The sequence below is a fragment of the Podarcis muralis genome, chromosome 3 (assembly GCF_964188315.1).
Source record: "Podarcis muralis chromosome 3, rPodMur119.hap1.1, whole genome shotgun sequence".
NCBI classification, from domain to species: Eukaryota; Metazoa; Chordata; class Lepidosauria; order Squamata; family Lacertidae; genus Podarcis; species Podarcis muralis.
This window is the reverse complement of record NC_135657.1, coordinates 26,708,794-26,769,778: the sequence shown is the minus strand read 5'-3', so window position 1 is coordinate 26,769,778 and position 60,985 is coordinate 26,708,794. Positions and strand designations below refer to the sequence as shown.

The 60,985-nt window shown below is 46.0% G+C and overlaps 1 protein-coding gene across 2 annotated transcripts; it reads right to left on the bottom strand.

Moving 5' to 3' along the window:
* Positions 1 to 1,189: 1,189 nt before the first annotated feature.
* SMYD2 (SET and MYND domain containing 2) lies at positions 1,190 to 36,513 on the bottom strand. 2 transcript variants are annotated; one of them, XM_028724655.2, is made up of 12 exons: positions 36,127 to 36,409; positions 28,345 to 28,408; positions 19,735 to 19,845; positions 17,233 to 17,293; positions 15,068 to 15,192; positions 13,670 to 13,737; positions 12,615 to 12,717; positions 10,450 to 10,560; positions 8,436 to 8,556; positions 6,365 to 6,539; positions 4,077 to 4,185; positions 1,190 to 1,629 (listed from the first exon to the last, which is right to left on the bottom strand). In XM_028724655.2, exons 1-12 carry the CDS (start codon positions 36,306 to 36,308, stop codon positions 1,549 to 1,551), a joined length of 1,311 nt encoding a protein of 436 aa, XP_028580488.2. In that variant the 5' UTR covers positions 36,309 to 36,409; the 3' UTR covers positions 1,190 to 1,548. The 2 variants fall into 2 exon arrangements, with proteins under 2 accessions (XP_028580488.2, XP_028580490.2); XM_028724657.2 differs by lacking the exon at positions 28,345 to 28,408 and having other exon boundaries at positions 36,127 to 36,513.
* Between the last annotated feature and the right edge of the window lie 24,472 nt (positions 36,514 to 60,985).

Here is a 60,985-nt window from a genome sequence, read left to right as displayed (position 1 = left end):
CCCCACTGAAAGGAGTGGGACTTACTTTGAGGTAGACGTGCACAGGATTTCACTGAGAATTTATGCTGCTGGCATTCATTCATTCGTTTATAGTTTATCCAGATTCCATAGACGCACATCCTTTCAGGTAAGTTCCACTTAAGATGACTGCTCTGAAAACATCGCCAAGTACAGAAGGTTTCAGGTTTTAAATGGAGGGAACTTTTATGAAACTAGAAGAGATTAATATGCAACACTGGAAAAAGAAAATTTCTACACACATGGAGAATCACAGAGGTGGAAGGGACCTTTGAATTTTATTTCATCCAAGCTCCTACTCAGTGCAGGATCAACAATGGAGGATGAAATGACAGCATCCATGACAGACTGCTTTGTCAGCCTCTGCCTAAATATCTCCAGCAAAATAAAATAAAATATAATAAAATAATCATCATCATCATCATCATCATCATCATCATCATCATCATCATCTGCTCTACTGCTGAGCTGCTCTCTTTTCTCTCTGCTTCTAACTACCAGTTGCTGGAAACTGCAGCTGGGGAGAATGCTGTTGAGGTCAGGTTTTACTTGCATACTTTGCAAAGGCATCTGGTTGACCACTGTGAGAAAAGTGTGCTAGACTAGATGGACCACTGACCTGATGGAACAGGACTCTTACGTTCTTAAGAAGTTTCTCCTAATGTTTAGCTCAAATTGGCTTCCCTGTATTTTCCACTCTTTGGTTCTAGTCCTGCTCTTTGGAATCTTCCTCCTATTGTTTTGGAGCTGCTAAGATTCTGTAAGATTGGGCTGCAAAGCTAATTGACTGGAACCAGTTTCTTGGGTGATACTGCATCCAGTTCTTACCAAAGAACAATAGTAAAGTCAACCCTACATCTCTCCTTATTCCTGAAGATACGTAAGACCCCAGGAACTTGTGCTAATACATCCATACACAATTTGCAGGGAACAGTATGTTTCCATTATCCATGTTGACATTGTTATCCTAAGCGTGGACACACAGTGTTAGAAATGAATAACTGGAGTCAATATATGCAAGAGCTGAGTTTGTAGCAAAATTTTGGAGTGCAAATGTTGCAGCTACGACAAATGCTGCAGCTACAATGAATGTGCCTGCAATGCATTTTTTGAAAGACAAAGCTCATGTCACAATAAGAAGGAAAGCAATCAAGCAAGGCTCAAGCAAGGCTCAAGCAAGGCTGTCCCATTTTAATTAATTGCTTTGCATGGCTAAGATACATAGTACATTAAAATCTGTAGAGAAAAGAATTGGTCATCTCTGCACATGATCCATCAAAGGCATTAGCTGTATGAAACCGTGGCATTTCCTTAGTGGGGGAAAAGCATTCAAAATTAATTCATCAAGGCTCAAGATATTTCACATCAACCTCAGAGAATGCAAGAGGTAAGGCCCGGGTGCACCACATGTTTGTCATTCCAATTATTTTACAGAAAAGCTTTCATCCCATGTCAATTTTCAAAGCACTCCTGAAGTTTCCATAGCAAGGCTTTTAAAGAAAGGTTGAAGGATTGCATAGATTCAAAGACTCAGTGGGCCTCTAATTCCTTTTTGATCTCTATAACGTATGGATGATCTTTCCCATGTGCTATCTCCATGATGGCAATTGCCTGCGAAAGAGGGAGAGAAAAAATACAATTGATTCAGACAGCCTTGGTTTATGAAATGTTCTCGTCAGGGATTCCAAAGAGTCAGAAACCTCTGACTGGTTTTTGTCCCCTTAAATGTACCCAACTGAAAACAGCCCATTTGATTGTAAAGAATCAAACCCCTTATTATATACACAGCACCTTTTGATCCTAAGAGATCTCCAAACTCTTTTGAAAGGCACAGACAAGCAAAAAGTTAAACGACATTGTATCTGCCTTTCTGTTCTAAAACTTAACCAGAAGATGACTCTCAGGCAGAGCTGCTTCGAGCAGAATTTGGGCCTGCTTGTACTTGAAAGCAAGATGGAGTCTGGATGGTCAATGGGAGAGGGTGATGCTTTAGCCATTAACCGGGATGACCACAACCCTCCATGTATCTGCTACTCTGACTAGAACAGCTCCAACGTCGCCCCTTGCTGGTCCTCCTGGAACCAATCCCCCCCCCCCCGAGTTTATGACGCAACAGCCACAGCATTCAGATGCTGCAGATAGAAGTTGAAGCTTAGTTGCCAAGTTTCCTGGAACCACTGGCACTGAGGCAACTTCTTGGGATCTGCATTTCAAGCCTGTGTTGCACTACTTTGGTCTTCATCTGCAAAATAAAGTTTGTAGCCAAGGCTGCAACCCTATACAGGCAACGACCAACTGACATGCAACTGCGACCGCATGCATCACGGCAACCCGGAAGTGGCTGGACAAGGGGGTGGAGTGAGGCATAACGGGATGGAGCAGGCTTATGCGTGCTCCGTCAATGTGCATGGGGATCAAGAACAGAACCCCCGTGCTAATCGGTCGTTGCCTGTACCCACTTACCTAGAGTAAGTTCTAATGAACTTAATGGGATTTACTTCTACATAGACATGAACAGGATTGCACTGTAAATTAATACTTTACATGCTATTTTAAAAAGGTCCACCTGAATCCTCCTTTTGATGGTGCACACCTGTGCAGCAGAAGCATGTTTTAGCCATCCCTACCAAACTGAATTAAGGTAACTAAAAAATTAAGGAAGCTGTAGACAGCAAGCCTAGGAGTCACTGGCGAAGCTCAACAACACCATTTCTAGGTCAAAAATCATTTCTATGTAGAACAACACCATTTCTATGTAGAACAACACCATTTCTTTGTAGAAAATCCAGCTGTTTTTCCCCATCTTTGCTTTAGGGCAGTGGTTTTCAACCAGTGTGCCGTGGCACCCTGGGCTGCCTTGAATGATGGTCAGGGGTGTTGTGGGCAACACTGGCCTCTGTCCCTCTTTCCTTCCCTCCCTCCTCTGATGCCCTCTTGTGTCTCTGCCTCCCAAAGGCTTGCACAGCTGTTTGTTGCGGCATCCCTGGCTACAAGCTCCCCAGGCGAATGGTGCCTCTGGGGTTGGCCAGGGGGTACTGGTTGCCAGAAGCCGAGGCAGCCTCAGAGAAAGCAAGCAGGCAAGGAAGCCCAGCCAACCAGCCCTTGCTGTTGGGAATGGACAGAGAAGTCGCAGGCCCCTGTGGGGCAGTGTGAGGAGGCACCTCTCTTTGGGGCAGGGAGGGGCAGGCAAGGGTGGTGGCAACAGCTGTCCAGAGGACTCCCAAGGAGAGGGGAGATGAGAGGAGGCTGAGGGAACACTCTACAAGGGTGTTCAAAAAAGGGTGAGAGGCTGCCAGCTCTGCAGGAAAGGGGTGACAGAACTGGGCTCCTGAGCCCCACAGGGGTGCCGCAGAAAGAATGTAGCTGGTCAAGGGAGCCGTGAACTCAAGAAGTTTGAAAACCACTGCCTTAGGGATGCCCTACCAACTAATGCTCACATGTCTGTCCGTATAGAGAGGGCTCCACAGCAAAGTCCTTGCAAGGTGAAGGGGAGGAAGGGGAGGCCAAACCAAAGCCCTCCACAACCGATCAATACACTGCCTGCACCCCCACCCCACCTAACAAGGTTTTCCAGCTACAGGGGAAAAAAAATATTTTGACTACCATATGCACTAACATTCAAGATAGCTACTGAAATGCAATCTGCCTTGTGCCATATGCCAGCCTCCATCAGAGCCAAGAACATTCAGTTTCTCAACAGCTCTTGATTGTACACAAAACCGCAGAAACTGAGAGTGACTTTTCAGTGACGGATCCTGTTGGGAAAACCGTGTGTACCAATTAAATGGAACTGCTGGTTGCTGCCACCTTAATTGAAGGAGATTCGGGGCATCAAAGGTAGGAGCAAAAGTACGATCCATAAATTTGAGTTCTAAAATAGTCATTGTGGAATGGGAGGAGGACTTTCATTTTGCCAATTCAGGAAGCTGTAGAAGGTGGCTGGAAAATTAAGTACTATAGCTATGCAAAGGCAGTTCAGAATTTCTACCCAAGCGAAACGTTTATATGCATGTCATAAGAGCATCTAAGGGGCTGGGTGTGTGGGTGTGTGAGGATACCTTCTTGAGAGCCTTAACGCCAGCAGGTCTGTTTTCCAGGCCCATGTAAAGTCTCCCCAGTTTCAGCCACATGGAGGCCACATTGAGGGAATATAAAGGATAATGTTTACTGCAAAAAAAGAAAAACAGGAACAACATCTGCTTTCACCAGAACTTGAAACCTCAGTTCTACAAAATTTGTTTGCAACAGCTCGGCAGGCCAAGACCCACATCTTGCCCTTCCTTTTATGCAATTATTGATAATGGTTGATTTACCATTTTCTTTTTAAACATGCGTAACAATTTCACCAAATGAACTGTACAGGACAAACATAAAACAAATTGCACAAAGAATAAAATACTTTGTAAAAATAACATTTATCCATTTACTTTTAATAAATTAAGGAATTGTGTCATAGCTGTATGTGCTCTATTCTGCCAGTATTCCATTCTATCAAAGTGTTCCCTTCGCCTTTCCACTCTGATCTCATGGGATTAGTTTATTCAGACATAACCCCACAGGCATATACTTTGCTCTCTTATTCTTCAATGGAAGGAATTATTGGTGCGCTCCACTTTTCTTTCTTTTTGCTAACGCATTCCGGCTGTTGCCAACATATACACACACGGTCAATTTGTGATCACCTTATGAAATGGACTTTGGTCAAATGAGGCTCATACTTTTTCAGGGCAAACTACACACTTAGACCAGAGATCAGGTGAGCAGAGGGGCAAACCGAGAACAATCTCGCAGCTGCAATGTCAGCATGCCGCTGGTTGCGCAGCCAGCCTAAACCAGCTTAGAAGATCAGTCTCCAAGTCCCCCCACCAAAAAACCCAAAAAACCTAGGCAAATCACCGGGGTGATAAATCTGATTCAGGCTCTGGGGCAAGAATGTGCCATTGTGTTTTCCCAGTCACCGCTCCCCACCAGCTGATCTATGACTTCATACTGGCATCTGATTCAAAGGGAGATGTTTGTTTACACTCCACAGCTGGAGAGAAAATTATGCCCCGAGATAATTCGTTGAGCAGCCTTGCGACTGGCTCACACACAACGGTAGGGTGTGCCACGCCACAGTCTCTGGGCTTAACATGCCGCTGGTAGTGCTCCTCTCTGCATGGGCTGCAGGGCAATGCTTCCAACAGAATATAAAAGAACACAACAGAACCTCAAACATTAACAGCTTCCCGATACAGGGCTGCCTTCAAATGTCTACAAAAAGTCATAATTATTGATCTCCTTGATATCTGATGGGTGGGCGGGTGCCACTACCGAGAAGGCCCTCTGGTTGTTTCCCTGTAACTTCACTTCTAGCAAGGAGGGAACTGCCAGAAGGCCATCTCAGTGTCCAGGCTAAATGATGGGGGTGGAGATGCTGCTTCAGGTATACAGGGACGAAGCCATTTAGGGTTGTTTTTTTTAAAGTATTTTTTATTAAAGTTTTATTGGTTTAGCCATTTAGGACTTTGAAGGTCAACACCAACAGTTGGATTTGTGCTCAGAAATGAACTGGGAGCCAATCTAGCAGCCCTATTCTGGATTAATTGTAGTTTCTAGGCCACTTACAATTCCTAGACGAATGTACAGTTTTTGCACTTCTCCAAATTTTCTCCTTTTCCAGCAGAAAACAAGTACCAACATGCATATATTTTGGATAAAATATGTTCAAAGATATGTATTTAAATAAAAATTGCCATGCAGATTTAACCCCTCCTCCACTGAGTGATTTCTCTTGGTAGATCAAATCTAACCTTGGGGGGGGGGGGGACATTTTATCAACTAGGATGATTCTCCTGAATCACCAGACAACCTACTTTTAAAAAGTGCTAACCATGTTTCATATAAAAATTGCACCTGGCAAGGACTGTTTTAGAAAAATTCTAAGGGGGTTTCCCACTTCCCATCACACAGGAAGGAATACCTCCAAGATTACGCCCATTGCAACACATACTTGTATGTTCCTTCTCCCATTCAGTTACAACAAAATGCTTCCCTTCCCCCCTCAAAGCTACCATTTCATTCATATGGAGATTTAAATAACATTAAACCTCACACAATCAACTAAGTATTCTTCAATCAGCTGACAGCCCCGCTTCCGAAATATGTAAATAATTCAGGAGTTGGTTTCTTGGGATAACAAGCACATAATTATCTTGTTTTGCTTCTAGCTGCTAGGCTTGGCTTACACAGAAACAGTCATTAATGAGATCAGTTCATTGAATTGGAAGGTGAAGGTGTGTTTGGGTGGGTGTGTTTCTTTAGAGACACTTCATACAAATTACACAGAAAAATTCAGGAACGCTACCTGTATGGTTTGATAATCTTCTGCCCGTAGCGCAAAGCACCCTCCCAGTCTTGCATGTACAGACAGACTCCCATAGCCTGGTACATCATGTGCAGCATGTAAACATTGCTCTCGACAAACACAGCGCCCATCTTGTCCAAGCTAAGCTCGCAAACCTCGAGCAGTTCACTTGGGGGTAAGCCAAAAGTTAAGGAGCACAGAAAGTAAGCGGGGAACGAATGCCCGGTTATGACTCCAGGGCTACACAGCTGAACACCTGTTCCTTAAAAGCCTTCTTAAGCAAAATCACAAGCGTTCCATACAGAAACGTATAGCCCTGCTCCGTTGCAGAAACACACAAGTTGGAAGGGACTTCAGAGCTCACGTGGTCCAAGTTCCTGCTCCACTCCAGAAGTGCAATGCAGGATGCAAGAAAGACATTCCTGGGCCTCTGATTAGACAAAGAAAACCCAGTGTATCTGGAGGCAGTTTGTTCCTCTGTTGCACAGACTTTTCTCCTGAGGTTTAGCTTAAAAAACCTGTTTCCTTGCCATTTCCACTGCTCTCTAGGTGCATCAGAAGATAAGCCTGCCCCATCTTTGCCATGACAGCCCTTCAAGTATTTGCTCCTAGCAGATGGCATTCAGAGGCAAACTGCATCTGGACATTATTGTTAGCTATCTTGGGAGGAGGTCCTGAGCTCAGATAGCTCAACGGTCAGGTGGTGGACTCTTATACCCAGGCATTTGAAGGTGCACATAATTCCATCTTCTCCCACATGATGTTGTAAAATGTACATGAAACTGCTGTCTAAGACTGTCAATGGAATTGGGGAAAAATATTATCAGTCTTAGTCTCTCTCTGGCATTTTCATCAGCTCCCAGGAAGGTTCCGAACCCCTGTCTGGGATCAGTGATAAGCCAATGCAGGCAAACAGGAGGAAATGTAAGCCCATCGAGACAGAGGCACTGTTGGGTGGCAGTATTCAGTGTGCTCTGCACTGGGTTGCATGCCCCTCTGAAGCATCAGATATGGAGCTTGGGAGTGAGAATGAAACATGGACCCATTTCCAGGCCCAGACCCACAGATTTCCAATGAGGGGGCTCCACTGCACTGGAGGCCTGACCTCCAGCACAAAGCTACTGCCAGGATAAAGGTAAAGGTAAAGGGACCCCTGACCATTAGGTCCAGTTGTGGCCGACTCTGGGGTTGCGGTGCTCATCTCGCTTTATTGGCCGAGGGAGCCGGCGTACAGCTTCTTAGCATGACTAAGCCGCTTCTGGCGAACCAGAGCAGCACACGGAAACACCGTTTACCTTCCCACTGGAGCGGTACCTATTTATCTACTTGCACTTTGACGTGCTTTCGAACTGCAAGGTTGGCAGGAGCAGGGACCAAGCAATAGGAGCTCACTCCATTGCGGGGATTCGAACCGCTGACCTTCTGATCGGCAAGTCCTAGGCTCTGTGGTTTAACCCACAGCGCCACCCGTGTCCCACTGCCAGGATAGGACCCTGAAATTTGTTGGATCCTGTACCAGTTCAGCTACTAGAGAGGAAACCCCTCTACACTGTCGACCCTGACTAGCAAGGAAGCAATGGGGCTCCATTTGTGGTGGTGACTCTGTTGCTTTGACCATCCTTGGGCTGGGCTAGGATTGCATTACCCACCTGGAATCACCCCAAAATTATGTAAAATAACACCAAAGAAATGTTAAATCAGTGGAGGGTCTCGCACACACTTACTGTGTTAGACTAAAGAGCTTTGCACACTCCCTTTCTTGCATTGTTGGTCAAAAAAATTACACTCTAGAGCAGTTGCAAATCACTTTTTACCTTGCTTCACTGCAGCCAAGCTCAGCTCTAAGGGAAACCAAACCTACTTGCTGGAAAAGAAACTCTGGGGTTGAGAAACAGAGCAAGGGGAGGGGTGGGGGGAGATGAGAGAGGAATACAGCAGCCTGACGCTGGGGAATTGCATTTTTGGACATGCCTCAACAAAATGAGGCTGCTCAATTGAATCTAAAGTTCAGCTTAAACAGAGAGCACAGATAAGAAAGAGAGCGAGTGAGAAAGAGAACACCAAAGGATATATTTGTAGTGTTTGGCCCTCCTGAATTCCTCAATCACATTTCTGGCATATTTGATCATATCTCGCATGGCTTCTGCTGATGGAGGCTCGTTCAGCTTGCGGATTTCCAGTTTATCTTTGTCCTGAGGGAAGAGTTGCGAGAGAGTTACAAGGCCTCCCCCAGCTCCGAGACAAAAAGCAGATCCACACAGAAACCAACAATAGCTGTGCAAAACACACGCAGCGAGAGAGAAAGAGAGAGAGATTATAGGGATCTGTTAAAAGAAGAGAACTTAAAACCATGATAAAATTTAACCAGGGTTTCTCACAGAGGACACGAGGGTAGCGCTGTAGCATCTGCACGGGTCCCTGACTGATTATCTCCTGGGGTAGCCAATGGATGGCTCTCTGGTGTTGGTGGGCTCTAACTCCCATCAGCCAGCATGGCCAAATTGGTCAAGGATGATGAGAGTTTCAGTCCACCCTGTTGCCTACCCATGTCTTCCACACGCTGTTAGTTGGATAGGAAGCTCCATTATACGGAGTCAGTATTCTCTACCCAACGACATTCTAGGGCTTTAAGCAGGAGCCTTTTTAAGCACTGCCTGAAGATGCCACATACTAAAGGGGCTGCTTTGGACCCTGGATGGCGCAAGGCTGAAATGCTGCCTGTCAGAAGTGGGCAGAGCCACTGTGCTGAATTCCTGGTGGGTGAGCTGCTGCTGCTTGTATGGGGAGGCCAAGGTGGGGGAGAGGTTGGTGCAGTGCGAATGCACCAGCAGGAACACCAGATTGGCTCCGTTGGTGCATTTGCGCAGCGGCAACATCCCTCCCGGTGACCCACCTTCTGGGGAGCTAGCATAGTGGCTATTCCCCCTCCCCCAGCAAGTTGCTTTCTGGGACATGTTCCCTTAATACACACACCCTCCCCCAAGTTTCTCAGGTTAATGTCTTGATCATCCCAAATTCTGCATCTGCTCTCTGGAGAGAGGGAGAGACTGTGGGAAAGCTATATGGGGGGAACAGGGGGTAAGGCTGCGCTCAGCCACAGCCCTACTGCAAGGGTGTCAGTGACTGGCTGGATGATGAGGAGTGGTGGGAGGCTTCAGTTGGAGAACTCCCTTGGGAAGCCTCAGAAGACGAAGGCTCAGAGCCGGGGGGGGGGGGGGGGGACACACTGAAAACAGGTCAGAGGATGAAGGGGGAAGGCCAGAAGGGTTGGATGCGGATGCTTATGCATTAAATTTGTATACTGCCCTATACCCATAGAATAAGTAACAGGCTTCAGTGAGAGAGAGGAAGAGAAGACAGAAAGCACTGCAGACATAGGACAGGCAGCTGAGGAGGAGGTAGGGGGGTGAGGCTGCAGCAGTCCTACTATATTCATCCCTCCTCCCCCTTGTCTCCAAGGGCACGGAGGGCATTGTGTGTAACAGAGCAAAGAGCACAGGGAGAGTTTAAGATGGAGTTTAAGACTGCTGGGAAAACAGCTAGACAGAGGGGAAATAGGAGGTCCAGATCTTCAATTCAGACAACTGCTTTACTGGGGGCCAGTTTTGCCCATAGGTTTCTCTGTCTGTATTGTGTTTCCCTGAATAAAGAATCAACTCTACTGCTCATCTTTGAGTCTCTGCACTGATGTGCAGCTGAACCAGCTCTGACAAAGAGTAACCAACATGATGGTTCTTAGGTTCCTCTTCCCACCAGCCCCAGGGAGCATGGTCAATAGTCAGAGATGGCTGGAGCTGGAGCCCAACGGGAGTAACTCATGTGGAGCCCACTACTCCTGCAGTCTAAATGGTTGACCTTGAATAAGCCAGACACAGCTGCACCAATGGGAATTGGAAGTAGGAGGTATGCCATGTCACAGATCTGCTTTATAGCCTCATATTACAGGCACAATATAGATATTAGATGGTAGTAAATGATGATGAGGTAAAGAACCCAAACAAAAAAAATGCTTTGCCTTTGCTATAAAGTCAAGCTATAAATCTAAATAATAAATAAAGCATGTGCACTCTATTAAATACCATCACCTTTTTTTTAGTAATGCACTCTCTGCAATCGCAAGTGAAGAAGTAAGAATCTCTTAACCGATCATTCCTATCTTCTGTAGGATATAGCAGGTCAATGTAACTGGTAAAAATCTGGAAAAAGACAGACGGGTAATATAACAACAGCAGATAAGTATTAAAATGCTACAGGTTATACATCAACATACACTGATCTACAAACTGGTTGCAGTGAGTGGCCAGAAACTCGTTGCATTTCCATAATGTGCCAGGCTTCAGTGCTAAGTCCCCGGAAAATACAGCTCAAGTTCAGTTTGTGTACTACTGATAGAATCTGCAGGTTTTAATGGCTGAACATGTGTCAGCTTAAAGTGGGGAGGAGCACACACAAACACCCCTATCCATGCCAGCTCCATTTCCAACTCTCTGTTGGATTTTGGATTTTGCTGCAAGTCTGAACACAAAAGGTCATATAGGCAGAGACACATTTATTCCAAGCCTCTTCGTGGATGCAAAAAAGTAAACAGCCACTCAGTTAGCTTTGGCTAGCAAAGTATCTTATCTGCCCAGAAGAAGCAGCAAAAGCAGAAGCAGAAAACAGAACTCCAAATACACAAATACACGCAAACTCAAAGAATTTTCTTCCGGTTATAAAATAAGATGGAAAGTTTCAAATGCTGATCTTAAAATTTCTCACCCAAAATATAATAAAATTAAAAGGCTACAAGGAAAACTAAACACATATCTGCTCCAGCGCCAACGCATGGTTTTCCATCGAGCCTGCTCTTGTTTCTGTGCATGTGTGTCCTTCACCTTCTCTCAACATGCCCAGGGCAAGTTGATTTTAGTTTGCAGTTGCTTGTTTTTATCCTACAGTGAGTGCATCTCAATTGCTTTTCTCCAGGCAGAAAATATGGGAGCCAATCTAAACACTCACACAGACACACAGAAATCTTGACAGGTTTCCCATGCAGTACCCACATTGAGCCAGAAGGTGGAGGCACAGGCCACGCCACAGAGGACAAATCTGTTGCGCTTCTGCGCTAATTGAATGGCAGAGAACTTTTTCCAGGAGTTCAATACTCCCTTGATTAGGAATATTCTACCAACTTGTTAACACACACTCTTTCTGTTGGCACTGCTGTTATTCCGTTTAATCGTCTTTATTTTACATAAATGAATAAGTATAAGGCATTCAAAGGGAACACGTAAATATTTTCCTGAATAATCCCACAACTGGGATTTCTGGAATGCAGCAAAAGTAAACGATGTCCTCGCCCCTCGTAGGAACATCAGGTGAGCATGGATCTGTGGGGAAGGGTGTGTGGTGGACTAACGGAGCGGGTTAGGTTATGAAACAGACCGGCCTGACATGTTGCAGGCAGTATCTGAAGCTATCCTTGGCCTATTTAAGTGACCTCTTCAAACCTGAGTTCAAGGGAGGGAAATACCCGTGATTCTGTTGCTGAAAAACAGCAGGCCTCTGTTAACCTTTTGCACCGTCCTATTTTACATCCAATCCCCATTCCTCAGAGAAAGGAGGACCACATGGTTAAACAACATGCTTAAGAAACATTGGTTAAGTCTGGCTAATACAGTGGTGCCCCGCAAGACGAATGCCTCGCAAGACGAAGAACCCGCTAGACGAAAGGGTTTTCCGTTTTTTGAGTCGTTCTGCAAGACGAATTTCCCTATGGGCTTGCTTTGCAAGACGAAACGTCTTGCGAGTTCTTGCGAGTTTGTTTCCTTTTTCTTAAAGCCGCTAAGCCGTTAATAGCCGCTAAGCCGCTAATAGCCGTGCTTTGCAAGACGAAAAAACCGCAAGACGAAGAGACTCGCGGAACGGATTAATTTCGTCTTGCAAGGCACCACTGTACTTGTGGGGAGAAGTGAGGGAGACCTCATTAGGGGGCTGCCATTTTGGACAGGAGACCTCTTTTAAACGCCAGGTGTAGTTTCTGTCAGAGAAATAAGTCACCGTTTCGAGAGGGGAGGTGCTGGCTACCCCAGTTTAAAGACCACATCGTCGTAACTGGATTTGGAAATGAAGGGGAGAATCCTCAAACGGCGTGTGGAGGATGAGTTTACCACACAGATGGAAAGACGCACCGCAGGTGCATGGCAGGCTGTGTGTTTTACAAACCAGTCCCTCCCCATCCCTTGAAAGCAGGCATTCACTGCACAGTTACCTCATCACCAGCTTCTATCTCCTGCACAGCTCTGACTTCAGCCACGGTCCCTTTGTAGGTGACAATCACGTTGGGGCAACAACTGTGGTTCATGAGCGCCACACTGACAAAAACAAAAGGGCACCCATTTGTTCCATGAGCAGCAATATTAAAGACCACAAGGAAGAGCACTGTATACAGCAGGACTTGTGACAATTACCTGTGTTGAATGGGCTGGTTTGCACATAACACCAAACCAAACCATGGCTCAGCACAGATGTGCAAGGGCTCCTGGGGCACCTGCAGTCCTCCCCATAGTCCTCCTGCTATTACACTCATGGAAAGCAAGCCATAGTTTGGCTTAACATTGTGGAGGCTCGTCTCCTCCAGACAAGCCTTGGTTAAAGCCCATGGTTTGCTTGGAGTGAAACAAACCATGAGCTTGGGTTTGGATGGCTCACTAAGGCAAACCATGACTTAGCTCACAGCAGTACAACAGCAGTAGGAACAGAGCAGTAGCTCAGCAGCCGCAAACACCTCTCTGGAAACCTGTGCGTTTGCAGCAAGCCTGTATTTGATTTAACGTTATGTGCAAAGCAGCTCAAAAGTCTCTTTATGAAGTTTATTATTACAACTGTATGATCAGGGCAAAGTTGCGAGTTCATGAAGCTCAAAGACAACAAAATGTCTTATCAGCTTATAGAATTTACCTCTAATAGTGAAGTCCTAGGAACAGCTGCTTGCAGCATAGCCACAGCGAAGCACCTTAAAATCTCAACAGTTTCAAGGGAACTACCGTATCGGCCCGAGTATTGGCCCTTTGAGATCCTGGACCACTCAGACCTGGTATACGGTGAGGACCTGGTTCATAAGACAGGCACAGATGTTGAACACAAAGAGGAAGGGAGCTGTGTGCAGGACTCCAAGAGCTGAGAAAGGAATGCCTTGCTCAGCTTTGCAAATAACTTACAGCACTGGGGGATTTTGTTGTTGTTGGAAACTAATTGATAGATCTTAGAAATTGTGTGTGTGTGTGTTTCCCCCCCTGGGGGAGATACTGCATCTAAAACACTTACTCAGGGAATATCGCTGATCCCAAGTGTGAAAGTTCTTCATCTTCAATTGTGAAGCCGTTACAGTTCACCTGAGAGAGAAAGCGAAAGACGGAGAGAAATTAAAAACCCGCTGGCTTGTTGAGCACCGCATGCCTAAGTGACCATATTTGTCTGCACCATCCTGATTAATCTGATTAGAATGCTGCTTATTCTTAATCAAGTCTTGCTGCTGAGCGACTAGCTTTACAAGAAGGGAGGTCAGAGTTTGCCTTCAATTTAGTTTTATAGTGGAAGATTAAGGATGCGGCAGCCGGGCTGAGCTGCAGCAAAGTGTGTCAGCATCCTGGAACCAGGTGGGGCGAAAAGGCAGCTGAGTGTGTTATTCTCAGTCTCAAAATGACATTCAGTTCCAAGCCGTACCTTCCATTACATCATTTAGACAGCAGCATCTTTTAAAATGTGTATACAACAGCATTCATGTCATGTACTAACATCAAACATTACTATCTCGATGTTTGTAAAAAAATCATTTCCTAATATATAGTGTTTATGTTTACAATATGTGCTCAGTATGTTTATGTATTGGTCTGCATTTTGTATATCTACTTTATGATACATATTATTGTTTCTTTTTTAAAGAAAGTCAACAACAAATAAAAAGGGTAAATGCTAAAGAAAATGGGACTGAGTACTAGGCTATATCAAAAGGGGGGGAAATGAGAACTGCATAGATCACTTCCACACTTTACATTTTTGGGACAAATACTGAAGAAATGTAATATGCAAACATGCATAAAATTATTTGCCAAGGCTTTGGTTTCCAGAACCACTAAAAGGTAAAGGTACCCCTGCCCGTACGGGCCAGTCTTGCCAGACTCTGGGGTTGTGCGCCCATCTCACTCAAGAGGCCGGGGGCCAGCGCTGTCCGCAGACACTTCCGGGTCACGTGGCCAGCGTGACAAAGCTGCATCTGGCGAGCCAGCGCAGCACACAGAACGCCGTTTACCTTCCCGCCGGTAAGCGGTCCCTATTTATCTACTTGCACCCGGGGGTGCTTTCGAACTGCTAGGTTGGCAGGCGCTGGGACCGAGCAACGGGAGCGCACCCCACTGCGGGGATTCAAACCGCCGACCTAGGAGGCTTCTAATAGAGGGTTTTGGGGGATGACTCAATTTAGTGCATGCAACACCCTTAAACCATTTTGAAGCAAAGTCCATACCTCCTGCCCCATACAACATAGTTTTGTGGGGCTGGCAAGGCCCAAAATGTGGGATTTATCACACAAAATTGCACACAACTCTAAGCTTCTTTTTCAACCTTGCTTCCTGTACTTCTGGCTCAGTGCAAGATCACATGCCCCCAAAGGTGCCATTTGGATCCAGCCCTAACCCCCTACCCCCTTTTTAAAATCCATCTTACTTGACCAAAAAGGACCACAAGAGCTGCATTGTCAGGGTATTCTATATGCTTTGAATAAAAGTGATGGAGAGCCGAGATGTCATTCTGAATCAACTCTCTCTTTTCATTGTCAAGCTTATCGAGATCTGCAAAGGAAAAGAAATCCCGCTTCAATACAAAGACCAATTTACTTGCAGTGAAGTGCAGCGAAGTCCGCTTCAAGACAGGACGCCCTCGAAGAAAAGAGAATCAGTCACAAGAACTCTTCTTTGAACTGCGGGGAGTATCATTTTCCTCCTTGTAGGCCTTGTGGAAGGGAACAATGCCAGGAAGCATCTAACAGCTGGCACATTTCTACCCATATATTAGCTGGGAATAACATTGGCTTATGAAACACACTGTGTAATCTTTTTGTGTATTTGTCAATGCACCACTAACGAATGCTCAAGTAAGCCACTGAACCACCGAATTAAATGACACCTAATGAAAGGCCTCTCTTTGTGGGAAGAACAGTTCCTCACAGGACATCAAAACTGGGTTTTTACTCTGGTTAAAAAAACAATCAATCGAAAATAAAATATTGATAAATGCCACGCCAGACTTCAGTAAATGATAGAGATCCTAGAGTGAGTGTGTGTGTGTGTGGCAGGAGGGGGGGCGGGGGGGGGAGAAGATCCAGTGTGGTGTAGTGCTTAAGAGCAGTGGACTTGTAATCTGGTGAACCGGGTTCGCGTCTCCGCTCCTCCACATGCAGCTGCTGGGTGACTTTGGGCTAGTCACACTTCTGTGAAGTCTCTCAGCCCCATTCACCTCACAGAGTGTTTGTTGTGGGGGAGGAAGGGAAAGGAGATTGTTAGCCGCTTTGAGACTCCTTCGGGTAGTGATAAAGCGGGATATCAAATCCAAATTCTTCTCCCCCCCCCCCCACATACAGCATAAAAATGTGATCTTGCAGCCCACTTCTGCTCAATTCGGCATCAAGCTGCCTGAAAAAGCGACACATTAAACAACCTAATATGCTAAAGCCAGAAGGTTGGTGGTTTTTTTTAAAAAAATGGTCTTCTTAAAAATACAATAAATATAATGTAGTGGTATTCTTGGCAAATGCACAAAAGTTGTACATTTCTTCCTAGAGATAGCTGCATTTCATGACCGCATCTCAAGGTGTTCCGACTGAGCAGAAGGCAAATCTAAGACATTATTGTTCTCGAATATGTGCATGGTTGTGCTCACTTGTTCCCCTTATTGTCAGCACCGAGAAAGAGAGCAACACTACGAATGCTTGGCAGGCAATTCCAGTTTGCTTAGCCTTCTTAATAGCGGCTCAGTTTTGAGCTCTGCCTTGAGCGGGGGAAATAGGTTCACACACACACAGGCCTTCACTCCTCCTTAGATCACCTTTTGAGCATTTGGGATGCGGCAACCGCCGAGGACATGTCAGATTTGACTGGCAGTGACAGATATGCAACTCAACACTGGAGGGCCCTGCAATTAGCCCCAAAGACACTGTCACTATCAAGCAACTGTACCATCACTGACTAGATTCCCCCCTGGTAACAATGCTGGCTGTTTTAAAATTTCACATTACAATCCACCAAAGTCACCCGAGTTGCCAGGAAGGCTGTTTTGACAAGACAGAAGTGTAATCAATGGACCAGAATTTCAATTCACTTTTATCCCAAGTTAAGGGGAACAACAGAATCATTGGCGGTGGCAGAAGGGTGGGGGGGTGAGGAGAATAGGACACCTTGTTGAGGTAGATCTAGAAATGCACGTGTGTAAAATGTTTGTGTATTGTGCTATAATTAGTATATGCAAAGCTATAGAGGCAAAATGCAAACAGAGAGGCCAAAGAGGGTATATATAGCCTGTGATTTTTCCACGAAAACTCACTGTATTCAAGATAAATAATGATAATTCATAAGAGAAGTGATAATGTAACCTTTTGGTACTGTATTGTGTCTGTTTTTTATTGTTTTTGCCTATTGCATTGTATTTTTGATGTACTGTTAGTCACTTTGAGACTTTTTCTAAAGAGCGATGAATAAATATCATTCTCAATACTACAGGAAGAGAGAGAGAGAGAGAGACTTGTAAACACAGGCAGGTTTTGTTGAACAGCTACAAAATGCTTTCTGAACCCCCTATGGAATAACCCTTGTAGTCTTCCGTTTTTCTATACTTACGGGATTCAAACTCTGTTATAGAAAGGAGTTTTTCTGACTCAGTCCTTCCAGGGTGTGTTTTCTAGTAATGAAGAAAAGAAGTGACATTTGCAAAAAATCCCACACACATTCCACCAGCTTATTCACAACTGTCCTTTCTAACACACACACACACACACACACACACACACACACACACACACAAACTGCCCAGATGAGTCAACAAACTGCACTCTGGTTTAAATCTGCTGACACCCTAGGCCACTATGCCCCAAAACTCCTGTGAAAATGCCTGCACAAACAGAACAAGTATTTCTTAATTATTATTATTTTTAAACAAAAATCGTAATTTCTTTTAGCTGCAGATTTGCAGAAAGCAACTAACAGCAGCAAGCTATTAGAAGGCAGACTTTGCTTTGAGGAAAGTGAATAATCTCAATGTTGACAGAGTTCAAAAGCAACACTCCAGCGTTGGCCTAAGGCCACTTCTTTGTAATCTTGGCCATTAAATATGGGTTTGCAGGTGGCCCAGCAGCTGAGGTTCAGGGACTATGGTTTGCATATTTAGCTTTCATATGGCATGTAGGGCTCCCTCCCACTTCCCTGCAAGCTATAAAAGCACAAATTTATTCCAATGACTTTTCATCATTAAACATCTAATTTTGTTTGTGGATCACCACTAGAGTGTGTTTAAAAAAAAAATTAAAAAGAAAGGAAAGGAAAGGAAAGAAGCACAGGGGGAGTCAGGCAAGCTACCATCCCAGCATGCCTTCAGAGTCCTCTCCCCCCCACTGCATCTGGGTCACCCTTATCACAGAAGCAGTTCTCAAAATGTACAGAATTTCTTCAAAGGCCATTGTTTAGGAGGTTTGATTTTTTTTAATCATTATTACAGAGGGGGAGAGAAGTTGGGAGCGTTATGATAACATACAAAGCTGTGACCTTGAAACTTACTGGTCCCACTTTGTTTCCCTGCGAACACTCTATGAGTGAGAGAGAACATGCTTCAGAAAACCACATTTTGCCTTGGGAGGAGCCTCCATAAATAGGGTCAGATTTCCCTCCAGCTTAGAGGGCTTCCTACTTATAGAGACCTGGGCCACATCCATATTGAACATTTAAAGCACTACTATACCACACTTTAGCAGCCACGGCTCCCCCCAGAGGATCCTGGGAACTGTACTTTGTTAAGGATGCTGAGAGCCATTAGGAGACCCCTGTTTCCCACAGACTACAACTCCCAGAGTTCCTTGGGAAAAGATATTGATTGGAACGGAATGTCTGCCAGTGATGCTGCAGTTGATTGCAGATCCGACTTGGAGCAGTGAATTCACACAGATGGCCTTCAAAGGTCCCTTCCAACATTGTAATTCTATGGATTTTATCTAATAATTATTAAATTTATATACGTCCAAAGATTCTGGTTCTACTTCAGGGCAGTTCACAAGATAACAGCACAAAATAAATAGTTTAAAAAGAAGATGAATACCCACCCCCAACACAGTTAAAAGGCTGTAGAATATTCATCAGCCAAGGGACTGGGAGAAGAGGAACATTTTGAGGCACCTAAAGATGTATAATGAAGGCATCAGACGGACCTCCCTGGGAAGAACATTCCACAAATGAGGAGCCACTGCAGAAAAGGCCTGTTCTTGTGTTGCTGCCCTCCTGACCTCTTGTGGAAGAGGCACACAAAGAAGGGATTTAGAGAATGGTCACAGAGTCTGGGTTGGTTTATATGGGGAGAGGCGGTCTTTAAGGTATTGCAGTTCCTCTGCATCCTTCCCTGTTTTTAAGTACAAGTGGTCGTTCTTCCCTGAAAGGTGTCCTTTCCATCTGGGAAGGACATATTGCCACAGAGGCTTCATTTCCTAGTGAGAGGAGCATCTGGTTGAGTCTTCAGCCTGGGGAACAGGACTGTCCCTGGTCAAGCTGCCAAGAAGCCCATGTGTATGTAATGTCATATGTGAAGGAACCACCAGCCTCCAGACAGCTGGACTGTGGAGAATCTGGCCAAAACAGACAGAAGAATTTGGAATTCACGGCAACACGGCCATAATGAGCATCTGAAACAGAGGTTTGTACAGTTCCCCCAATAAACCCTGTTTCATTGAGCTTCACACCAACGTTATGCAATGCAAAAACACTGTGTGAACCGCTTGCAGTCAAGTCTTGTGCCCGAGGACATTGGGAATAAAAGGTGCTATTACATTTGTAAGGCTTTGCTTTCCAAAGACTTTGCGCAAAGCATGTTTGACGGAGAAATTCAGTGAAGAACGAGGGAGGTGACTTAATAGATGGGAAAGGTTCAAGAGCACAGCACTTCAAGAGGTTCTTAAGCACAAACACTGCAGATGCTTCAACTACTCATGTTAGGAGCAACTGCCGGCATATACACAAACAAGATGTTGTGAAGCGACTTTGCACCAGAGGCTACTGGAGCACACAGTCACTTCCCTGGCTCTTTCCATCTCCAAACAAAACAAAACAGAAATCTGGCCGAAGTCTTTGGGCCCTGCTCACCTGTTTGGCAATAATCCTTGCAGTGAGTCTCACAGTCTCCGAGGGATTCCAGTTCTGCCCAAACACACACATGGCCGAGCATTCCAGCTTGTGCAGGGGCCAGTCTTGTTTCTGGAAGATTAAACAGGCATTAAAAAAAAAAAAATCAACACTGCAGATTTGTGCTTTGCAAATGAGAAGAGGATGCCCTGCGCCCCACCTGGGCCTGGAGGTCAAATGAAATGTGTTTCCTCTAGGACACTTGCTAAAGTCAGCTAAGGATGGAACCAATCGGAAGATAAAAGAGCTATTTCATGAGGTCGTTTTTAACATGCTCCAAAACGATATATTATAAAAGTCACACCCTAGACTAGTTAAGAACGCAGGAAAAGCCTTACCAGATCAGGCCTAAGGCCCATCAGTTCCAGCACCATGCTGGAATTGTATGGCTTATGAGAAGTCTCCAAGCAGGACATGAAAGCAAGAGTGCTCTCCCTGCCTGTGATTCCCAGCGACTGGTATTCAGAGGAATACCCTGAACATGGCCATCATGTCTGGTAGCTGTCGATAGCTTTATACTTCATGAATCGGACCAGTCCTCTTTTAAAGTCATCTAAGTTGGTGGCCATCACTACTAGTTACAAGGTCACAGATCGAGAGCAGTGTTGCGGATTTGGCTGCCAGCTGGCCTGGAGCCTGGGCAAGTCAGATTCACTACCTACTCAAACCGTTCAGCCTCCCCACATTCCCATCTCTTGCCAAAGTGCAGAGGACTCTCGACATGCTCTCTGCTTGTCCCCCCCCCCCGCATCCTCCACAGCCTCTGCTTCCATTTCATGACCCACCCACTTACTAACTCTCCAAGGATAGACACTCCTGACAAAATACTCAATGAGACCTATAGATGAGCTAGCATTTTTCTTCTGAATGAGAATGCAAAACAAATGCAACTGTCCTGCAGCTGCAGCTCATCCCTTAGTCAAGGACCTGGGAACGGGGAGATGCTGCTGTTCAACCACAGGGCAAATACTCTGCATTCAAAGGCGTCGGGTTCAAACCTTGGCATCTCCAGGCAGGGCTGGAAAATACCCCTGTCTGAAACCCTAAAGTGCTACTGCAACCCAGTGTAGATAATACTGACCTGGATGTATCAGTGGCCTGGCTCAATATAAGGCAGCTTCCTAAGAGCTTGTCCTTCTGAAATAAATGCGATCTAAGCACATGTATCTATTGGGTAGGCCGCAACAGTCAAACTGAGCTATCTAATGACAATGACTTGGTTGAAGTCACTGGATTAAGTTCTTTATACCTAGAGTATTATGGACATAACAAACACAAAAATTAAATGGGCAAATTTTGGAAGTACCAAGAGTTGTCAAGAAATAAGCATAAGAGCCAAGGAAGAGCCTTTTTGGACTAGGCCAAAGGCCTACATGAAGTCCAGCATTCAGTTTCCCACCAGCAAATGGATGGTGACCATTCAGAAACCTGATTGTGTGGGAAATATTTCCCAGAAATCTCCACTTATATTTGCCAAATAAGCAATCATAATAAAGCTCTCTCTCTCTCTCTCTCTCTCTCTCTCTCTGTGTGTGTGTGTGTGTGTGTGTGTGTGACTGAAAAGGGCTTTATTTCATGGTCACAATATCTGACACTTGACCAGAAAGGAAGTTGTCAAGTAGCAGCTTAGATTCTTCACTAAACAATTAACTTTTTGGTACACAAGGGGTAGAATACCACATTCCGCACTTGGGTTTGTACCGCCGAAAAAAGAAAAAGAAAAAGAAAGAAATGTTAAGGAAGATACAAAATTGACAATGCCAATATGTCCTTCCAATGTTCCGTCCTGACCCTTTGATTCTTTAAGCATAGTTAATTAAAATTTTTCCTCAGGCAGAATCCGACTGAGTTATGTGAACTAGTAAGGTGGTTAAAGGGACAAGATATGGCTGAATTGTGCAAAACAAGATAAAAGCCAGGAATATTGCAGAAGAGGGGAGCAGTGTCTGAGTAATACCTGGCATGGAAACACTGTGACAGCGGCCTTTTTAGTGATCACAGCAGGACAGCGTTTAACATTCTTTTCCACAATTTTTCTAAGCCGTTTGACTGGTAGCGGGCAGCATTGTTCTAGCCAACTCCCCAGTGCTGTATTAACGACACTGTAGGTTCAAGGGGGTGGGGGGTGGGGACTATGCAGACAATATTTCTCTCTGATTTAAGGACAGAATGAGAAAATGTCTGGAAAAGCAAGTTTGCTAGGGCACCTGCTTTTATAAAAATCAAAGCGGAAGCATGAGCTACCTCCAGTGGGTTCTTCAAAATGGTTTCCATCGGCTTCGGATGTGCCAGAAGCCTATAGTATTCTAATGCAATAACAAAAGTCCCCGGAAGCCAATACTTCGAATGAATCTGTGGGGCTGGGGCGGGGAATCTCCACACAGCCTCAAAGCTAGCCTATGTGTTCTAGGCATGTCTACATGGAGGCAGTAAGTCAAGGGAGGAAGGTCAAAGGGGTAGGGGAAGGTTTCTAGAAAGAACGAGCGAAATTCTCACTTTTAAAAAAGAGAATAGAAAACTCATGTAATTTTCGTATTGTTCTTTTCACAAATTGGACTGGTGCCAAAACACATTTGGAGAGCCTAACATCCTTGATTCCACGTAACAGAGCCAAGGACACTATTCATAAAACTGGTGCTCTCAAGTGTGAAAAATTAGACTCAATCAACCCTTGACATTATATAAAAAGCAGAATAGTGGCCCAGGGGAGGGAAGGTGAATTTACATTTCTGATTGCCATTCTCCTTATTTCTGTCTGTTTAGTTCTTCAAAAGTAGGTTGGCAACCTAGCTTTGCAGCCCTGAGGATAAGAAGAATGCCATGTATACAGAAAAGTGTGAGTCTCACCTTTCTGAAAGGTTTGTTCACACTGTATTATTCCATCCCCCCCCCAAGTTTCCCTAAGAGTTGGTTTCCACACGAGCTTTCACATGACACAGAAAACCAACGGAATATAATGCATGTTCAGCACTCATTCCTGTGTTATTTGAATCCAGAAAAAAACCCAGTTTGCTGTCCCCTTAACCTGGAAACTCATGGGAGTAAATTTGGGGCTGTATACCAGCAAACAGTTCTTTTTTTTTGCCATTTTCATGGGTGAGTCATAAGGGAACAGAAGCACAGATGTGCGGAAAGAGTGGGGGAGTAGTGACGCTGTCCATTCGTTGTTGTGACACATCACACTCACTGGTGTGGATGAAATATAGCAAATCAGTCAAAAAGCCACATAGCACAGCTGGTTCGACAGCACAAAAGGAACATCAGAAAAGGAACCAAAGAACCAGCATTACAGTCAGGAAAACTAGTGCAAGATTCCCCACACCTGAATGCGCCCTTACTTATTCACCACAACTGAACCTACAGCAGGGGTGGGGAATCTGGGGCCGTGCAACACTGCTGAACTACAACTCCCATCATCCTTGGCCGTCAGCCATGCTTGCTGGCAAGGTTTTTTACGCAACTGGATGCAAAATGTAGTGTTGAGGGGAAACTGTGCAGTTGAAAAATGTGCTATTGGAAAATAGGGAAGGTAGATCAGATACCTGAGGAACACCATGCACGCAAATTATATAATGTGCTCTGCTTCAATTCTTAAACTGCCCAAACCATATTTAAACAAACCACCTTTTTGAGCAGAACCTCTTCTTCACCGTCATCTCCAGGCAGGTAATGCTTTGTCACATCCTTGCAAATACACAAAGTACTCTGAGTGTGTGTGCGTGTGCATGCCTAAGGCAGATTCATAAGTGAATTACCTGTGTATAGTAGATAAGAACTGCTCACTGCTATGGAGAAACCATCACTAATACAGTGGTACCTTGGTTTTCAAGCATCTTGGAAGCCAAAAATTGCAGTTTTCGGAAGCCGAAAACCTGGAAGTAAATGCTTCCATTTTCGAATGTGCATGGGAAATCGAATGGCTCCTGCTGCATCCCCCCCCCCCAGTTTTCTCCATTGAAACTGCAGGCTGCTCTTTGCACCTCGGTTTTCAAATGTTTCGGAAGCCGAACGGTCTTCTGGAACGTATTACGTTCGAAAACCGAAGTACCACTGTATAAGCAAGGAGCTAAGCAGGCTTTGTGTTCATTTGGAGCTTTTTTGTCGGGGTGTGTGTGTGTGTCTGAAAAGGAGTTTGCATAGTTGGAAAACCTGCTTTAAACCTCCCTACCAAGCTTGCTGAGGCTGATGGGAGTTGAGGCGCAACAGCATCTACAGGTTTGACATCCCTGATCTACAGGATTGGCCTGTCATTTAAAAGCTTTCCTACAGGGTCTATCAATATTATGAGGATTTAATACATGTGGGTTAAACCACAGAGCCTAAAGCTTGCCGATCAGAAGGTCGGTGGTTTGAATCCCCGCAACGGGGTGAGCTCCCGTTGCTCGGTCCCAGCTCCTGCCAACCTAGCATTTGGAAAGCACAAAGTGCAAGTAGATAAATAGGTACCGCTCCAGCGGGAAGGTCAACGGCGTTTCCGTGCGCTGCTCTGGTTCACCAGAAGCGGCTTAGTCATGCTGGTCACATGACCCGGAAACTGTACGCTGGCTCCCTCGGCCAGTAAAGCGAGATGAGCGCCACAACCCCAGAGTCGTCCACGACTGGACCTAATGGTCAAGGGTCCCTTTACCTATTTACTTGTGCATATATTTTTTTAAAGGTAAGTCATACCCTGGGGTCTTTTTATTTGCCACACAAAGGCACAAGCATTTTAGTAAATGACTATGCCAGGAAACAAATTCACTGAATGCTTCTATTATCACTTCTGAATATTTTGATTCTCTTGAAAAACAAAGAACCAAAACTACCCACATTATCTGTCAAGGTGGCCTCTTGAGGAAGTTAACAGGCATATTAGTGGAAGCACAAAACGGTTGGAAAATAAGGGGGGAACCTCCCACCCCCTTTCCCATTATGTTTCCTTTTCTTTTGAGAGCTTCTTCAAACATTGAAAGAGAAAAAAGACAAATAAAGGGCTGCATCCACTATAATTAGCTGACCTCAACTTATTAAGAATTGAATAGAGGTGTTTTATAGTAGGAAAAAACAGCCTGTGTCCCCAAGACTTAGTTCATCATATCTACACTTGTAAAATGCTGTCCTCTGAAAGTACTTATCTTACAGTGCTGTTAACAGCCAGTTTCTGAGGTGGAATAAAAAGAAAACGGCACTAGGTCTAATGCTCCTCTGACCCCAAATTTATTGTTACTATTTTAGATAAATAGCTGTGCATGTTATCTGAATTCAATTGGGGTTGTTAGCCGGATTGATCCGCCAATTGTGAAAGGCAGAATGGAACCAACTAGCTATCAAGCTAGTTCTCCTATCAAAACCACCACGATCCAAACAAAAGAAAAGAAAGCTCAACCAAAATGATCAAGGGGATGGGGAAAGTTGCAGCATTTGGGACGTTTTAGTTTAGAGAAAATGTAAGGGTTGTCTGTGTAATGTGAAGAAAACCAAAGCAAAGAGCATGCATTTTCATGGAGGTACGAAAGGGAAACATTTGCTATACAACAGAGTCCTACAAGTTCAATATCAAGGCCCCAATGCCCTTCTCGGCTGCAAGACAAAATTGCTGAGCCACTAAAAAAAAAACCTTAAAAAAAACAACCCACCACCCAAAGTCTTTGAAGAAGATAAAGATGAAAATGTGATACAGATTGTCTGTGCAGCACGTACAGTCAGCAGAGACTAGGTTCTAAGGAACACAATGCTTGAAGGTAACTTTGAAAAAGAATTCGGTGTTGGCAATGTTCTTACAGTACTTTGGAAGAAGCCCCCAAATGCTGAAGAGAAGCATTCTACCAAGTGAGGAGCAAAAAAACCCCGTAAGCATTTCATACAGTGTGATGAAAAAGGCATGATCAATACTGGTATGTTCAAAATATAAAGATCAAGTCTCTTGAAGTCCTATTGAATAAAGCATTACATCGCACATGATGACCCGAAGGAAGGGCTTTATGAAATCATTATATAATTGCACATCTTAACACCTGAATAAAAATCCCAACTCTCCTGCAACTTTTTAATGTCCAGAGGGCCTGATAGAAGAACCCTTCATTCTTGGAAGGCTGCTTTGTTACAACTGCCTTGCAGGCGCCATGGGAAGCACTCACCTTGAGCAGGCAAGCGCAGGAATGTAGGACAGTCTGTAACTCGGGGTTTGGGAATGTGTGGCCCAGAACTCCAACTCCCATCATCTCTGACCACTGGGCCATGTTGGCTGGAGCTGATGGGAGTTCACAGCATTGGGGATAGCCACACATTTCCTAGCTAGGGCAAGTCCTGAGGGCCAGAAGGAATGACCTGGAGGGCCACATCTGGCCGGTGGATAAGAAGTTCTTTCTCCATTCCTGAGTATCAGCTTCTTCTCTCCCATTCTCCTCCAATTCTCTTAAAAGGAATAATTATTTGGATTAGCTAGTGAAAATGATGGGCAGCACATTCAGGGGACACACACACACGCACAATTAAGGAGAGAGGAGCATGCCTGCTTGGCTAAAACTAGCTGATTCTGACCATCGTGGCAGGACTTGGAAATAGGGTTTCAGTTCCCACCTGATCCATGAAGAGGCTGGTGAAATCAGTCAAAATGCATATTCCTGCATCGAAAGCAAAGGGGCAAATATGTATGTCAAGGCCAATGTATCTACAGTGGGGAAAACAGCAGCAGAAAAAAGGGGTGGGGGAGGGGGATATATTCTGAGCACAGAATATGATTTCAGCTCTTTGTTTTGTTTCAAATGGGTAATTTTAAAGACGACGCCACCTGCCATTTTTGCACCAAAAAGACAGGATGAAAATGCTGTATTAGTCATAAATATTCAATTCGGTGCCATAATATGGGTGGGGGGGGGGGAGAGAGAGTTGGCAAAAATAAAATATGACTAACTGTTCACATGACAACCCTTTCTGAGGTAGATAGAGCACTATCAAGTCACCTGTATAACTTTTTCATATAGCGACACCTTCCAACAACCAATTTACGTTGGTGATGTTTCTAACCTCAAAAATGGCAGTGTGGGTTAGCTCAGGGGTGGAGAGCCTCAGGTCTGAGGCTCCAATGTGGCCCCGCAGGAATCTTTATCCGGCTCCTGGGACTCCGCCCTCCTGAGCCACGCCCTCTACCCCAGGCCACGCCCTTCACCGGCCTTGCCTCACAACCTCCTTCAGTGTTTTCGCCCGGAATGTGTCCTTGAATGCTTGAGAATCACTCTTGCTTGTCTGGATGAAGGATAGAGAGGGGCGTGTGCAGAACCTAGACTACCGTACAAAGAAAAAGTAAAATGAAGTGTTTTCGCTAGGCTTGAATGTGTCCTTGATCTGAGATAATGCCGCTTGCTTGCCTAGATGGAGAGTAGAGGTTTGGGAGCATGTAGACAAAGAAGTTTACTGTGCAAAAGTAGCATTTACATCCATTGTTTGGACCTCTTTTGCCTCTTGCCCTGCCCGCTGCTTGCACGCCCTCCCTACCCACCAGATGTTTCCATAGAAAGTATATCTCTCGATCTGAAAAAAAAGGTCCTCACCCCTGAATTAGCTTAGAGGACTAGAGCACCAAACACACACTTCAGAAATGGCAAATGCAACCCTGGGTTTTTTTATTAAAGATCCCAGGTGGGTAAGTGCCAGAGTAGCAAGGGAAAGAAACACTTAATAAGGTTAGAGGCCTTTGCTTTTGTGCATTCAAGTTTTACCCCCAGTAACTGTTAATTACTCTAAATGGGTCTACTTGCAGCTTCCTTTGCCCCTGTAATGAATGCATATGACTAACCAAGTGAAAGCACAGTTGGTTTCTAAGCACGCTATTATTATTAGCAGCAGCAGCGGTGACTGTACATTTGTAAACAGATTCCTTCCCTTCCCCGCAAAAGCTAAATCCAGCCTTTATTTCTGATTGCTCAGCTAGGCACAAGCTTCCTCACCAGCTTAGTGAAATAACGTTAAGCCATCTGGTATGTTTAAAGCAGGCAGAAGCTTCTGAAGCAATTAGGGCCATGTAGCAGTCTACTAATCTAATGGTTCAGCGATACTATGACCCAGCACAGATGATCCTCTGTGACTCATTATGGCAATTTCAAAATTCCTAGAATTATTCAGGCCACGGCTATGATTCCACAGTAGCACCGACCCTCGGCAGCAAACTCCTTTCCTCTCTCAGCTAAGAACCCATTTGAATCCATAAATCCTTGCTATTTACCCGTATTTTTTGCTCTATAAGACTCACTTTTTCCCTCCTAAAAAGTAAGGGGAAATGTGTGTGCGTCTTATGGAGCGAATGCAGGCTGTGCAGCTATCCCAGAAGCCAGAACAGAAAGAGGGATTGCTGCTTTCACTGCGCAGCGATCCCTCTTGCTGTTCTGGCTTCTGAGATTCAGAATATTCTTTTTTCTTGTTTTCCTCCTCCAAAAACTAGGTGCGTCTGGTGCGTCTTATAGAGCGAAAAATACGGTACCTATTGTAAACTGCCCTGGACATTTTTTTTTTTAGATTGAAGGAAGGTATGAAAACATATGGAATAAAATAGAAGCAATGCCCTTTTTTGCCCATCATGGTTCCTGTGACACTCACCTGGCATTCTACGTTGCAGTAAAAAGCCTGCTTGCATCTTCCACACCTGGACAAGCCTTCTTTCCTTAAAAAGAGACAACGCACACAATTGTCATGCCTCTCCGGTGACAATCATTTAATAAAAATACTATGGCCATTAGCATTCCAGCATGCAGAAGCTGACCTGGTCAATAGGCATGGGACCCATATGGTCACTGAATCATAGAATTGCAGAGTTGAAAGGGACCACAAGGGTCATCTAGTCCAACCCCCTGCAATGCAGGAATCTTTTGCTCAACATGGTATTCGAACCCATGACCCTGAGGCTAAGAGTCTCATGCTCTACCAGCTGAGCTATCATGCAAGATCTCAGATGGCGTCTTATAACTGTTCTTAAACTGGGGGGTGGGCTGGAGAGAGGAATTATCCTGTAAACCAGGGGGAGTATTCAATTATATTCACTTCTAAACATGAAAAAGTGGTTCTGTGCACCAGCCTTTTCCTCTCCTCTTCGAGCATGAGTTTGTCAAGCTATCATATAAAAAGAAAGAGCTATCCCTGGAGCTCACAGTTATCACTTTAATTGCATTGTGCACACTGCAAATGACTGAATCTAACAGGCACGATGATATAATTTGCTTCTTGGCAAATAAAAGTAATATACTTTGTTTAATCTGCTAATTTGCGGAGAAGCTCAAAGGCTCCCTTTTTTTGTGTCTATTTAACACTGGGGCGTGCTTACATAAAAGAAAACAATTGTAACAACCCCAGTCCCTGAAGCCGTAAATGCTAGAGAAAGTTATTTAACATGCTGAATTTTCTGCAACCAAGGCACTAAATTAGCGGCCCTCTTTCTGAGCACGGGTTTCTATACAATGGATAAACTGTGAAGCTTTTTTTTAAACATATAAACGTCATCTCCCTTTGGGACACCTCTACACAGTGGTTGCAGGAGGAAGTTCTCGAGCTCAGTTCCAGAGCACGCTGCATTGCAGCAAACCTACTGTGCTATATACTGCAATGCAACACATTACACCTGAGTGTTGTCAGAGGGATCTCCCTATGGTCACAGCTAAGCAACCTCCCAGATATATTTACAAAACAATGCTCCCTCTGTCCACAAGCATCTCAACTTAAAGTTAAGATATTGTAGCAAGACAGCTGTTAGGCTACTGCAGGTCGGACTATCGCTATGAGTTTGCCTTAAAAGCAGTGTCTGAGCACAGTCTGGGATTTCACAGTAGGGTACAGTCATACCTTGGTTTTCGAACAGCTTAGTTCCTGAACGTTTTGGCTCCTGAACGTCGCAACCTCGGATGTGACTGTTCTGGTTTGCAAACTCTTTTTGGAAGCTGAAGGTCCAACAGGGCTTCAGTGGCTTCTGATTGGCTGCAGGACCTTCCTGCAGCCAATCAGAAGCCGCACTTTGATTTTTGAACGTTTTGGAAGTCTAACGGACTTCCAAAATGGATTCCATTTGACTTCCAAGGTACAACTGTATTAATAAGATTTCTTAATAGTTCTGCTGGAAAGTTGTGAATGACAAAGCCATCAAGGTTTGGCAGGTACCTTGATCATACTTTCTCTTTCAACAAGCCTACCCATGACATGTATTTTAATATAATGTAAATTTTAATTCAATTTTAAAAATTTTTTAGGCCAACTTGTTTTTAACATCTGGTTTTACTGGTGAGTTTAAGGTGTGTGTTTTTCTGTACATTGCCTAGAGGCATTTTTATATCTTGTTAACAAATAATGAAAATGAAGACTAAAGGCTGAAAAGCATCTTGGGGAAGTGTGTAACAATTCTGTTGTTCTGGGGATCATAATTACAATGGAATAAAAAAGAAAAAAGAAAAGAAGGCTTGGGGCAAACAGCAGTAGCGTAGCGTGGGGGGTGCAGGGGGGGCCGGCCGCACCGGGCGCAACATCTGGGGGGGGCCGCCCGCACTCGCAGCTCTCTGCCCCTACCTGGCTCACTCACTCTCTCTCACTGCAGTGCTGGCTGTGCGAATCCGATCCGAGCCGCTGGGTCGCCGCCCACTGTTGGGGGGGGGGTGCCAGGCGTGCGGTGCGGTGCTAAAATCCACGGGTTAAGGGGCGCAAATTACTTGCCTTGCCCCGGGTGCTGACAACCCACGCTACGCCACTGGCAAACAGCCAAGGAGAGCGAGTCAGGTGCATATGAATAAAGAGCAGTTTGGAGGCAGAAAGAGATACGGAGGCAGAGTTAGCTAAAGACTGAAAAGAATATTGGGGTACACAGTGGATCCAATGAGACACGATAGTTTTCATGCCTGGTGAGAGTGTGCCATTTTGTAAACCCAAGAAGAGCCTGTTGGATCAGGCCAAAGGCTTGCTCTAGAGGTGGCCAACAAGATGCCTATAGAAAGTCCATGGAGGAAGAGCACTCTCCCCATTTGGGATTGCCAGCAATTGATTTTCAGGGATATTGCTGCTTATGCTCTACTAGCTAACTATGCTCTACTACTTCCTTATGCTGGTAATAGAATTATTAGATCTTAGAATTATTAGAAGATGTTAGAAAACCATCAGAAGTCCCCAGTGTTCTCTTCTCCAAAGAAAGCCAAACCCAAATAAGCACAAGCCCTGGAATTTCTTGCCTCTTGGGGAACTTTCTAACAATATTACTTGGTTTTTTGGGGGGAGTGGTATGTAAAATTATTATAAGGGATGCGGGTGGTGCTGTGGGTTAAACCACAGAGCCTAGGGCTTGCCGATCAGAAGGTCGGTGGTATGAATCCCCGCAACGGGGTGAGCTCCCGTTGCCCGGTCCCAGCTCCTGCCAACCTAGCAGTTCGAAAGCACGAAGTGCAAGTAGATAAATAGGTACCGCTCCGGCAAGAAGGTAAACTGCATTTCCGTGCACTGCTCTGGTTCACCAGAAGCGGCTTAGTCATGCTGGCCACATGACCCGGAAGCTGTACGCCGGCTCCCTTGGCCAATGAAGCAAGATAAGCGCCACAACCCCAAAGTCATCTGCGACTGGACCTAATGGCAGGGGTCCCTTTACCTTTACCTTTTATGTTACATTATTATTAAAACCATCAAATAATTACAACATGAGAGAAAAGCTCATGATGTTCTTTTCGTCAAGAGCTCTAAAGCCAACCCCTCCCCACCTCTTACACTGAAAATTGGCGGTTAAATGAAGCATATATGTTCTTATAGACTTAATGAGTCAAACTGATAATTCTCCAGCAAATACCTCACAATTTGTACATTATTTATAGCAAGAAAATGCAGCCAACACTAGTCCTAGTCCAGGGGTCTGCAACCTTTAAGACAAAAAGAGCCACTTGGACCCGTTTCCAAAGAAAAAAACAACCTGGGAGCCGCAAAACCATTGCAACATTTAAAACAAATATATCTCCGGAGCCGCGACCTGACAGCGGGCGGGAAGGTGACGTCAGGGCAGTGCGTGACTAACGCACGCACCGCCCCCATGCGACGTCACAGCCAGTACAGCGCCCGCCACAGTGTGGAGTGTCGGGGCGCACAATGCACCTCCTCCCCTCGCTAGTATCCGCCCCGGAGCCGTGGCAAAGGTGTAAAAGAGCCACATGCGGCTCCGGAGCCGCGGGTTGCAGACCCCTGTCCTAGTCAGAGAAGACCCAGTGAAAACAATGAGCGTGAGTAACTTAAGTTCATTAACATGCCTCTACTCTGAGTAAACTTTATTTGGCTACAATCCAACAAAGAATAATAATACCTTTAAAGGTTTAAACCTTTAAAGCCCTATACGGCCTAGGACCCTCGTACCTACAGGACCGCCTCTCCTGGTATGCCCCACAGAGAAACTTACGGTCTTCAAATAAAAACATCTTGAAGGTCCCAGGCCACAGAGAAGTTAGGCTGGCCTCAACTAGAGCCAGGGCTTTTTCGGCTGTGGCTCCGATCTGGTGGAACACTCTGTCACAAGAGACCAGGGCCCTGCGGGACTTGACATCTTTCCGCAGGGCCTGCAAGACAGAGCTGTTCCACCAGGCCTTTGGCCAGGGCACAGCCTGACTCCCTCCCTCGGCAATCTTCGCGGAGCTCTGGCTCAATGGTTGCCAGTGGCTTGAATTAATTAATTTTATAATGAATGAATTTAGAGTGTTGTTTATGCTGTACTTTTGTACTGTTTTATTGTTGTTAGCCGCCCTGAGCCCGGCTTCGGCTGGGGAGGGCGGGATATAAATAAAATTTATTATTTATTATTATTATTATTATTATTATTACCTAAAATGTTTTGGGGTCAAAATAACAAGTTTATACAGTATATGAATATTTTATTATTTTTATTATTTTTTTTGTCCGTGGTTCTTTTTCTATTTATACTGTGTCTGCAAAACTCTCATATTGAGGGCAGGACTGGTGTTATTTTGGTACAGTACCCAGCCATTTCAAGTGTTTTATAAATAAGATACTGTATAATAAAATATCACATTATGTGTCCCATAACAATAGTTTAACAAAATACTTTTGAGGATACTGTGTGTCAATTTATCTTTTGATACAGTTAAACCCTCCAGAGGATCCATGTTTATTGGGAGCAACATTTGGTTTAAGTCATATATTTTGTTACCATTTAACCGCTACCCTAGATGGAAAAGATATGTGATATCCAATAGAAAGAGAATGTACTAGTTAAAGTTATCAAACTTTTGACAGGCAGAAAGAAAGGAAAGGGTCAAATCAGTTTCACTTCACTCCCGAAATCCAGAAGTTAAGAATATGAAGCAGAACATAAATATAAATCTACCATTTTATGGCAACGGTCATGATACCATTCCATGGCAAATATTACAAACATTGCATCCAATTAGCATTGCTTTTGTCAATGATAGCAAAACCATAGGCACAGGGAATTCCACCTAGGAGCATGTTAATGCTGTAAGAGACTGGATTAACGGACCCTCATTCAGGGAGCTCTTAAGCACAATTTGGAAGGAAAGCTAAAGATTTTCCCCGATAGATAAATAGGTATGGGGCAGCTACAAGCTCCTGAATTGCTCCATATTCCTGCATTGCAGGAGGTTGTGCTACACGATCCTCAGGGTCCCTTCCAACTCTAAGATTCGATGATTTGGGTGGAGGGCATGAAGTTGGTGTATGAAATGAATCAAGTTTGCAGCTCTTATGATGACATGGTTGCTCCTGAAAGCATGTGAGCAATCCCTGATGAAATCTGAGAAGCGAGAGATGTGGCTGAATTGGAGCTGGCACGTGTCTTCATCCACCCCATGATGGGCAAAACCAGAATGATTTATGCAAAGTAACAAAAAATTAGGATAGCTCAGTTGGTAGAGCAACGAGACTCTTAGTCTCAGGGTTGTAGGTTTGAGTCCCACATTGGGTGAAAGATTTCTGCATTGCAGGGGGTTGAACTCCATGGCCCTTCCAACTCTATAGTTCTATGAAAAAGGGCAGAATTGTGCTTTCTTCTCTCTCTTTTTTGCATAATTTATACAGATGGCCGAATCTGTTTTCTTGGTGCCTAATTTAAAGTGCCTGAGCATAGAACTGTATTCCATTTGAGCTTACACAGCCACACGACCCATCAGAAGACCTGAGTAACAGACTCTCTAAAACAAAATATGATGTTCCTAATTCTGACCTCTATAAAGTGGACATTATAACACAACATATTACCTTTAACACTAAATGATTAGGGATCCTCGGGACATTGAACCATAGACTCATAGAATTGCAGAGTTGGAAGGGACCTTGGGGGTCTTCTAGTCCACCTGCTGCAATGCATACTTGGGTGTTTGTGGATTCTTATTATTACTACAACTGTAATATAAAGTGCCAGGGGTAAAACGATCTTGAAGAGTTACAGTGCCACAATATGCTTGCAGGAGACTCTACAGCGTGTCAGAACCCAAAGGACTCTGATGAAATATATTGAGGCCTCTGCAAGCACTCTCTCTTAGAGATACACCTGTTTGAAACTGTAGGTCTTGAAACTCCAACATGATTCCATGACAGCTGTAAGCTTGCATGAGATGACTGCGGTATTTCTGCCTGCCAAGATTACTGCCTATTCTTTCTATACACCAGCCACCCCTAGGGCCCGCTGTGCCAGGCTCAGGCTGGATTCAGATGTAATGCGAAACCATGGCTTGTGCTAACTATAGATAAGAACCCAAAACATGGTTTGATCTTTTGAGACATATAGCAGACAAATCATGTTTAGAGGTGTTTCTTCGCTATCTTTTTCCTTCCTCGCTCAGCTCCACGTTCAGTCCCATACCCACAGTGCGATAGCCTCTCAAGGAAAATAAAACTTCATTCCCATAATGCAACTGCCATTTCATAAAGTGGACCAATGGCCCTAACCATGGTTTGCTACTTTTCTATGAATTGAGTCATAATCACGAACCACAGTTAGCACAAACTCATCTGCAAACAAGCTTCCAAATTGTGGTTTCAGATCCTGGTATGTCAGTCGCAAACAGCATCTTGTAGGCACCTTGGGTTCTGAGGTAACACAAACCATGGCTTAGCTAAACAACCATGCCTGTGTACACATTATATCTTTTAAAACACATTTGAAATGCATTCTTTCTCTCAAAGAATTCTGGACATTGTAGTTTGCCCCTCACAGAGTTACAATTCCCAGCAACATCTAATGAACTACAGTGCCCAGAACTCTTTGAGGAAAGAAATGTGTTTCGAATGTGCTTTAAAGGTATAGCAATGTACAGATCTCAAGCCTTCACGGGCCATCCGAACTCAGCCTCAGTTTTGCTTTTCTTAACAAGGAAGAGATAACTTGCACAATATTCCATGCCAATTATAAATCGCACTGGAGGAGACCACATCTTTTTATGCCAGTTTTACAGTGCCAAGAAGGAACATAATTGGTTTTAAGAAGCAACCAACCGCCTGAACATACGCAGAGCAAGATGTCCCTAAACTGCTTGATTTCAGTGGGCTTAGCCAGGCCTACCTAAATCTAACTAAGCTCAGGCTAACTGCGTGGAAAGATCTTAATTCAACTAACTTTACCAGATTAAATGCGCTACTGCCCGATAATCCTTTCTCTACTCCTTTACTGTCCAGAGATGTTGCGAATTTTAGCTGACGGCTCAAACTACAAAGAAAGAAGGATGCATGCTCTTTCTGAAGGACAGTTGAGGATAAGCATGGCTTCCTTTGAATCACAGCTTTGTCCTGGACCTCCTTTTTAGCCCTGGGTCCAGCTATTGAGCATCGACACCCCCTGGACACGTGTAAAGCCTCTTCTAATCCCACCCACCCACCCATCCCACTTTCGAGTCCCCTGGGAGACAGCTGAAGGGCAGCCAGAAATCCAACAGGTGCAGTGGCTTCCGAGACAGGAAGAAGAGATCCTTCTCCACCTGTGGGTTTGCTGCCTCTCAGGCTACCGGCAAAGCCAGGCAGCAGTCAGAATGACGTCTCGGGGTGCGGGAGAGCGCGCCCCCTGTGGGGCTGAGGCAGGAGGCTGTTGGATGTGAGAGAGGGCCCAGGAAGCAGGCAGGCAGGCAGGCAGGCCAGCCGGAGGAGCCCCGGCCCCTCTTCCTCCCGCGCGCGCCCGGCCTCCGCCAGCAGCCTCCCGGGAAGGGCCTTCCCTTCCGCAGAGAAGCGCGCCCTGGGCTGCCGGTGCTAGGACCCGCGGGGAATTCGCGGGCGCCGCCAAGGCGAGCGCCTGCCCCCCTCGCTTCTCGTGCCTCCCGCTCGGCCTCCTCCCTTCCGCCGGCAGGGGACGGGCGAGCGCCGAAGGGCAGCGGCCGGGCAGGCAGGCAGGCAGGCCGGCCGGGCGGGCGGTACCTGGCGAAGCAGCACTCGCAGTGGTTGCCCCTCTCGTTGACGGTCAGCACGGACGTGTAGGCCGGGCACGAGAAGAGCAGCTCCCCGACGGCGAAGCGGCGAAGCGCCCGCAGCCCCCGGCCTTTGCCCGGGCTCTGGAATCGCTCCAGCGCCGGAGACTCGGAACTCCTCGCCGAGCTCATGGCTCCTCTCTGCCAGGCGCTGCCGCTGCCGCTGCCGCCTCCTTCTTGGCACAAGCCCCGTGGTGGCGGCGGCCTGTGCCGTGGCTATTAATGGCGCGCAGCAGCAGCAGCCACCCGCAGCGCCCGGCCCCGGCCAGCCAGAGCTCGCAGCACATACATGGGCATGGGCAGCCGGAGCAGCAGCAGCAGCAGTGGCGGCCGCGGCCGGCTCCCTGGGAAAAGCGCGCCGGGAGCCCGCTGGGTCCTAGAGGCAACGCGGGCCCGGCTGCCCGCGCGGCACCCCGGGTACGCGCCCCGGAGGTGAGGGGTGGCGGGCCCTGGAGCTGGAATCCCTTCTGCTACCCCACTTCTCACGGTCTTTCGTTTGACGTTGAGGGGTTAAGATCTCTTCTCTCTTTTTTAAAGTTGCCTCATGCCTATCAAAGTTAACCTTTATATCATGGCACATGGCACGTTTTCCAATTCTAATTACGCTCCTTACAAAATGACTCAAAATTTAAATAAATTAGAAAGTTTCCCATTACAAGTATTTGGTCAACCCTGCTAGTGATGTTAATTGCTTACAATAATCTTTCAAATACAGTGGTACCTCAGGTTACATACGCTTCAGGTTACAGACTCCGCTAACCCAGAAATAGTGCTTCAGGTTAAGAACTTTGCTTCAGGATGAGAACAGAAATCGCGCAGCAGGCGGCCCCATTAGCTAAAGTGGTGCTTCAGGTTAAGAACAGTTTCAGGTTAAGTACGGACCTCCAGAATGAATTAAGCACCCTGCAAACTAGTTATGCATATACAGTGGTACCTCAGGTTAAGTACTTAATTCATTTTAGAGGTCCATTCTTAACTTGAAACTGTTCTTAACCTGAAGCACCACTTTAGCTAATGGGGTCTCCTGCTGCTGCCGCCGGAGCACGATTTCTGTTCTCATCCTGAAGCAAAGTTCTTAACCTGAAGCACTATTTCTGGGTTAGCGGAGTCTGTAATCTGAAGCGTCTGTAACCTGAAGCGTATGTAACCCGAGGTACCACTGTATTGTATAAATTTACTCCAGTCCTTTTGGAATACATGATCATGCTGGTTTCGGATATTTCCTGTCAGCTTCGCCAGTTCTGCAAAGTCCATCATATTCATCTGCCACTCTTCTTTCGTTGGTACTTCCTCTTGTTTCCATTTTTGGGCTGAAAGAATTCTTTTAGCACACAACCATTCTAAAAGCTAAAACCAGTGCTGTTTTGCTAGAAAAAGAGGTGCCGGAGGAGCTCACTCTGAACTACTTCTCTTAGACTAGCAATGGCACCCACCTGAGAGTTCTGGAGATGAGCTCCCCAGCTGGGGAAAAAAAAGCCCTGACTAAATAATAATAATAATAATAATAATAATTTATTATTTATACCCCTCCCATCTGGCTGGGCCTCCCCAGCCACTCTGGGCGGCTTCCATAAAAACCAAAAATACAGTAAAATATCACACGTTAAAAACTTCCCTGAACAGGGCTGCCTTAAGATGTCTTCTGAATGTCAGGTAGTTGTTTATCGCTTTGACATCTGCTGGAAGGGCGTTCCACAGGGCGGGCGCCACTACCGAGAAGGCCCTCTGCCTGGTTCCCTGTAGCTTTGCTTCTCGCAATGAGGGAACTGCCAGAAGGCCCTCGGCGCTGGACCTCAGCGTCCGGGCAGAATGATGGGGGTGGAGATGCTCCTTCAGGTATACTGGACCGAGGCCGTTTAGGGCTTTAAAGGTCAGCACCAACACTTTGAATTGTGCTCGGAAACGTACTGGGAGCCAATGTAGGTCTTTCAAGACCGGTGTTATATGGTCTCGGCATCCACCCCCAGTCACCAGTCTAGCTGCCGCATTCTGGATTAGTTGTAGTTTCTGAGTCACCTTCAAAGGTAGCCCCACGTAGAGTGCATTGCAGTAGTCCAAGCGGACTAAAACTAAAAAGCTCTCCCCACAGCTATGTGGTACAAAATGAAAGGTCTTTAAATTCCAGTCCTAGGCATGTTTTACCCAGAAACAAGGGCACCCCGTGGGGAATGTTGTTTGCATCCATCTGTCTCCAGAGACAATGGAGTGCACCTCTGAAGGTGAAGCCAAACCGCTGCTTTGGCAACACTGAAGTGACCTCCCCAGGGCGCAAGCCAGGGTTGTGTGTATGGAGGTCCTGGGCTGCCCAGACGACAAGACTCGCCCCCCTCGACCTCCTTGATGTGGTCCAAAGATAAGCAGAGCAATACATTTGACACCAACCTGGCTGCAGGAGTTGCTGGAAGGAGGCATACAAGGCATCATCTAACTGACTTAGGGACTCCACTCTGGATTTGTTTGTACGGTTTACTCCTTAGCTTTTTATTTTCCCAAAGAGATCCCACAAGGCAGAGGAGACTCGAGACACAAGAGCTTATCAAAGATGTAGTCATTTCTGGCTACTGCCAAGTGTCCGTGGACTACAACTTCCATCACCCCTGACCATTGGGTGCACTGGGAGTTTGATTCCAACAAATATCTGAAGGTTTCCCAAGCCAAAACGCATTCAGCACAATACATTTTACTAGTATTGCATCTGCAATTTCTTACTATATGCTAAGGCCCTGAAACTCCAATGTGGACATGCTTTTTAGAACCTAAGATTTTAATCAAGCTGAAGGCTTTTTGGGTTTTTTTAATGATATAATTCCCAGGAGGTTAATGTGAAACATGAATCACAGAAAAAATCTTAACATGTTAGAAACCCTTCATGGCTGTAAGCAGAGGGCATTCTACACCTGCAGTCTGTAGCCTGGAGGCATGAGAAGAAAGATTTGCTAAATAAGTACTGCTGAAGTATGACACACTAAGGGCACAGCTCAAGATCATTGACTCATCTTCCTTTCATTAATGCAGAAGGAAGGTTCGCAAACTTTGTCAGAGTGAGTCTCTGTAAATGAAGACGGAAACTGTTCCAGCTTCTCTCAAGCGTCACAATGGGCCAATTCATGGAAACATCCCACCTGCAGCCACAGGCTTTCCCCCCTCGTTCTTGGCCCTGGTTGTGATGTGTATGTGGCAAACCTGGGTTGCCTGAATCATGGTGCAAGGTGCACCATGAACGGAAAAATACAACATGGCCCACCATGTGCAGAGTACTTTGGCAGTTCACTGTTACAGCATGCAGTCCTGCTAAAACTTTAGGTGCAATTTATTTTAAGGGAAAGTGAGGGACCAGGGCCATATTTGGGCCCGTAAAGGTAAAAGGACCCCTGACCATTAGGTCCAGTCACAGAAGACTCTGGGGTTGCGGCGCTCATCTCACTTTACTGGCCGAGGGAGCCGGTGTACAGCTTCCGGGTCATGTGGCCAGCATGACTAAACCGCTTCTGATGAACCAGAGCAGTGCACGGAAATGCTGTTTACCTTCCCGCCGGAGCGGTACCTATTTATCTACATGCACTTTGCCGTGCTTTCGAACTATGTTGGCAGGAGCAGGGACTGAGCAACAGGAGCTCACCCCATTGCGGGGATTTGAACTGCCAACCTTCTGATTGGCAAACCCTAGGCTCTGTGGTTTAGACCACAGCGCTACCCGCATCCCTTTCTTGTGGGCCCATACCAGACTTGAAAGCACCTACACACAGAGAAATTTAACAGTGCAATCCTTTGCCAACTTGAATCCATTATAATTTGTGGCCTTAAGGGACCTTAGGCGCATAGGGCTGGGTGGCAAGACTGCAGTCTTAAGGCATGCTTAAGTAGGACTGGCTCCAGTTGCGCTTGGTGTGGTGAGGCAGAGCCACCTCCCCCAACACTGACTTCAATGCAACTTACCTAGATGGGGTTGGGGTCAGGCAACAGCAAGCTTGGGGTTGGCAGAGCCACTCTTATCACTCCCACTGGTACTGCCCCAAGGCCACTTCCACTGTACCTCACTCCAGCCCTGTTCAGAGGAGCTGCAGTGACACCAGTGTCCAGAGGTTGTCTCTGCTCCATGAACCACTCCTGACTAGTTTCCATTGAATTTAATGGGATTTTTGAGTACAGTACTGGGATACACTTGCCTAGCCTGTGACTGGCAATCACTACAAGGGATGAGGCATTCAACTTCCTAGATTGCACTGATTTCTAGGGGGTAGAGAAATACATGGAGGTCTCACTCTTGCCCTGCCATCTGGGTCTGTAGGGCTTTCCCCCAAAACAAATTAGATTTGTCAAGCTGCATTAGCAGAACAGTAGAACAACAAAAACACCTTATGCATGAAGGGAGATATTGGGTCATTCTGCTTTTCTGTTAATGTTTACTATTTCCATTAATGCTATTAAACCAACTTAAACACCACTAATGATATTACTCGTGTCAAATTGTCCGGGCCATCAGTTTGATAAACTATCAGTGACTTTAATTGACAGAGACATAAATTTGAAATTGGGACCATGCCGTGGATAAGCAGGGCTAAGCAATGTGACCTTGCTAAAAACACGAGATGAACAAAGGGGCTCCAATCTGCTACAATTAGCCGTGTTTATAGCTCATTAGAATTAAATATATTATTTGCTTGTGATATGTGTAACCTGCCTTGCTCGCTGCCCACAAGGGTTTCTTGGAACACCAACCTATGAAAACAGTCTCGTAAGAATAGCAAAATCTGCATCTCATCTGCATATGAGCATGCAAGCGGAAGCAGGAATTCAAACCAATATTGTCACACTTGTCACCTTTTGCTTCTAACGCCACATCCCTATAGAAGGTGGGCATGGCAAGGCCACAGCTGTCGCATTGTTCTGTCAACTATGTAGTCTGCTAAGGGTTCTGGTGGCAGCGAAGCCTCTGGCAGCATTTAGCTGAGACACCCTGTTTGCATGGAAAAATCCTATGAACAAATGTGCAAGCCTAGCTCCCCTTCCGTGCTACCTCCGAATGCACAGGCTGTGACCAGTGGATATGCCAACACCAGTGCGCATGGCTAGTGGGCACAATCCTGATCTCCCCTCGCACATTCACTGCATGCGGCAGGGAGCATGTCGAAAGAAGGCTACGGAAGGTTCCCACTCCCAAACATTCCAACTGCTGTGGGTGAGAGAACAAAGGTCCAACTTCTGGGAAGAATGCAATAGCTCAGCCCACAAGGACTCAGGACTGGGAGGAGCTAGATCAGTAGAGACTGAGAAGCTGAGTGAGTGGAAATCACAGGAGGCCGGGAAGCAAAGTGGCAAAGAGTCCAAAGACATGTGCTGGATGGGTGTGAAGCAGGCCTAGCCGAGAGTCAGGGTGACTGAGGGAATGGAGTAGGTGGTTCAGTTATTTGACAGTGTCACTGCTCAATTTTTCTTGTTAAATGTGATAAATAGAAAGATGTAACACTGCAGGTGGTGTTGAAACTGAGCAATGCTGTTTTACTGCAAATGAATAAAATATTCTAGATATAGAAAGAGAGTGGGTGGAGCACTGGAAAGCTGGGAGCTAAGGAAAGAATAAATACTGGATGCATAAGGGTGAAGAAATAGAGTCTGGGAGGAACTTGAGCTGGTGGCAAGGGGAAATGGAAATCCAGGTGATATTTGAAAGCTGGAAGGCTCTATCTAAGGCAGAAAGCACAGCACAGTTTGAGATCCAGGCACTATGGGACTTAGTCCTAAAACATGCATAAGACTGCAGTCTTGCCATGCAACCATATGCACTTAGGCTTCCTTAAGCGCATTTAAGTGCACCAATGCTTGGGGGGCAGGGAGAGGTGAGGTCAAGCCACCTGGAAACATGGAAGTTGGGATAAGCATTCAGCTCACTCAGCTGTGTCCCATCTTTTGCAGCCACTTTTCTAGATGCATTTCCACCATTGGGTGGCAAACTTGCTAGTTATCAGTAATGATTTGAGTTTTCTCGGATGTTCATGACAAAAGCTGGCGTGTTGTGGAGTGGAATGCCACGGGCATCAAGTTAACAGAATAAAAACAACTCACCCCTTGCTATTATTGTCCTCATGTAATACATCCCCCCCCCCCCCGCATACCATGCGACTGAAAGGTCCTGTTTGTTTTTGTTGAACCCTATAATAGATCTGAATATGGCACGGAATGGTGGGATACTCTGAAATCTACTCAGAGTCCTGCAGTGATTTCATGATCTTTACTACAGCTTGTAAAACAGTGATTGAATTCCCCCCAAAACCTCAGGCCTTTATATTAATTATTTACACAATGAGTCCCGTCTGATTGGCTGATTCTGCTTCCCTCCTGCAGCCTGATTGGTCTTCTCCTGCAGGCCAATCAGTTGTTGCATTCTACAATCCTACCAGCCTAATAGGCTGATTAACTTCCTCCTGGAGCCTGATTGGTCTTCTCCTGCAAGCCAATCAGTTGTTGCATTCTAGGATCCTACCTGCCTATTGTTCTAGGATCCAAGCTTAGTACATAATACCTCCAAAGAGCTTTTACTTAGCCCCACATATGGCTGTTCTTCAGAAAATGTTTGAAAGGATATGAATGAGGTCATGGTTAATATGCCACTCCTTAAACACAGCTCTTTGTCTCAGTCAAGGACAGACCCATTTGAAAAACAAGCTGTTGGTTTTTCAAAGCCACCACACCAGTGATGTTTGGCACTTTCCTGAGTGGTCTCCTAAAGGGGGCAGCTGTTAGATCACAGCTGGTTTTGTTCATCTATGATTCCTTTTCATGCTGTTGTGTGTGTGTTTTGATTTTTTTAAAAAAAACAACTTTAGCAAACATTTGTGGGACTATGAGTAAGTACCAGCCAAAAAAGCTGCCATCTTTTTGTTTAAATATTCGGCGGATAGGGAGATTTATGCTCTTGTTTACATTACAAATTCATACACCTTCCCCGTCAAACCATAATAGAAAGCTGGTGCCACTGTACTCCACCTCTTAACTAGCATAAGTGCACATAAAACAGAGCACAATACATACTAGAAGATCATTAGGAACCAAATCAGCGTGAATGCCTTGACCGCAGAGAAGTCAATTGGTTATTTCATTCTTTTTAAAAAAAATAAAATAATATAAATGCTATTCTCTATCCCTTTCTCCTCATTTTCCCGACCTTATTTTTCTCTGCGTTTTGACACAATATTTTGACCTTAAAATAGAAATTTGCTTGTTCAGTAGGTTACATTTTTTTGTTGAACTTCCGTTCAACAATTTCTGGAGCTTCTGCACTAGCAAGGAAATCGGGAGGCATTTTCATGTAACAGATTCTGGGTGAATGTGCAGTTAACCTGCTTACTAGGCCCACTTACACTTGGTATAGGTTTTAAACCAAGGCTTACGTTCTGGTAACCAGGAGAGAGGAACCTTTTTCCAGCCTGAGTGCTGCTTTCCCTTCTGGGCATATGCCAGTGTTGGGTGAGGCCAGAGGCAAAAGAGAGGTGATCGACAAGTGTTGAGTTTTACCTTTGTACAGTAGGCTATTTTCTAGCCACACTTGCACACACCCCTCTGTCCTCCATGGAGGCAAACCAGAAGCATGGTCAGAGTTCAAGGACAAATTCCAGCCATGCAAAACCACAAACAGGCAGTGGGGGCATGCAGAAACTGGACTGGTAAGAGGTGTTACCAGGGCTAAACAGAAAGGCTTGCATTTGGTCCCTAGACCTGAGGCTTACCCATTCTTGACAAAGACAATAATAAAGTAAGACTTGGCATTTACTGTATATGGTGCTTTGAAGTGTTCATAGTATTTCACTTGCATCCTCTTAAGTTCTCTTTGCGCTAACAAGCCTTCTTTGGAGGCCCATAGTATTATCCTCACATTACAGATGGGTTGCTGAAATGAAGAGATACCAGCTTGCCCAAGGCCATCTTGATAAATCATGACAGGTGAGTTTTAAACTGGGGACTTATTTCATTGGCCTGTTAGCTCAGTGCTGCATCATATACAGTGCTGCATCATCCTGAGTCGGATCTTGCCTAGCTCAGTAGTGACTAGCACCAGCTCTCTGAGCATCTTTACAAATCTCACAGTCTCATTCAAATTGGATGAAGTCAAAGCAGGTTTTTCTCATTAGCGTATTGGAGGGATCCACTGAAAACTAGGAAGTGGATTTCCTTCTACCTGCCCATTTGACCCGACCACCACCACAACAGCAGGGGCTCTTGCTATGAATGCTTTTTTGCTTTAGTTGAAAGTTTTCCCCCTCTTAATGCATAGTTAGTATGTAAATAGATACAGCATTGCTTTGCAATGTATTTTATTTGCATATGTGTTGCTACTTCCCCTGATAAAAGTGGTATTTATCAGTGCTCCTCAGGAAAAGTTTGAGGATTTCAGGCTAACAAATGCAAAATCATGTCTACTACAAACATCTAAAACTTAAATTAGTTTGAGTGTTAGTTTTTAGCAGTTGCGGACACATTGTTTGTATAAAATGTACGTCTGTGAAATAAAGTGTTGCATTGCAGAAAGGACTCAAATAAGTGCATTACACTGAGTGCCCGTGAAAATGTTGAAAAGAGAAATTCACTCAATCCAGGACACAAAGAGCAAAATATCACCAAGATGCGAAACTTTCTGTTACCTGAGTGAGGGAAAGAGACAGGATTAAGTTTATGCTGAACTATAAAATCATGATAGCAAGATATGCATTTATGAAATAAAATGTTGCATTTTTTTAAAAAAAGAACATATACATGGTTAAGTGGGTGAGATTCTCTTCTTCTTTAGTCATTTAGTCGTGTCCGACTCTTTGTGACCCCATGGACCAGAGCACGCCAGGCACTCCTGTCTTCCACTGCTTCCTGCAGTTTGGTCAAACTCATGTTGGTAGCTTCGAGAACACTGTCCAACCATCTCGTTCTCTGTCATCCCCTTCTCCTTGTGCCCTCAATCTTTCCCAACACCAGGGGCTTTTCCAGGGAGTCTTCTCTTCTCGTGAGGTGGCCAAAGTATTGGAGCCTCAGCTTCAGGATCTGTCCTTCCAGTGAGCACTCAGGGCTGATTTCCTTCAGAATGGTTAGGTTTGATCTTCTTGCAGTCCATGGGACTCTCAAGGGTCTCCTACAGCACCATAATTCAAAAGCATCAATTCTTCGGTGATCAGCCTTCTTTATGGCCCAGCTCTCAGTTCCATTCATCACTACTGGGAAAACCATAGCTTTAACTATATGGGCCTTTGTTGGCAAGGTGATGTCTCTGGTTTTGAAGATGGGTGAGATAGATTGCAATAATAACTGGCAAGAAGAGTTCAGCACACTTACTTGGGAGTAATATCAATTGAATTCCGTAGCACTTATTTCTGAGTACAGTCATACCTGGTGTTGCGTTAGGTTCATATTGTGTCTTTTCAGCTTGCGAACGTGGCAAACCTGGAAGTGTATACTTCTGGGTTTCACCACACGTGCATGCACAGAAGCGTTCTGTGCGCTTCGCACATGCGCAGAAGCGCTCTATCATGCTCCGCGCTTGTGCAAAAGCACCACTCTAGTTACGGACTTTTCGGGGTGTGAACGGCACCCCAGAACGGATCGTGTCTGCAACTAGAGGTACCACTGTAGAAATCATGAGGATTGCAGCCAGAGATGGCTTTTTGATGGGCCATTAGCCACTTCATTAACTTCATCTTTTAAATGCCACAAGATTCTTAATTCCTCTTGCTGCAAAAGACTGACAGGGCTTCTCCTCTGGAAATCCATAAACTTTCAAAGGAAACACACAGGGAAGGTAAGTATCTGTTGGTGGCTGACACACACATGTCTTTGCAAAAAGTACATTTAAAAATTACATTAAAATGTATATGCAAAATGTGCACCAGCAGATAACGAAATGGAAGGAACACTTGTGCAAAATGAACCAATTTCAGTGGAACAGAAAATATCAGATGAAAGTGCAAATGAATGGCGGGACGGGACTTTTGACATTCTTCCCTTTCTTAAGCTGTGCAGCCCTTACAATCTGGTGTTTGTGTGTAGTGCAAATGAATACACACACCAGGTTGTAAGGGCTGGTGTAGTGCAAATGAATACACACGCCAGGTTGTAAGAGCTTAAGAAAGAGAAGAATGTCGTAAGTTATACAAGCAACAAGCTGGGTGTGTGTGTGTGTTTCAATGCACGCGAAACGCCACCAGATGCCAGAAGGTCCTTACATTTCTGAAGAATGGAAAAGCTGCAGGAAAGCAATTTTTATGAGAAACAAAATGCATCTTCCTGTCAGGGAGGAAGGGAGGTGCAAGGTGCTTGAGAAATGGAAAATAAAAAAGAATGCAATTAAACCCAGATATGAATAAAGATCAGGTGAGAAAGGATGTCACCCCCTGGCCTTTGGAACGGTATTTCTGCTGTCTCCTGAAATTATGCTTTTCCTGAAACAAAGGAACAACGTTACGGGAAAGTGGGTGCCAGGTACTTTAGGAAAATGAGACACAGCGAAGCGGATAGACAGAGACAAAGACAATAGCAGTCATCTGCAATAAACCGAAGGCAGCTGAGGTTTGAGACAAAAGTAGAAAATTCTGAGCCAGCAAGATGACTGGAGCAGGGGAAGGAAGGAGGGGAAGGTGAATCACAATAACGTTTGAAAGACATGAGCTTGAATATTTATCAGTGTCGCCACAAGCTCAGTGAGGTGGCCTTGGCTCACTCACCAAGTTCCCCTGCCTTTAAGATGACAAATTGGGGGTGGGGGGTGCTGGGAATCCCAGCACATAGGTTCCAAAGTTCAGCATATCTGTGGAATGCCTTACATGGTCTTAGGGGTGTGGGCAGGTCATAGAGCCCTTATTCCAAAATCTTAGAACATGAGAAGAAGCTCTTCTGGAACAGGCCAAAGTCTTATCTAGTCCATCATCCCATACCCTCCAATATTCCTCACACAAAACTAGGGATATTTCTCACTCCTCCCACAACTGACCCTCCTCGGCCCCCATTTTTTTTGCCCCCCACTCCCGCAGAACACACACCCTCCACCATCCTGGGAAAACCCCTTTCTAGACTAGTTATTTCCCATATGCAAAGACCCCAGCGGGGTTTGAAGTGTAAGAAAACAGCAGACTATAATAAGAAACACATTAGAGAGAATGAAATTAGATAAGGCAGAACCTTAAAACACAATTGGAAGTCATTTGGGTTATAAACATTGATGTCTCTCCTGTATCAGTCTCTACAGCAGATGTTGTAACCTTCCAACAATTTGACTTGACCACCAAGGGTGGACACCTCCATTGTCTCCCAAGACAAAGGGATGCCAACAATCATTTTGCCTAAAACCGTATGATTTTAATGATGGAATGTGTACAGTTAAGCAGCACGGAATACTTTCCTATATTTGCTGGAAATCTCCCACACAATAGAGCCAATGGACGACAATGTGGTTTGCATCACATTCATTTATTTGAATAAACCCTGGCTCTCCTGCGTCTGATCAATGACTCTGCTATGTCGTTTTCACTCGAGCAATGGCTGAAGAGTTTTTTAAGTGATTAACCCAGCAGGGCATGATGAAGGTACTTAACATGAATGCTCCTCTTTGTTCAACAGGGTGGTTGTGATTGCTAACATTGCAGGATCATCCTGGCTACAAGTAAGTGCTACTTCTCTGATTATTGTTTAGTGGACATTGTCAAACTGTTGGCGATGAGACATCCACTTTATCTGAATCCAAACTATGGAAGCAGAAAGTTAAGTGCTAGAATTCAGATGGGCACATTAAGTTCCTTTGTTCCTCTGGCTTTGGATTTTGGGCAACTCTTCTTCTTCTTCTTCTTCTACTACTACTACTACTAGGTTCAAAAAATGATTGGTCAAAATTGGGAAAGGAGTACGACAAGGCTGTATATTGTCTCCCTGCTTATTTAACTTATATGCAGAATTCATCATGCGAAAGGTTGGGCTGGATGAATCCCAAGCCGGAATTAAGATTGCTAGAAGAAATATCAACAACCTCAGATATGCAGATGATACAACCTTGATGGCAGAAAGTGAGGAGGAATTAAGGAACCTTTTAATGAGGGTGAAAGAGGAGAGCGCAAAATATGGTCTGAAGCTCAACAGCAAAAAAATGAAGATCATGGCCACTGGTCCCATCACCTCCTGGCAAATAGAAGAGGAAGAAATGGAGGCAGTGAGAAATTTTACTTTCTTGGGCTCCATGATCACTGCAGATGGTTGCAGCAGTCATAAAATTGAAAGACGCCTGCTTCTTGGGAGGAAAGCAATGGCAAACCTAGACAGCATCTTAAAAAGCAGAGACATCACCTTCCCAACAAAGGTCCATATAGCTAAAGCTATGGTTTTCCCAGTAGTGATGTATGGAAGTGAAAGCTGGACCATAAAGAATTGATGCTTTTGAATTAAGGTGCTGGAGGAGACTCTTGAAAGTCCCATGGACTGCAAGAAGATCAAACCTATCCATTCTTAAGGAAATCAGCCCTGAGTGCTCACTGGAAGGACAGATCGTAAAGCTGAGGCTTCAATACTTTGGCCACCTCATGAGAAGAGAAGACTCCCTGGAAAAGACCCTGATGTTGGGAAAGATTGAGGGCACAAGAAGGGGACGACAGAGGACGAGATGGTTGGACAGTGTTCTCGAAGCTACCAGCATGAGTCTGACCAAACTGTGGGAGGCAGTGGAAGACAGGAGTGCCTGGCGTGCTCTGGTCCATGGGGTCACGAAGAGTCGGACACGACTAAATGACTAAACAACATCAACAACAATAATACTGCCCTTCATCACAGGATCTCAGGGCAGTTCACAAGATATGTTGCGCACAAGCAAATGAGAAGAGCCTGCTGGATCAGGCCAATGGCTCATCTAGTCCAACTTCCTCTTCTCACAGTGGCCAATCTTGGACTCGGCTACATTAGTCAAGAATAAGTGCTTTATATGCATCATAACACTGTGACACCAGATGGTGCTGTGGAGTCCCTACTTTCGCCAATGGGATTTCCCCTTATGAAGTTTACAATGTGTTTAACTGAATCACATTTTTGATTAAAATTAAAATTAAAATTAAAATTAATTAAAATTAAAATTTATTTATACCCCGCCCTTCCCGGTTCAAAAACTGGGCTCAGGGAGGCTAACAACAAATTTAAAACACTTTAAAACACTTAATTATAAAAGCAGCATAAAATACAGTATAAAAACATGAATAACAATAAAATTCAAAAATTAATTAGATAATCCCCAGGGCTAGCTGGCTGAATTGGTCCTACTTGGGCCAGCGAGGAGGCCAGGGGAGAATTAGCTGTGGGGTCTCAGAGCGGGTGATCTTCATAAAAGGGGAGGGGGAAGGAAGGGAAGGGAAATAAAAGATCAGGCTGAGTTCAAATTAAAGGCCAGGCGGAATAGCTCTGTCTTACAGGCCCGATGGAAGGAGGGCCCTAGTCTCATGGGACAGAGCATTCCACCAGGTCAGAGCCATCACTGAAAAGGCCCTGGCCCTGGTGGAGGATAGTTTGACTTCCTTAGGGTCTGGGACCTCTAAACTATGGTTATTCATGGACCTTAAGGTCCTCTGCGGGGCATACCAGGAGAGGCGGTCCCATAGATACTATCCCGTAGATAGATGTGTCTAGATCCAGCCCTTGTGGGAAACCCTCCAGCAGGAGCTAAGCCCAAGAGCCCTCTCTCTTCCTGTGGTTCCTAGCAAATGGTATTCAGGAGATTCCTACCAGCATGGACCTTCTAGCATTCAGCTTCATTGGATGTCCAGGAATTCTAGCATTGTGAAAATGAGAGAAAAAACCCTTCTCTGTCTCTGTCTCTGTCTCTGTCTCTCTCTCTGATTTTTATCTGATTTTACAAATTCATTCACACACAAAATCACAAATAATAAAAATTGCACAAGATTCTTCCGAATCTCTAGACTTCCCTCCTCACTTCTGTGGGTTCTTCAGTTAACCTTTTCAACTGCACACTATAAACCCTCCTAATTTTTCAGTCCTCCATTATATCCAAAGTCTCTGTAACGTTACAAGAGTTATTTAAGACCTGCCGAAGAGTTCAAGTGTTTACAGTGGTCAGTCAAATATAATATAACATTCTACCATTCTTTGTTGAAGTTTTGATCCTTCTGGTTTCTGATTTTCCCAATCATTCTTGTCATCTCTGCATAGTCCAATAATTTAGTCTGCCAGTCCACTCTGGTGGGGACCTTGTCATCTTTCCAACTTTGGGCAAACAGTATCCTTGCAGCTTTGAAGGACATTCCTGATCAATTTCAGCACACATTCTGGTTACAATTATAATTATGTTTTTTAAAGTCCTCATGAAAATTCGCCAGCATTTTAGTGTGAATTTCTTGCAATATACCTGTTTGTATGCAATTTTACCTAATATACACATATGTGCAGAGCAAATTTCAGAGATATAAATTATTTGTCTATGCTGTTTTCATTAATACGTGTGTTTTTATGCTCACTTTACCCTAGTATATGCACTTTTGTGGGACGCGGGTGGCGCTGTGGGTAAAAGCCTCAGCGCCTAGGGCTTGCCGATTGAAAGGTCGGCGGTTCGAATCCCCGCGGCTGGGTGCGCTCCCGTTGCTCAGTCCCAGCGCCTGCCAACCTAGCAGTTCGAAAGCACCCCCAGGTGCAAGTAGATAAATAGGGATCGCTTACTGGCGGGAAGGTAAACGGCGTTTCCGTGTGCTGCGCTGGCTCGCCAGATGCAGCTTGTCACGCTGGCCACGTGACCCGGAAGTGTCTCCGGACAGCGCTGGCCCCCGGCCTCTTGAGTGAGATGGGCGCACAACCCCAGAGTCTGTCAAGACTGGCCCGTATGGGCAGGGGTACCTTTACCTTATGCACTTTTGTACACATTACTAGACAGAACAACCACAGTGCAAAATTTAGAGAAGAGCAAATTTCAGTTCTTGCATTGTTTTGAAAAGTGCGTTGTTTGGTAGGTTTGCCTTTAAATGTGAACTGAAAGGCTTCCAGCCTTTTATTTCTGGAATTCATTTCTAGGAGGACTAAATACAGTTTTAAACAAATACTTGCTTGGCATGAAGTCATCCTGTGAGTAAGCAAAATCAATTTTGGAAGGAATGTGCTACTAACTCCATAATTTCAGTGGAAACTCCATACTCATACATTTGGTAACAATAGCCTGAAATGTACACAAAGGGTATGCAAAGAATTCAGCATTATGGCAAGGCAATTGTGCAAGGCAATTGTTTTGTCAGGGCAAGCATTTCAGCTTGCCAGATGGAATAATCTCCTCTCCTCCTCTGCATGCTGATCTGGGGTTTCTCTTGAACCCCACTGAGCAAATTTTGGGGGCACATGGGGGGAGGAGGGGGGAAGAAGCCCCACTGTGCAAGTGGAAGTCCTTCTGCTGAGCTTCCACTGACAGGACTCATTAGTTGAATCCCAACTGGTGAAAGGATTTTAATTAAAGATTTTAATTGTAAGTAATGGTTTTAAGTAATGTTACTGAGGAAGGAAATCGAGAAATACTCTTTTCCTTTTCTTTTGCATTTGCAGAAAAGGGGAAGGCACCCATTTATTTTACCTTTCTGTTTTGAGCGATGCCAATATACAGGATAAAGAAGCACTGCCAAACTGGTTTGAAGGGATTTAATGGAATCTCAAGTGATCTCTTCTTCACTGGCTTCTGGGTGCCTGGAGCAGGTCAGCATGAACTCAAATGGCTTCAGCGAGGTTAGTTCTTTATTCAAAGCAACAAGACAACCCAGAAGGACAGGCCTAATGAACACAGCAACTCTTCCCAGTAGGTCTTGCCCCAATGAGAAAGTTGTGAGGACTGAAGGTTCTCGCTTTCCCACTGCTCTCTAAGGTTCCTCATCCAGGTTCTCTGACTTGTCTGTCTTTGTTCTGCCCTCTTAGTACCTCTTCAGGATGCGGGTGGCACTGTGGTCTAAACCACAGAGCCTATGGCTTGCCGATCAGAAGGTCGGCGGTTCAAATCCCCGCAACGGGGTGAGCTCCCGTTGCTCAGTCCCTGCTCCTGCCAACCTAGCAGTTCGAAAGCACGTCAAAGTGCAAGTAAATAAATAGGTACCACTCCGGCGGGAAGGTAAACGGCATTTCCGTGCACTGCTCTGGTTCGCCAGGAGCGGCTTAGTCATGCTGGCCACATGACCCAGAAGCTGTACGCCGGCTCCTTCGGCCAGTAAAGCGAGATGAGCATTGCAACCCCAGAATCATTCACGACTGGACCTAATGGTCAGGGGTCCCTTTACCTTTACCTTAGTACTTCTTCGGATTCTGGGAGACCAGGGGGATGGGAGCTGGTCACAACAGGAGAGGGAGACCCCCTGTCTTCTTCAGCAGCCTGGCTCATCTCTGCTTCTTCGCCTCCCTCCTGCTTCCGCTTCTGCCTCTGTTTCTGGACTTCTCTCTGCCACAGACTCTTCCTTCTCACTAAGCTCTGTTACCTCTTCAGCTTCCGACACCTCCTCCTCCCAATCTTCTACCTCTTCTCCACCTGACCACTCATTGTTGTCTCACCACCAACCCCCTGGCTCTGAGCCTTCCTCCCTTGCGGGTTCCACAGCCTGTGCCTCCCACCACTCCTCTGCATTCAGCCAAAGGTTTTCATCAGAGCTGCACTTCTATTGATTTTATTATTTATGTAAGGTTAGTTTTGATCAGCTAGTCCTTCCTTGTACGCTCCAGTTCCATTGCCTATTGGGCACTCTGGAATGTAAAATGTGCCGGCAAGATGGGGCAAAATTCTTACGGGATGAAAGAGGAAGGTTGTGCTGAAACAGTTCAAAGATACAAGAGCAGCCACAGTGCTCCGAATCGGTCTCATTTTGCTCCCACTCATCTAAATGAAGTTATTTGAGTGTAAATGTTCACAGGCTCAAATCCGGTTCCCGTGCTTGCCATTTCTATGAAATGCCTTGCCAAAAATAGCCAAGTGGCAAATATTAATTTTGACTGAAAATCCAGAAAGCATTTTTTATTTTTTTTTGCACGGACTGATGAAAGAGGGCCAATGGACGCCGGTGCAGAGATAGATAATGGCATGATATAATGCCAAGGCCATACCTGGAAGGCGATGCTTGGGCATGGCACCCAGGAAGAGTGATGTATGCAACTCAGATTTTCCTCCCCCTGCCCCAGCCATCAAATAGGCACAAGGCGCATTCCCTTCATTCTCTTGTTCTCTGTTGGCTTAAAATATGACCCAGCTCCACAGTATACATTTTGCAGTGTGGTCCTTCTGCAAAGCAGCTGTTTCACAGTCAGATAGTGGGAATCTGTAACCAGCTGCTCCAGTTTACTCCTGGCCATTGTTGCTGTAGGTTAATAGAAAGCGAGGCAGGAGAAAGGCCTAGGCCAGCACAAGGCAGAGAGGATGGGATCTTCTGCCAAAACGGAGTGCGGGATAAGAACTTTAATGGGCAAGCAAACAAAGGATGAGGCCGAAGCCGGAGGCGCTTCAGTGGGCTGGCAGCTGGGAAGCAATTCTGGAACAAGTGCAGCCGCAGACTCACAATTTGCAGCGCAGGCGGCGAGGACTCCGCGCGCCAGGAAAACTTTGGCTCCGTCCGGATCTGTGTGCATGTGTGCATCTATATCCCCACACCAAATATTTGCTTGCGATTATCATGTGATAAATAACAGGGCTGTGCGATAAACTGTATACATCTTTTGGCCATCTCGCCGGCTCATCCATCTCCACTTGGATTTGCGCAAACACTCCAAACAACCCACTCCCCTGGCTTCTTCCAGTTAGGCAAATATTTATGCAGCCCTTCATTTTCATTTTGTGAATAGCCTGAGTGATGTCAGAGGTATTGCTCGGATCCTGGGAGGTGGGGGGGGGGGGAGGGAGGGAGGCAGGGCTCGAGGGGATTTCATCATTTGAGCTGGGGTTATAAGTTAGGGTTACCAGACGTCCCCGGTTCCCGGGGAAAGTCCCCGGATTGGCAAATCTGTCCCCAAACAAATTCCATCCCCAGAATGTCCCCAGATTTGCAAATCTGTCCCCGGGAAAGGTGACAGCGGCAGCCTCAGCAGCCTGGAGCCAGTCTGGTAGCGCAGTTGGCTCTGGCTGCCTTCAGGAACTGCTTGCTGCTCACTGCCGCCGCCACTGCCGAAGGTGAACCGGGGATGTCTGGTGGTACAGATCTCCTCCCCCCTTCCCCCTTTGGTTTGACAGATCGGGGGAGGCTCAGGAGTCACGGGCGTTGCCCAGGAGGGGCGCAAGGTGTGCGGTTTCTCTGCCGGGCAAGGTGCAAAGCGCTTCTTTTGCACCCTGTGAAACATAAATGTGCAGAGTTTTTTAAAAACTGGGCAACGGCTGCCCGCCCACGGCTCCCGGGCCTCCCCTGATCTGTCAAAACAAAGGGGGAAGGGGGAAGGAGATCAGGGAAGGTTTGGGAGTCATGGTAGGTGGCACACTGTTGCCCAGTTTTTAAAAAACTGTGCATTTAGGTTTCACAGGGTGCGAAAGAAGGGCTTTGCACCTTTATACAATATGCATGTGTGCTTGGGCCCAGGGTCTTTTGCCTCACCATCCCCACTACTGACTCCCTGTTGTTACTCAGATTCAAAACACACACATACAAAGTGTCCCTGGATTCACTGGGAAAAAAATCTGGTAACCATATTATAAGTAGACATGACTATTTTCATGTAACATGCAGATAGACCTCTAGACCAGCCCTATCTGAGGCAGCTATCTCAGATGTCAAATGCTGGGGGCAGCAGTGGCAATCCCCTAACTGTTCCTCCTGGGCCACCAAAATTTTACCTTGGTTAGAGCTGTTGGCTCTACAGGTAACACCTGCCTTGCAACTGCTAGGCTAGCTTGCTGCCCTCAGGTGAAACAGAGAACATTATTCCATCACCAGTGTTGAAGTAAGATTTATCTGCCATTCCACTTAGCACTCTACGGATGCGCCATCTTGTTGCCTCAAGCAGCAAAATATATTGGGACAGGTCTCAGAGACAGACGAGCCAAATTCAGCCCCCAAACCCCTTTTACTTGATTCCTGATGGCCTTAGCAAATTTTAATCACTACAGGGACATAGGAAGCTGTCTTATACGGAGGCAGACTTTTGGTCTATAGAGATGCCAGGAATCATATCTGGAAGCTTCTGCATGCAAAAGAGATGCGGCACCAATGAGCTACACCTCTTCTTCTATTATAAACAACAAAAACACTTTAAAACATTTGATTCCTTGCAGGAGTGGGGATGCGAACCCGGTTCACCAGATTACGAGTCCACCGCTCTTAACCACTACACCACACTGGCTCTGGCATTCTGGCAAGCTGGCATTTTGGTGTTTGCAGTTTTTTGGAATTGTCAAAGTTCGGATTCAGTTCATGGGGGACCCCACCATCCCGAACCCCACTAGAGTCATTAGGGAATGGACACAAACAAACCCCTATAATATAGACATTTGTCCTCTGCAAGCTGAAAGCAAATACCATATGAATTATTATGCTGGGACTTCAGCTGGCAATAAGCACCATAGCTTCATTCACTTTTCTGGACTTTGGCCAGCTTTCTCTAGAGGTGCATTGTTTTTGGTCTAACCCCTTGTTGCTGTGCTAATTGATTCTGGAAATAGCGGTGCATTTTTTTGCACGGGGACTGATGGACGGTACCTGTTTCTGTGATCAGCGATGGCCATTTGTCCCCATCATAGGTCGGATGAACCAGAGTCTCTTCTTATGATGCTCAGCCTCACTTATACCTATGCTTCCTTCCCTTCTTCCTTTGCCGAAATGGAGCGGGGAGAAGAAGACAGCGTGCCGTTGTGTGATGCAAAATACCATTCATAAGTCATGCAAACACTAAACCCTATGTATAATGAATCTCTCCTTTAGGGACAGTCCTTTCCATGTCATTGTCTGGTACTTATGTTGTTGTTAATCTAGCTAATTACCACTTTGAAAGGTATAGTCCTGCTGTCATGCCTAGATTAGCGGCAAGTGTTTGGCCGGCGACTTTCTTGTCACAGTTGATAATTATTTAATGAGTTCTGTTCTTCCCCAGGAAAGTAAGATTGGGAGAGAATTGGACCTATTTTATCACGGCAGCATTGCTGCGTCTGTTGGCAGATTTGACAGCGGCTGAGCTGGATTCCGCTAAGGCGGGAGAAGGAAGAATTTCAATAAGTGGCTCCCAAATCTGTCAGGAGCAGGGGAGAAATTAATAGTGATGAGGAAATCTCAATAGGAACAAGGCTCATCAGGTTATGCGCTTGCCAAGCTGTATATCCTGCAGCTTGAAACTCAAGCAGGTGACGGAGGACATTGCAGGCCCGAGGCCTTTTGAAGCACGAGGCAGGATGTTAAGCGGAAGGGATAAATAAATAATAAACAGGGAATGCAGGGGCAGCCATGAAAGAAAAAGAAGTGTAAGAATATGAAAACGCAAGATGAGGCTGATGGATCAGGTTGATGGCCTATCCAGTCCAGCCAATGCTCTCCTCACAGTGGCTGCCTATATCCCTGTGGGAAACACCCAGCAAGGACCCAAGTGTCAGGGCTGGAGTCAGAGGGAGGTCAGCAGAAAAGAAGCAGAGGTCCAAATAAAGTTAACTCTTTATTCTAGGAAATGGCATGCAACCCAGCAACTCCTCCCAGTAGGTCTTCCCCGGGGCTTTTTTTTCTAGTTGGAACTTGTCAGAACTCAGTTCCGGTACCTCTCAGGTGGGTGCCATTGCCTTTATAAGAGAACACCTCTTTTTCTAGAAAAATAGCCCTGGTCTTGCCTCTATGGAGCAGTTGCCAGGACTGAAGGTCCCTGCCTTCCACCCCTTCTAAGACTCCTCCTCTCCCGGATGTTTCCCAAGCAGTCTCACACTGAGTCTGCGCACCTCTGGCCTTTGTTCTGCTCTCCTCATTATTCTGCCTGTTCTTGGAAACCAAGGTGGAGGGGAGCTTGTTGCAGCAGGAGAGGAAGACTCCCTGGATCCTTCAGCACCCCCCTCGCTATAGCTGTGGAGTCTGAACTGCTCCCTGTCACAGGCTCTTTCTGCTCACTAAACCCTGTTGCCCCTTCAGCATCCAGTCCCTCCTCCCAATCTTCTCTCTCTGACCTCTCCTCAGGGTTCCACCACCAACCCCCTGGCTCTGAGCCTTCCTCCTCTGGGGTTTCCCTTGGGCGTTCCCCGGCTGGTGCCTCCTCCAGCCCATCCCTGACACCGAGCATGAGAGCACTCTCCCCTCTTGAGGTTTCTAGCAACTGGTGTTCAGAAGTACTAGAGCCTCCGACTGTGAAAGCAGAGAATAGCCATTGTGGCTACTGGTACCCATTGGTAGCTATGAATTTGTCCAATCCTCTTTCGAAGCCACCCAAGTTGCTGAACATCACCGCTTCCTGTGGAAGTAGCTTAACTATGAACTACATGAAGAAATAATTAATTTTACATGCCCTGAATCTTCTAGCATTCAGTTTCATTGGATGTTCGTGAGTTCTAGCCCTATGAGGCAGAAACACATTTCTCTATCCACTTTCTCCATGCTGTCCATAATTTTATATTTGTCATATAACCTCTTTCTCTAAATGGGAAGTATCAAATGCTGCACCCTTTCTTCATGTTGTGCATGATGTGGAGGGTGAGTTTTTACTCCCTCTCTTATGCTACTAGAACCCATGGCTGTTAGAATTCCTGCTCTATGATTGCAGTCATAGGATTGTTGTCTTTCACATGAGATGATATGTTTTGACTCCACAGAGTGGGAAGTGATGGAAACAGGATGTTTGTGTTACTGTGTTCAGTGAAGTGGGACTATTGTCCTTTGTTCTTTTTCTCTTTGCTGTCTGATGCTAGAGAGAGAGGGAGCCATGTTGCAGTGCTCCGTGTGTGTTTATACGTAAATAAAGTAGATTAGCCAAAATGCTGAGTTGCTGAGGTCTGTTACGCATGAACTGCGCAAACTCTGCAGATCCCTAAGTGTGCCGGTGTCGGTTGGCATCGGTCGCTGTGATGTTCGGGCTGAAGAAAGCTTTTGAAGCTCCTGAACGATTGACTAGGAGGGAGAGAACATGCCAGTTGGGCATGTGTCTCTGCCAGGGTCCTGCTCAAGTGTAGGCCGAGCTCCTGACAGTGGCTATTCATTGAAGCTGATTCAGGACACAAGGAGGCACTTCATCTTTCAGCTCATGGCGAAACTCTGGAATTTGCTTTCACGAGAGGCAGGGATGGCCACCAGCCTGGATGGCTTTGAATAGGATTAAGCGAAATTCGTGGAGGCTAAAGCTATGCATTGGTACCAGCCAAGATGGCTATGTCCTCCCTCCACTGTCAGAGGCAGTAAGCCTCAGAATGCTAGGGAATCACATGAGAGGAAACAAGGTGTTGACCGCTAATCTATACCCTTCAACACCTGACTGAATACATAGGAAAACAAGAACGGAGGAAAGAGAAGAAACCCCAAGGTGCATCTGCAGCAGCACAACCGAATGACATCATATGCCTCAGCTGCAACAAAACATCTCTCTCCCATATCAGTCTCTACAGCCACAGCAGGCTCTGCAACATACCAACAGTTTGACTTCACTCCCAAAGACACACTCCTCCATTGTCTCCCAAAACAGATGGATGCCGGCAATAAGAATGGGGCACACTAGGGGTTTTGTAGCAGTTTAGCAGGCTTTATTTTGAACGGGGTGACTAATGTGTGGCCCTCCACATGCTGCTAGACCAGTGTTTCCCAACCGGTGTTCCGCGGCACACTAGTGTGCCGCGAGACGTTGCCTGGTGTGCCGTGGGAGGGAGGCGGGCGAGGCGGGCGGCGAGAGGCGGAGCGGCGGCGGCGAGGATCCGCGTCGAGCCGGGGGCGGCTCCGCGGTTGTGGTGCCGAGGTTTCTCTCTCCATTCTCCCCTCACACACACACACAGGAAATAACACAGGATCAGCTGACAGGACCCGGCCAATGGGGCGGCGGCGGCGCAGCGCGCGCAAAAGGGAGGAGCGCGAGACAGCGGACGAGGAGGAGGCCGGCATGTCCGGGCAGCAGCAGCAACAACAGCAGCAGCAACTCCCGGCGACGGCTCCTCAAGCCCCGGGCAACCCTACTCCCTCACCGGCCTCGGCTGCCCTCCTGCTCCACCCGCCGCCGCCTCCCCCGCCGCCGCCGGCCACCTCGGCCCCGCCGCCGCCCCCTCCTCCGCCCGCTATCGCCGCCACCACCACAACAGCCGCCGCCGCCTCAGCTGGGCCCATGCCTGCCGGGAGCGGCGGCGGCAGCAGCAGCAGCAGCGCCCCGGCGCCCTTCCCTCACGGCGGCGACCCGGCCCTGAACGAGCAGGAGAAGGAGCTCAAGCGGTGCCTCAAGCGGCTCTACCCGGCCGTGGACGAGCAGGAGACGCCGCTGCCGCGCTCCTGGAGCCCGAAGGACAAATTCAGCTACATCGGCCTCTCGCAGAACAACCTGCGCGTCCACTACAAAGGTAGAGGGACGGAGGGAGGGCGAGGCCGAGGCCACCGCCATCCCCAGGCCCCCTCCGCCTCTTCCTCCAAAAGGCAGGCTGAGAAACTCCCAGGGAAGCTCTGAACTCTCCCCCGAAACCGTCGGGAGGCTTCGGTTGTTGCCTTTCTCCGCCGAGGTCGGTGGACCCCGAGCCTAGGCTTCCTTCCCGCACCCCGCTTTCCGAAGACCGCACACCAGTTGGGCCAGTACATATTCCCCTCCCGTGACTGGAGCGGAATAGCCCTTTCTCTTCTTCCCCAACCCTTGTCGTTGGAGGAGTCCCTCAGTCCCTCGCTTTGCTGCCTCCTCCCCCCCCACCCCCAAAGCTTGGAGGTTCCCCGGCAAGGGGGAGGGGAAAAAATTGAAACTTACACTTTCGTGCGTCCCTCCCGGCGTGACGCTGCGCGCTGACGTCACGGGGCTGTAATGGTGGTGTGCCTCGAGATTTTTTTCATCAAACAAGTGTGCCTTTGCCCAAAAAAGGTTGGGAAACACTGTGCTAGACTACATCTCCCATCATCCCTGACCATTGGCCATGCTGGCTGGGGCTGATGGAAGTGGAAGTCTAGCGACACCTGGAGTTGCCTCAAGTTCCCCTTACCTGCTTTAGAAGAATAAAGTAAAGGTAAAGGGACCCCTGACCATTAGGTCCAGTCGTGGCCGACTCTGGGGTTGCGGTGCTCATCTCGCTTTTCTTGCCGAGGGAGCCGGCGTACAGCTTCTGGGTCATGTGGCCAGCATGACTAAGCCGCTTCTGGTGAACCAGAGCAGTACACGGAAAAGCCGTTTACCTTCCTGCTGGAGTGGTACCTATTTATCTACTTGCACTTTGACATGCTTTCATACTGCTAGGGTGGCAGGAGCAGGGACTGAGCAATGGGAACTCACCCAGTTGCGGGGATTCGAACCGCCGACCTTCTGATTGGCAAGTCCTAGGCTCTGTGGTTTAACCCACAGCGCCACCCGCGTCCCGCTTTAGAAGAATACAAGAGACTTAATGCCAGTCAGGGCTAACAGCTAAGGATTTAACTCAAGCATGTAGTTTTGCTACTTGACTTTGCCTCATTTATTTCAACAGCCCCAGAGGCTTCTCCACATGAGCCGCCCCCTCCAGTAGAGAGCACTCAACACCTTTCCATTTTCTGAAAAGGGAAATTATTCTTGAACCAAAATTATTCTTGAACTTAAAAAAAAACACACCAAAAAACGTTTTCAATCAACGGCACTTCCTGAGCACAGAGTCTCTCTTTTTTATTATTTGTAGCTCACAGGCGAAAGGAAAAGAGAAGATGAGGTGGAGTTTCAGCACTTTTCTGTCTGTTTCACTTGAGGCGTGTTAGTTA

What these genes read in the sequence shown, in the direction of transcription:
- SMYD2 (XM_028724655.2), bottom strand. Translation starts at nt 36,308, where the DNA reads ATGAGCTCGGCGAGGAGTTCCGAGTCTCCGGCGCTGGAGCGATTCCAG. An exon ending in TATAACAGAGTTTGAATCCC is followed by an intron (nt 15,193 to 17,232) that starts GTAAGTATAGAA and finishes TTTCCTTTGCAG; the next exon opens with ATCTCGATAAGCTTGACAAT. An exon ending in AAGATTATCAAACCATACAG is followed by an intron (nt 4,186 to 6,364) that starts GTAGCGTTCCTG and finishes CTTTTTTTGCAG; the next exon opens with TAAACATTATCCTTTATATT.